The 60,948-nt window shown below is 42.3% G+C and overlaps 1 protein-coding gene and 1 long non-coding RNA gene across 2 annotated transcripts; both read left to right on the forward strand.

Moving 5' to 3' along the window:
- The first annotated feature begins 24,567 nt into the window (after positions 1-24,567).
- On the forward strand, positions 24,568-26,049 carry LOC133462333 (uncharacterized). The gene is made up of 3 exons (XR_009784248.1): positions 24,568-24,608; positions 24,687-24,749; positions 25,989-26,049. It is a non-coding gene; the product is annotated as an uncharacterized LOC133462333 (long non-coding RNA).
- A 1,665-nt stretch (positions 26,050-27,714) lies between these two features.
- LOC133462136 (nuclear mitotic apparatus protein 1-like) lies at positions 27,715-60,139 on the forward strand. Its single transcript, XM_061743280.1, has 28 exons — positions 27,715-27,793; positions 44,131-44,193; positions 44,395-44,448; positions 44,562-44,627; positions 45,172-45,234; positions 45,993-46,046; positions 46,166-46,228; positions 46,773-46,835; positions 47,580-47,633; positions 47,754-47,816; positions 48,361-48,423; positions 49,182-49,235; positions 49,356-49,418; positions 49,958-50,020; positions 50,769-50,822; positions 50,943-51,005; positions 51,541-51,603; positions 52,359-52,412; positions 52,532-52,594; positions 54,882-54,944; positions 55,521-55,574; positions 57,997-58,059; positions 58,147-58,209; positions 58,845-58,928; positions 59,003-59,065; positions 59,134-59,196; positions 59,268-59,396; positions 59,719-60,139. Exons 1-28 carry the CDS (start codon positions 27,715-27,717, stop codon positions 59,997-59,999), a joined length of 2,025 nt encoding a protein of 674 aa, XP_061599264.1. The 3' UTR covers positions 60,000-60,139.
- The last annotated feature ends 809 nt before the right edge of the window (positions 60,140-60,948 follow it).

The following is a 60,948-nucleotide window of genomic DNA, read 5'->3' on the forward strand; positions in this document are numbered from 1 at the left end:
GTGTTGAATAGTTAATGACATCAAGAATTCAATTCTGCACTAAATGATAAAGTAACATTTTACAAATTTTAATATTTAAAAATGTTAAATTCTAAAATGTCACAACAAATGTGGTAAAGAAATACATTTTAAAAAGTTGCTAATGAAGTTAATAAATAAAGAATATACAGCTGAAGCTTTGAACATCACAACCTACTTTTCTTATATTAAAATACCAGTTTCAGTTTCATCTGAAAGAGTCTTTGATTATTTTTAGGAAGTGTCATCTTCTTATCGTTTCATCCACTCCCAACCAACAAAAACTAGTCGAGGTAACTTTGGACTCTCATAGTAGTTGTTTTTTGCAACAACCACGTATTGATTTACTACACTTTGCAATATGAGGAAACTAGCTCACAGAGACGGAGAGACTCAGGAAAGCAGTGATGGAAGTGAAAATGTGAGACAGACTGAAGAAGAGGGCAAATGAGTAATCCTTGAACAGCACCTGCTCTCCCAAGTTTCTTTGTGCAGCTTAAAGTGGAGAAAATCATTTGTAATTTAATTGTTTGTCTTAGCAGATCAGGTCTCTGAGATGAGAAACAAGCTGAACTCCAATCAGCTTCACCTGGACGAGTTGAGGAAGAACGCTGCAGGTAAATCCATTTATTCCAGCATAAATTGATTTATTTACTGCTTGTGTGTTTCTGTCAGAGTGGTGATGTGTTTTCTTTGCCATTTATAGCTCGAAATGATTCCCTTAATCAGCTACAGGTTCAGTTGAACTTTGCTATTCATCAGCTGGATGAAGCAAAAGCTGAAACGACGGGTAAGTAAATCAGCAACAGGTAATAATGCAATCAATAACACAACTTAACAGTTCCTGTGTGTTTTCAGTTAAAGTTTCTTCAATGGAATCCAGACTGACTGACAAAGTCAACAACACCACAGGTAGCCTTTATTAGGGCCCGAGCACCTTCAGTGCGAAGGCCCTATTGTATTTGCAGGAATTTTTATTATTAGGGCCCGAGCACTTGCAGTGCGAAGGCCCTATTGTATTTGCAGGAATTTTTATTATTATTATTATTATTTTTTTTTTTTTTCTTCTGACAAAGTGATGGCCTTTTTGCCCCCCTTAACGTGCCCAAAAAGTCACCAAATTTTGCACCCAAGTCAGGCCTGGCGAAAAATTTGATATTTAATGGTTTGCATTAATGGGCGTGGCAAAATGGCTCAACAGCGCCCCCTTGAAAACTTTGTGCCTCAAGCCCCACGATACGGTTTGACGTACATGCACGAAAATCGGTACACACCTGTATCATGGGACAACTTAAAGAAAAGTCTCTTGGCGTCATGCCCGAAACCGAACAGGAAGTCGGCCATTTTGAATGAATCTTGTCACTTTGGCGCAATTTATGCCATTCCTTCGGCAGTTAATTCAGCCCGAACCGTAACGTGCACCCAGGTGTGTTATACATCAAAATGTGCGTCTCCCTCCTGCGACCACACGCATTACTTTTCTCTTTCGAAAGCGTTACCGTGGCGACGCTAGACGCCAACAAGCGCACCCCCCCTTCATCTGATTGGTCCATATTTGATAGTTCTCCAAAAGTCACCAAATTTTGCATGCAAGCCAGACTTGGCGATAAATTTGATATTTTATGGTTTGCATTAATGGGCGTGGCCTAACGGCTCAACAGCGCCCCCCGGAAAACTTTTATCTGCCATAACTTTTGAATGGTTTGACATAGGAAGTTGTGGGTGGTGTCATGGGACTCTGTAATGAGTTCTTAAGCTTCGTTGGCCTTAATTAGCCCCGCCCCTTCTTCTGATTGGTTGTCCCTTTTTTCTGATATAACTTTTGAATGGTTTGACATAGAGAGTCGTGGGTGGTGTCATTTCTGATATGCTTATGGGGGCGGTGGACGTGAGTGCGAGGGCCCGTTCATCGCTGCTTGCAGCTTTAATTATTATTATTATTTTTCTTCTGACAAAGTGATGGCCTTTTTGCCCCCCTTAACATGCCCAAAAAGTCACCAAATTTTGCACCCAAGTCAGGCCTGGCGAAAAATTTGATATTTAATGGTTTGTATTAATGGGCGTGGCAAAATGGCTCAACAGCGCCCCCTTGAAAACTTTGTGCCTCAAGCCCCACGATACGGTTTGACGTACATGCACGAAAATCGGTACACACCTGTATCATGGGACAACTTAAAGAAAAGTCTCTTGGCGTCATGCCCGAAACCGAACAGGAAGTCGGCCATTTTGAATTAATCGTGTCACTTTGGCGTAATTTATGCCATTCCTTCGAAAGTTAATTCAGCCCGAACCGTAACGTGCACCCAGGTGTATTATACATCAAAATGTGCGTCTCCCTCCTGCGACCACACGCATTACTTTTCTCTTTCAAAAGCGTTACCGTGGCGACGCTAGACGCCAAAAAGCGCGCCCACCCTTCATCTGGTTGGTTCAGACAGAAAAAACTTTGCGCCTCAAGCCCCATAATACGGTTTGACGTACATGAACGAAAATTGGTACACTCCTGTATCATGTCGCAACTAAAAGAAAAGTCTCTTGGCGCCATGGCCGAAACCGAACAGGAAGTCGGCCATTTTGAACATTCTGAATTAATTGCGTAATTTTGGAGCAATATATGCCATTCTTCGAGAGTTAATTCAGCCCGAACCGTATCGTGAACCCAGATGTGTTATACATCAAAATGTGCGTCTCCATCCTGCGACTACACGCATTACTTTTCTCTTTCGAAAGTGTTACCGTGGCGACGCTAGACGCCAACAAGCGCACCCCCCCTTCATCTGATTGGTCCATATTTGATAGTTCCCCAAAAGGCACCAAATTTGGCATGCAAGCCAGGCCTGGTGATAAATTTGATATTTCATGGTTTGCATTAATGGGCGTGGCAAAATGGCTCAACAGCGCCCCCCGGAAAACTTTGTGCCTCAAGCCCCACAATACGGTTTGACGTACATGCACGAAAATCGCTACACACCTGTATCATGGCACAACTTAAAGAAAAGTCTCTTGGAGCCATGGCCAAAACCGAACAGGATGTCGGCCATTTTGAATAAATTGTGTCATTTTGGCGAAATTTATGCCATTCCTTCGAGAGTTAATTCAGCCCGAACCGTATCGTGCACCCAGGTGTGTTATACATCAAAATGTGCGTCTACATCCTGCGACACCACGCATTACTTTTCTCTTTCAAAAGTGTTACCGTGGCGACGCTAGACGCCAAAAGGCGCGCCCCCCCTTCATGTGATTGGTCCATATTTGATAGTTCTCCAAAAGTCACCAAATTTTGCATGCAAGCCAGGCCTGGCGATAAATTTGATATTTAATGGTTTGCATTAATGGGCGTGGCCTAACGGCTCAACAGCGCCACCTTGAATACTTTTCTCTGCCATAACTTTTGAATGGTTTGACATAGAGAGTCGTGGGTGGTGTCATCAGATTCTGTATGGAGTCCTTGACCTTCATTGGCCTGAATTAGCCCCGCCCCTTCTTCTGATTGGTTGTCCCTTTTTTCTGCTATAAACTTTGAATGGTTTGACATAGGAAGTCGTAGGTGGTGTCAAGGGACTCTGCAATGAGTCCTTGAGCTTCTTTGGCCTGAATTAGCCCCGCCCCTTCTTCTGATTGGTTGTCCCTTTTTTATAATAAAATCGCCACGAGCCGCCAGTCGCTCTCGCGCTGACTCCCGCTTCCTGATTCAAACGTCTGCCGGCCCCGCCCCCCGACCAATCGGTGGCGAGTAGGGTGATGACGGCCCCGCCTCCCGACCAATCAGTGGCGCGGAGGGTGATGACGGCCCCGCCCCCCGACCAATCAGTGGCGAGTAGGGTGATGACGGCCCCGCCCCCCGACCAATCAGCTCCCTGTAATGTGGTGACGTCAGAAATATTCCCAGCTCAGCCCGGTTACAACCTTGGCAGAATGGTTACAGAAAAAGTAATAATTAAAATAGTAGGGTTTTACTAATATTTATAACTTACAAATATTTAAAAAAATTAGAAAAAACTGCTCCAGACTTACATTACTATATATCGATATGTTGGTCTCTGCTAAGTCAGTAGGTCAAATAGAATTGAGAAGCTGAGTCTTAGCTCAGCCAGAGCGTTCCCGTCTTTGGAGTCAGAGATCAGAGTTCGATTCCCGCAGTATCCAGACTTTTTTGTCAGCAATTTTTTTTTTTCTACATCAATATGTGCGTCCCTGTCCTGCAACGACGCACATTACTTTTTTCATTTAAAAGCGTTACCGCGGCAACGCTAGACACCAAAAAGTGCGCCCACCCTTCATCTGATTGGTTCAGAGGGAAAAAACTTTGAGCCTCAAGCCCCATAATACGGTTTGACGTACATGAACGAAAATCGGTACACACCTGTATCATGTCGCAACTTAAAGAAAAGTCTCTTGGCGCCACGGCCGAAATTGAACAGGAAGTCGGCCATTTTGAATTAATTGTGTAATTTTGGCGCAATTAATGCCATTCCTTCGGCAATTAATACGGCCCGAACCGTAACGTGCATCCAGGTGACTTATACCTCAAAATGTGCGTCTCCATCTTGCGACTACGCGCATTACTTTTCTCTTTCAAAAGTGTTACCGTGGCGATGCTAGACGCCAAAAAGCGTGCCCCCTTAATCTGATTGGTCCATATTTGATAGTTCTCCAAAAGTCACCAAATTTTGCATGCAAGCCAGGCCTGGTGATAAATTTGATATTTCATGGTTTGCATTAATGGGCGTGGCAAAATGGCTCAACAGCACCCCCCGGAAAACTTTTCTCTGCCATAACTTTTGAATGGTTTGACATAAAGAGTCATGGGTGGTGTCATGGGACTCGGTATTGAGTCCTTGACCATAATTGGTGAAAATTAGCCCCGCCCCTTCTTTTGATTGGTTGTCCCTATTTCCTGCTATAACTTTTGAATGGTTTGACATGGAGAGTCGTGGGTGGTGTCATCAGACTCTGTATGGAGTCCTTGACCTTCATTGGCCTGAATTAGCCCCGCCCCTTCTTGTGATTGGTTGTCCCTTTTTTCTGCTATAACTTTTGAATGGTTTGACATAGGAAGTCGTGGGTGGTGTCATTTCTGATATGCTTATGGGGGGCGGCGGCCGTGAGTGCGAGGGCCCGTTCATCGCTGCTTGCAGCTTTAACCCTCCGGGACACCTAGGCGCATTTTACGCGCTTTTCACTTTTCATTTTTGGATAATTTTGGCTGAGTTCATCCATATGGCATGAATTTTGGTGAGATTGTGTATTTTTACATGATCTTTATATTTCCAGCTCAGCTCCTACATTAAGTCTAAAATACACTCTGTAAAATACAATTGTTACACTCTGACCCCTTAGCGCAAAAAACGCGCCATTGAAACCCATTCAAACTTCAATTTTTGATCTCGCTTCCATTAAAGCATAATAAATGCATTTTATTATATCTAGGTGTCAATCTGGTCTTTTGCCTTGGAATTGATCATATTTACTACTCTGAACCAGATTACCTCATTTTTACCATATTTGGCATATGTTGAAAAAACATGCTATTTCCACTGGATGGCACCGTCACAATTCACCCCTCCCCCTCCCTTAATGTGTGTGTGTGTGTGTGTATGTGTGCATGTACAGTTAGTATATGGGTGTGTGTGTGTGTGTGTGTGTTTGTGTGTGTGTGTGTGTTTGTGTGTGTGTGGTGTGTGTGTGTGTGTGTGTGACCTTATGACATTATGAGCAAAGGCTTTCTAGTGCCACTGTTTTCATTCATTCACATCGTTTTTGTGCAGAAGTTTAAAGCCCCTCTAAGATTATTTTGTATAAATGCACACCACACACACCTACACAAGAGGTCCATAAACACAAATAAATCCAAACATGGGGCATTTTGAATCACATGAAAGGTGCAGCCATAGAGAGAATCATGCTTTTTGTTGAGTCGTTTACACAGCTGCGACTGCAGCCAAAGTTTATAAAAATGCAACCTGTGGAACTAGTCATTTCTTATTTGGCAAGATGGAGAGAGCCTATTGAGTGCACAACGCTTTGGACATAGCGATGGAGTCTGATTCTGATCGCGGGCAAGAGGAATCTGACACAGAGAACACAGATACTACAGACGAGGAACCGGTGTCTGAATCGTCTTCTGAGAGCTTGGATGTGTCCTCTGACAGTGAGGAAGAAGAGACTTCCAGAAGTGGGGAAATTCAGTGGCAGTGAAATTTGCTTTCATCCTTTGGACCACTGTGGATCCCTCATGGCAACGGGGAAAAAGTTCGCGGAGGAGGCTGTTCATTGAGGAGCTGGGGAAGACTCTTGTGACTCCACAAATGGCAAGGAGACGCCACCTCCCCGCACACCAGCTGCTGCGGCCTTGGTGTTGGTGCTGAACTCAAAGGAGACCCAGGTCTAAGCTCAAGTGCAAGCCCATCCCCACACACCACCCAGAGGAGGAGGCAGTGTGTTTTGAGCACCAGCAACAAACTCCTACGTGTACTCCACCTGCAGAAAGTGCGACAGTCCCATCTGCAAGGAGCACTACCAAATTGTTTGCAGCTCCTGCCTCACCTGAACTGACTCACACACACTCACACACACACACACACACACACACACACACAGACGCACACACACACACACACACACGCGCACACACGCACACGCGCACACACGCACGCACACACACACACACACACACACACACACACACACACACGCACACACACACACACACAGTCTCTTTCTCTCTGTCACAATTTTGTTGCTGTTATTGAATGTTATTGAATGTTATTCAGTCAGTTTTGATGTTCCTGGCTCACTGTTCCCGGTTCATTGTTCATTGTTTCACTTCTGGGTAAAAAAGTATGTGTTATAGCTACCTTTTGAAATGCATAAAAAATAATAATGCATGAAGATCAATGTTGCTGCTCTGTGTTCCCTGTGTTGTTCATCTAAAAACATGGCATCATGACAAAAACCTGGCATTTAAAGGGTTAAATCTTTAAAAAATCATGAATATTTGATATCAATACTTAGGTCAGATATTGGTGAAAGAAATTAGCTCAATTAAAGTAGAACATAATATTAATGTATAATATGTTTTATAGCTACCTTATGAAAAGCGCGTTTTCTGCGCGAAGGGGTCAAAGTGTAACTATTTGACACTGCACAAAAAATAATAATGCATGAAAATCAATGTTGCTACTCATCATTGACATATCCCAGGCTGTAATAACCCAAAACAAAATAATCTACTTTGCATGTAGTATATTGAAAATAATTCAATTTTTCTGTTTTTTTCATCTAAAAACATGGTGGCATCGTGACAAAAACCTGGCATTTAAAGGGTTAAATCTTTAAAAAATCATGAATATTTGATATCAATACTTAGGTCAGATATTGGTGAAAGAAATTAGCTCAATTAAAGTAGAATATAATATTAATGTATAATATGTTTTATAGCTACCTTGTGAAAAGCGCGTTTTCTGCGCAAAGGGGTCAAAGTGTAACTATTTGACACTGCACAAAAAATAATAATGCATGAAAATCAATGTTGCTACTCATCATTGACATATCCCAGGCTGTAATAACCCAAAACAAAAAAATCTACTTTGCATGTAGTATATTGAAAATAATTCAATTTTTCTGTTTTTTTCATCTAAAAACATGGTGGCATCGTGACAAAAACCTGGCATTTAAAGGGTTAAATCTTTAAAAAATCATGAATATTTGATATCAATACTTAGGTCAGATATTGGTGAAAGAAATTAGCTCAATTAAAGTAGAATATAATATTAATGTATAATATGTTTTATAGCTACCTTATGAAAAGCGCGTTTTCTGCGCAAGGGGGTCAAAGTGTAACTATTTGACACTGCACAAAAAATAATAATGCATGAAAATCAATGTTGCTACTCATCATTGACATATCCCAGGCTGTAATAACCCAAAACAAAAAAATCTACTTTGCATGTAGTATATTGAAAATAATTCAATTTTTCTGTTTTTTTCATCTAAAAACATGGTGGCATCGTGACAAAAACCTGGCATTTAAAGGGTTAAATCTTTAAAAAATCATGAATATTTGATATCAATACTTAGGTCAGATATTGGTGAAAGAAATTAGCTCAATTAAAGTAGAATATAATATTAATGTATAATATGTTTTATAGCTACCTTATGAAAAGCGCGTTTTCTGCGCGAAGGGGTCAGAGTGTAACTATTTGACACTGCACAAAAAATAATAATGCATGAAAATCAATGTTGCTACTCATCATTGACATATCCCAGGCTGTAATAACCCAAAACAAAAAAATCTACTTTGCATGTAGTATATTGAAAATAATTCAATTTTTCTGTTTTTTTCATCTAAAAACATGGTGGCATCGTGACAAAAACCTGGCATTTAAAGGGTTAAATCTTTAAAAAATCATGAATATTTGATATCAATACTTAGGTCAGATATTGGTGAAAGAAATTAGCTCAATTAAAGTAGAATATAATATTAATGTATAATATGTTTTATAGCTACCTTATGAAAAGCGCGTTTTCTGCGCGAAGGGGTCAAAGTGTAACTATTTGACACTGCACAAAAAATAATAATGCATGAAAATCAATGTTGCTACTCATCATTGACATATCCCAGGCTGTAATAACCCAAAACAAAAAAATCTACTTTGCATGTAGTATATTGAAAATAATTCAATTTTTCTGTTTTTTTCATCTAAAAACATGGTGGCATCGTGACAAAAACCTGGCATTTAAAGGGTTAAATCTTTAAAAAATCATGAATATTTGATATCAATACTTAGGTCAGATATTGGTGAAAGAAATTAGCTCAATTAAAGTAGAATATAATATTAATGTATAATATGTTTTATAGCTACCTTATGAAAAGCGCGTTTTCTGCGCGAAGGGGTCAGAGTGTAACAATTATTAAAGGTGTCCCGGAGGGTTAATTCACTTTATAACTTTAATTTAAAGAAGTAAACCTTACTGAGTGGGGTAAATGATGTTTCCTCTCTACCTCTACAGAGTTGGGGAGCAGGCTGAGGGTGGGGGGGGCGTGTCAATAGACAAATCCCTCAGAATAATAGTTCAGAAAACATGATGAATTCCAATGTGATAGAAATGAAAGTTTAAAAAAAAATTCAACCAGACTTTAGCAGAGGTGTTTTAGTTGTGACTGAAGAGCTTTGTCAATATTAAAAGGTCTTATATTTTACTTTCTCTTACTTTAAATGGTTCAAAATTGTCTTAAGCTGTCACATTTCCAGTTTTCAGGCCATCGAGCTGTCATTCTAAGAGGTGCTTGATTGATCACGCATTAATACGTTTTGAAAGAGGTGTCATCCAGGAGCTTCAAGAGATTTTTATTTTCTTAAAACGATTTTCTGCTTCCAGAATCATTAATTCCATCTGCAGGTTGGTCCACTAATATCCAATCACAGATCAGTCTATCCCATGTGAGGTCAGCCCCAACACCATAAACCAGATTCAATTCAAAAAGGAACATCCTATGTACCAATCTTCTAATCCGGTTAAGAGTTACTGTTAAACTGAAGCAGAAACCCAGCACCAATAAACATGAGATTAAAACATAGATGCACTCAGTGAGTCTGTTTTATCTAACAGATGTTTCATTATGGTTTTGTTTCAGGTCAAACTTCTGAACTGATGAATCTATGGAGAAAACTGAACCTGACTGAGAGTCTCCAGGGCCAGCTGAACACGGGTATACCAGTCAGTCTATCATTAAAGCATGTAATTACTGAGTTAAACATCAATGTTTTTTTGATTATGTGAGGGCTTTGAATGATTTAAGACACCGAGTGTAACACCATTAAACTAAAACAAATCAGATCTGATAATAAAAATACTTCTCAAATATCTGTTTCATGTTGGGTACAACATCTAGAACGATAATGAGACCTCCTGAATCAAAGTTTCAACGTATGTAGAACAGCATCAGGGTCTGGTGATGGAAACCAATTAGCAAAATGCTAAACTAGACTAAACCTTTATGTGGATTGAAAATAGTTCAGAAAAGAGGTGTTGAAGGAGGAGAATGTGGTCCTGGTCCAGAATGTGGTTCTGGTCCAGGCTATAGTTCTGATCTATGTGAGGGAGAAGACACAAGTCACGTTAATCTATATATTATTTCATGTTCCATTGTACAACTGCATCCATCCATCCACTTCCGCTTATCCAAGGTTGGGTCGTGGGGGCCGCAGTATAAGCAGAGAGGCCCAGGCCTTCCTCTCCCCGGCCACTTCCTCCTATCTCCAAGGGTGAGTCCGGCCACCCCGCAGTGAAAACTATTTTCAGCTGGTTGTTTTTGCAATCTTATTCTTTCGAACACTAGCCACACCTGGTGACCATACGTGAGGGCAGAAACATAGATCGGCTGTTAAATAGAAAGCCACACCTTTTGGCTCAACTCTCTTTGCTTTCATACAGAGTGCACATTCCTGCAGATGCTGCCCCATTCCACCTGTCAATGTCCTGCAACATTCTTCCCTCATTCGTGAACAAAACCCCAAGATACTTAAATTCCTCCACTTCAGGCAGCATATCATTCTGTAACTGTCACCCTTTTCTGACTGAAAACCACGGTGTCAGATTAGGAGGTTCTGATTCTCAGCCCTGCAATTTCATAATTGGCTGGGGACTGCTCCAAGGAAAGCTGGAGATCATGGTTTTGATGAAGCCAAATGTATGTAAATGAAACAGAAAGCAATGATTTTCAAATCTCAGAAAGCCACATAATTGCTCGGAGGTCATGTTCTGGGTCTCTGGAAAGCACCTAGTGAAAACTTGTATTGTAATGAATAGAATTGAATTGAAATTAATTGAATTGTATTCTCAATATAAACATAATATAATACAATATCAGATAATGAAACAGCCATTTTATATTTTTATGAAAATATTGGCTCACTTTGAATTTGATGGGTCCAACAAATCTGTAAAAAGTTGGAAAAGGAGCAACAAAAGGCTGGAAGAGTAATGGACACAAATCAAAACCAACCAAAACCCTAATCAATTTCAAGAAATGCCTTAGGCTACATATTTCAATAAAAAATGTTAAACCATATATATTGGCTTCTATTCAATTTTATTTATATAGCGTCTATAACAACAGAAGTTGTCTCTAAGATCTTTCCAGAGACCCAGAACATGACCCTCGAGCAATTATTACATAAACATAACATAAACAACGGCAGGTAAAAACTCCCTTGAGCAGGACCAGGCTCATAAGGGGGGTCCTTCCTGCCAGAGGTTAGCTGGGCAGAGCAGGAAAAGAGAAAACAGATCCGGTTGGGATTCCTTTTGGACAACTTCTTCAGAAGGTATTTCAGACACGTCAGACGGAGGAGGCCCGAGGCAAACCCAAGACATGTAGGAGAGTTTATATCTTGCTTGGTCCAAGAATCCTTTGGTATGCCCTGGAAGTGCCGTAGGAGGTGGTTGGGGATAAGGAGGCCTGGGATTAGGCTGCTGCCCCCACAACTGGACCTGGGATTAGTGGAAGTTAATGGATGGAGGGACGGATTTCTCATTAGATAATATCTACATTTATTTTATCAACTTCATGTCAGATCAATTTTCCTTCCATGTAATGCAACATGCTTAGTATAATAATAATAATAATAATACATTTTATTTATAAGGCGCCTTTCTTGGCACTCAAGGTCGCCAAATATGTATATATATGTGTGTGTGTGTGTGTGTGTGTGTGTGTGTGTGTGTGTGTGTGTGTGTGTGTGTGTGTGTGTGTGTGTGTGTGTATATATATATATACATACATATACACACACACACACGTTTACTACATATACAGTATGCACACACAAGTTAAATATCTATATGTATACACACACACACACACGTTCAATTAATTTTCAATTAAAAAACATTTAGTCATCCCCAGGTGGTAATTAAAGGAGGCATGTAGAGCAAATCATCTTTAGGCGGTTTCTGTTCTGGAGGCTGGTAGAGTGGAACTAGCAGGTTATGGAGAAGATAGATGATCTCCTCCATGCTGTCAAAAATGGTACCCAGGTATTTGTACTCCTCCACAAGCTCAACAGGCTGGAGCTGATTGGACCATGGTGGTGACTGTTGTAGCCAGCCTGTCCTCTGCTGATTGGAAAAGGTCACCATCATGTCCTTGTTCTTGTTGGTGTTCAGCTCCAGATAAGAGCTGTCACACAAATCTACAAACTGCTGGAGAGCTCATCCATGTTGCTGTGAAAGGCCTGACAGCAGGGACAGGAGGACTCTCTCATGAGCGTATTACACCAAGTAAGAGCTGGGTTGTGAAGAGCTGCAGTCATTGGTGTAGAGGATGAAGAGCAGTGGGGATAGGACACTGCCCTGAGGAGAGCCAGTGGAGGCGTAGTGTGGGTAAGAGAGTGGGTTAGAAAGTCCTGTACCCAAAAGAGGTGGTCCAGGTGAAGGCAGGAGGAGCCATGCTTTTAAGGCTTGAGCGGAGGTTCCCCTGTGTGAAGTGTTTTCTCCACATTGTTTTTGTATTTCAGATTGGCCGTTTTAATGGCGCACTTAACATCCTTGTTGACTTCTCTCTTCTCAGATTCTGAGCCAGTAAAAAAGACCCTTTTCTTTTTAAAGACCCTCTTCTCTTATATTATCTTCTTTTATATATATATATATATATATACAGGACTGTCTCAAAAAAATTTTATATTGTGATTGTCGTGTTGGGTTCCTTAGATAAGATCAATGGAGGACCAGACAGGTTTTCTATGGCTTCCCTTTATTCCAGCACACCAAACATTTACATGACCCAGAATGCATTGCAACATATAGTGTAGGAAGTCCCCGCCTAGACAGCCCCCTACTGTCCTGGCATATCATTGCACATAACTTACACCACATCTCCCCTTCTGAGAACTGTTTTACCATAACATTAAACTTAGTTATTCTAACAGTTATACTTGAGTTTGCTGCTACCAAAATTCACCAAACAAGAATATTTCACCATATTAGTCACACATAAATTTGGTCCTGCTTAACCCATAAAATGAAAATCTGAAAAATCTGAAAATCAACATAACAACAACATACAGCATTTCCCTTTTTTTCACATAACTTTGTTTCTTCAACATAACATAGTACATCTCTTTTTTTTTTGTTTTTTTTTGTTTTTTTTTTCACATGTTTCACAAGTTCAGTCTCTCTGGCTTAATGACAGGTCTTGCTGACCTGGTTCGAATAATTGGAGGGGAGCCTTGTGACCCCTCTGTGGACACAGCAACAGTGTCATGGGCAGTGTCCTGCAGGTCTTCCTCAGCTGCTTGCCCCTGTGTCGTGCTGCTGTTGTCTTTGGCCATAGGCACAAGGTGGCGACGATTCCTCCTGATACTGCCCTGAGGCCCGCTGACCAGGTAGGATCTGGGTGTCTCGTGCGTGGATGTTACAGTACCTGGTGTTTTGGTGTCAGTGACCCACACGCGATCTCCCGGGGACAGTTGAGGGAGATTTCTCACCCTGTGTCTGTGATTGTAGTTGTTTGCGTCCATCCGCCTCCTCTCCTCCTCCCTGCTCTGTACTGCTCGAAGATCTGGGATGGCTGGCTCGAGCACTGCAGGAAACGAAGGTACTGTGGTGCGCAGCCTCCGGCCCATAAGCAGCTGGGCTGGACTGAAGCCGTTACTCAGGGGAGTGCTCCTGTAGGCCAACAGTGCACGGTATGGATCGGACGCCTTCTTCAGCAGGTTTTTGATGGTTTGGACGGCGCGCTCGGCCTCGCCGTTGCTTTGAGGATATCTCGGGCTGCTCGTCACATGCTCGAACTCGTACTCCGCTGCAAATGCTGACATCTGGGCACCTGAAAACTGTGGTCCATTGTCTGTGATGAAAGTCTCTGGTATGCCATGCCTGGCAAACATGGACTTGAGGTGCACGATGACATCAGCACACCTAGTCGGGCTCAGCTGTGCAATCTCAATGTACCTGGAGAAATCATCCACAACCATTAAATACTTAGTGTTCTTTAATGTAAACAGGTCGGCCCCTACCTTCTGCCATGGTCTGTCCGGCAGCCTGGTAGGCATGAGAGGCTCGGCTGCGTTGTTCCGTTCCTTGACACACGCAACACATTTCAGCACCAGCTCTCCGATCTGGCTACTGAGGCCTGGCCACCACACTGATTGTTTGGCCCGCTCACGACACTTGACTATTCCCTGGTGCCCGTCGTGTAACTTCTCTAGCACACTGTTCCTCATCACTGAGGGGATTACTAGTCTAGTCCCCCGCAATAACAGTCCATTGTGTGTGCTGAGTACGGCTCTTTCAGCCCAGTAGGGCCTCACCAGAGTGTCCAGCCTGCTGCGAACTGGCCAGCCCTCTGCGCAGTGTCTCATCACCTCCGAACAGATGCTGTCTGCGCTCAGCTGTTTGCGCAGCTCTGACAGGTAGGCCTTGCTCCCTGGCACGTTTGACAGCACGTAGTCCACATAAATGTTTGTCTCTTCCATCAGGCCATCACCGTCTGTGACTACACCTGATTTCAGCGGAGCACGGGAGAGTGTGTCTGCAGCCGTGAGGCTCTTCCCTGGAACGTGTGTGATGGTGTACCTGTATCGCATGAGTCTCATCCTGAATCTCTGTATTCTTTTTTTTTTTTTGATCAAATTTTTATTTTATTTTCACTCAAACAGAATGTTACATCAATCCCCCCACCCCCACCCTACCCACCCGGACACACATAAAATGAAATAAACTATTACAGACCAGGAAATCACCTATGAAATCAAAATAAAATCGAGACAGGGCGGCTAAAGCAAGCAACAACAAAAAAAAAAAAAAAAAAAAAAAAAGAGAGAGTCGCGGATTTGTGAAACAGTGAATATAGAACCTCACGGTGCTAAGCAAGTTAAGTCAAATACACAAAAAAAAAAAAAAAAGACATGAGGATCAAAGCAAGCGCTTCAGTGCTTCAGCTGTGGTGAGCCACATATTCACATTCGCCTCTTTGGCCCCATTTATACGGGCTGTCGATAACTCCATGTAAGTAACATCAAGAAAAGTCAAGATCCATTGTTTGATGGACAAAGTATGAGGGGGCTTCCAACGTACTGCTATCATTTTCTTAGCAGCTGTTAGACCTGCTAATATGACCCGTTTCTGACGTTCAGGGACTGGAAGTGCGTAAAGATCATTCAGTAATAACACTGGTATGGTCACAGGTAATGTCTCTGATATGAGTGTCGTCAGCTCAGCGGCCACGCCCTGCCAAAAACGAGCGACGGGGGGGCACTCCCACACCATGTGGAGAAAAGTGCCAGGAGTTTTTAATGTACACAGGGTGCATGAGGGATCACTGATAACTTTCATAAAATGTAGCCTACGAGGGGTCAGGTAGGTCCTATGCACAAAATTATGATGGATCTGTTGATGGTCAGGATTTCGAGAGGCAAGTTTGATATTGGCCCACACCTCGTCCCAGTCAAAATCCTGAACCAGTCCGGGGACATCACCCCTCCACAACCTGTCTACTGGAAGCGTTTTGTAGGAGGCCTCAAGCATGTACAAATACAAAGTGGATACCATTCCCCTCGAGGGTCTATTAGTAATGATCAACTCGTGAAGTGGATGTGTAGGTAGCGGGTGCTGCCAAGGTACACCGTGTGCTTTAAGAGAAGCTCTCAGCTGCAAATAAAAAAAAAAAGGAAGTGCCTGGTAAATTGAAGTTATTCTTAATGTCCTGAAAAGAGCGTAAACCATCTAAGCTGAATATATCACCCAAAAACTGTACACCTCCCCTTTCCCACTGAGAATAGGTGATAGGTCTCCCCCCGATCAGCAAGTCCTTATTATTGAAAATTGGTGATTGTAGGTGCCATCTACAAGATATATTACAAATCCTTTCTACAGAGCGCCAAACCCGAATCAGATGGGACACAATGGGGCCGCAGCGCAGCTGACACTGCCTCACAGAGATATTCGCAAATAAAACATCTGCCAAAGACCAAGGGTGCACCATTCTTTCTTCCATCGTGCGCCAGGAAACCGACGTCTGAGAGTCAAACCATGTGACCAGGGGTCTGAGAGAGAAAGACCAATGATAAAATTTGAAGTTGGGAACTGCTAAACCTCCATCTAATCTCTTGCGCTGGACAGTGGCAGATCTGAGGCGGGGTCTCTTGCCATTCCAGATAAATCTTGAAACAGCCGCCTGCAGTTTACCCCAGTATCCAGTAGGGGGAGGGAGGGGGACCATAGAGCTAACAAAGTTTATTCTGGGCAATACATTCATTTTGACAATAGAAATGCGAGCCTGAAGTGAGTTGGGCAGGCTGGACCATCTCTCCAAATCACTCAAGACCTTATTCAGTACCTCAGTATAATTGTGCTTCACAATAAGGTGTAAAGAGGGAAATATCTCAATGCCCAAATATTTGAAATGTGGAACCGAGGGAATATTAGGAGGTAAAACAGAGTCCCTAGTCACTTTGTTCAATGGCAGCAGAGCCGACTTCGACCAATTAATTTTGAACCCTGATAACGAGCCAAATTCATCCAACATTGATAAGAGGTTGGGGGCAGACTGTAACGGGTCGCCAAGAAAGATTAAAATATCGTCAGCGTAAAGCGCCAGGTGGTGGAGTGTGTTATGAACAGTTATGGGCTTAATAACCGGTGATAATCGGATCATCTGCGCTAGGGGTTCAAGAGACAGAGCAAACAGCGTCGGGCTCAAAGGACAGCCCTGACGAGATGATCTAGTTACTGGGAACAGAGTGGAGCAAATGTTACCTGTAAGAACCATTGCAGAGGGGTTTGAGTATAATAGCTGTACCATTTTCACAAAATCGTCTCCAAAACCCATCGCCCCCAACACCGACCACAAAAAGGACCACTCAAGGCGATCGAACGCCTTCATCGCGTCAAGGGATAAAACAGCTGCCGGATGTTTGATGTCTGTTGCGGCGTCGATTACGTGCAACAGTCGGCGGACATTGTCAGAGGCTAGACGCGATTTCATAAAGCCTGTCTGGTCACAGTGAACCAGTGACGAGATATGCGGTTGCAGACGTCGAGAGAGAGCCTTGGCATAAATTTTTACGTCGGCGTTCAACAGACTAAGGGGCCTGTAATTACCACATTCCGTCGGGTTTTTATCCTTTTTCAGTAGTAAGGTGATTACAGCTGTATTCACATCCCTAGAAAAAGAGCCCTTCTCCATCGAAAAATGGATCATACTGAGAAGCAGCGGGCCAAGAAGGTCCCAGAAGGCCGCGTAAAATTCTGGCGGAATGCCATCGAGACCCGGTGATTTGCCCCTTTGCATACTGAGCACAGCCCTCTTAAGTTCTTCAAGAGAAAATGGTTTTGCCAACTCATTTGCCGCCTCCACCGCAAGACGAGGTAACTTTAATTGGGCCAAATAATCGTCACATTTATCTTTGTCGAAAAGTATGTCTGATTCATACAGGTCAGAGTAAAAACTGCGAAAAGAGTCATTAATCTGCATTGGGTCAGTGGTAATAGCTCCTGACTGTAATTTGATAGAGGAGATATCTGAAAACTGCTCATTTGACCTAATCTTCATCGCCAAAAGGTGGCTGGGCCTTGACCCATGAAAATAATAACGCTGCCTAGTCCTGTGGATTAAGAATTCTGATCGGCGTCTGAGGATGGCATTGATTTCTTTTTTGATCACCTCACGCTGCAAGACTATCTGTTCTGAGTAATTAGCAGACAACGCGGATTCTAGTTTTGCAAGTTTGTTTTCCAATTCATGTAATTTAGAAATTTGCATCTTGCGCTGGTTGGAGGAAAACCATGTGGCATTACCCCTGATAAAACCTTTAATTGAGTCCCAAAGTATTCTAGGATCGTCGACTGAACCAACATTGAACTCCAAGAATTCCTTAAGTTTTTCTGTAAATTGTGCCCCAAACTCTTCTTGTCTTAACAGGGTCGTGTTAAGGCGCCATTTTGGTGCACGAGGGGAAGCGTTAATGAGCACCGATGAACAAAGCACACCTTTATGATCGGAGAGGGCCATGGGAAGCAGAGAAACACTGTGAATATTAGAGAAGAGTTTAGGGGACGCAAATATGTAGTCAATTCTTGAGCAAGATTTGTGTCGAGCAGAGAAAAAGGAGTAGTCTTTGATTGATGGATTAGTCGAACGCCACAGATCTGTGAGCCCCAAGCTGCTAGCCCACGTCTGTAAAGCTGTGGACGCTAGTTTCTGATCCCTTGTCTCGGATTTACTTGACCTGTCATTGGCTGCACTCCAAACAGCGTTAAAGTCTCCCCCCACCACTAACGAATAATCATTCAGTTCCAGCATACTATTTGTCAAGTTTTCGTAAAAGACCCTATCAAAACAGTTTGGTGCATACACCGATATGAAGGCAACTTTCCTGCTGCTAATTTCTGTCTTCACAATTGCCAGCCTGCCCTCCTTGTCAGAGCATGTGTCATGGATTTTAACTTTAAAGTTACGTCTGGCAACAACCGCCACACCCTTGGTCTTCGTACCAGACGAGGAGGAAGCTATCACATGATAATGTTTATCTGCCAGGCGTCTGACATCAGCAGCCAAGAGATGCGTCTCCTGTACCAATGCAACATCTATTCTCCTTCTGCGAAATAAACTCAAGGTGCTAATCCTCTTGTGAGGGCTATTCAGGCCGCCCGCGTTCCAGCTCAAAATATTAAGTTCAGGCATAATTTAGAATGAAGCCTCTATAGCGGATGCGGACAGAGACATGAAAACAGCCCCTGCGACCCTCTGAAATGATGAACCCAAGCAGATGTGAGTATAACTTAAAACAGTCAAGCCTCTCTCCCACCACACAAACAGAATGTGAACACAAAATCCACGATGTGAGCCGCTCCACATCAAAACAAAAAGTGAAAAAATAAAATAAACGTTTAAACCCACCCCCCACCCAACCCACCCCCCGAAAGGGCCAGAAATATGCCCTAACTAACAAACCTTCCCTAATACTTGATTCTGTGACCATAGTCGGAAATAGGGCAGCAGTAGGGCAGCAGCAGCCAGCCCCTCCCCTCCCAGACTGTATCAATAACGAAAAACATGTCAAAGAAGTCATCCCTTCAAAACTTAGAACTACATGCATGAACCGTGCACAAGGAGCTGCGTGTAAAAATGTACCGACATATTTATGATGCATGAGATACAACACAATAGCCATAATTAAAACTATAAGACTGAGGTAGCTGCCTTACCATTAAAGTGTTGGCTACACCAAGGGCAAAACTGAGATCTACCCCCTGATGTGAGAAAATCTCTTGAGCGTGTAAAAACAGAAATGCCCCTCTGCTAAGGCTGCAATATACCATAAAACTAAAGATAAATCAAATCCAGCAGGAATTCTGTGGTGACAACGGTAACTTATAACACTCATGAAGATCAAAGTTGTTGACATTGCACATAACCATGACAGCAGTGACTGATATTATTAGAAGAGAGAGAAAGAGAAAAAAAACAGTCACTTTAAGAAGTTCAAAATGTTGAGCATATACGTCGCCAACTTATAACTATGACAGCAGTGAGTGACATTTTAGAAAGAAAAAATTAATAAATCAATTAAAAAAAAAAAATAAATAAATAAATCAATAAAAAAAAAAAAAATAATAAAAAAAAAAATAAAAAAAAATAAATAAAAAATGTCCAGCCTTGAAGCTAAACAGTCCCTTCAAGAAAGTTCAAAATGCTGAGCATATACGACGCCAACTTATAACTATGACAGCAGTGACTGACACTTTAGAAAGAAAAAATAAATAAATAAATCAATTAAAAATAAATAAATAAATAAATAAAATAAATTAAAATATTAGAACAACTCAGACTGTTAATAAGAGCAGTAGAAATAAAAAAAGGGGGATTTTCGCCTTATAAAAGGGATTAAACCCGCATCTGGAGAAATCCAATCTTTAAACTAAACAGTCACTTTAAGAATGTTCAAAATGTTGAGCATATACGTCGCCAACTTATAACTATGACAGCAGTGACTGACATTTTAGAAAGAAAAAATAAATAAATCAATTAAAAAAATAAATAAATAAATAAATAAATAAATCAATTTAAAAAAAATAAAAATAAATAAAATAAAAATAAATAAAAAATGTCCAGCCTTGAAGCTAAACAGTCCCTTCAAGAAAGTTCAAAATGCTGAGCATATACGTCGCCAACTTATAACTATGACAGCAGTGACTGACACTTTAGAAAGAAAAAATAAATAAATCAATCAATTAAAAATAAATAAATAAATAAAATAAATTAAAATATTAGAGCAACTCAGACTGTCAATAAGAGCAGTAGAAAAAAAAAATATATAAGAGGGATTAAACCCGCATCTGGAGAAATCCAGTCTTTAAACTAAACAGTCACTTTAAGAATGTTCAAAATGCAGAAATAAAGTCTTATATGCGAATTACCTTGTTCCACCACTAGAGCCAGCGCATAAAGTTAAATGGAATATGAAGCGTGAAAGAAAAAGAGATGTCCATTCACCGTGATCCGTTGCGGCATACATCGTTCAGGAATATTATCAGCTGATGAGTCCCACATCCATCCAGGCGATGTGACGGGGACGCTATGGATCCTCCGCCGCCGCCGCCTGCGCGGCGCCGGCCCGCGTGTGTCGGCTCACAGCCCCGCCAGCCAGAGCCCGAGGGGACCTCTCCTGCGTCGTTCTCGGCTGAGAGTTGAGGAAATCCTCAGCTTCTCTGGGGTTGTTGAAGACACGATAATCCGAACCATCCTTGACTTTGAGGGTCGCTGGATAGAGGAGGAAAAATTCAACCCCTCTCTCGCGCGCGGTGTCCATCGCCTGGGTGAAAGCCTGACGCCGCTTGACTGTGTGATTACTATAATCGGCGGCAAATCTCACTCTCCTGCCGTCAATGGTGACCGGGTCTTTCCTCGCCGCCCGGAGAATATCCTGCCGTGTCGTGTAGCGGAGTACGTTGAAGATGAGAGTGCGGGGCCGGTCTCCTGCAGGACGTCCATTGTATATGCGGTGGGCCCGCATGATCTCCGGTTGCCCAGGCTGAAGAGACGGGAACCACTTCGGGAGTGTGCGGTTCAGGTATTGCACGCCGTTCGATCCCTCGACACCCTCTTTCAAGCCGATGATGCGTATGTTGCAGCGTCTATTCCTGTCCTCCATGTCCGCCATCTTGAGTTCCAGTGCGCCCAGCGCCGCCTCGTGGTTTGCAACCGTCCTCGAGTTATCATTGACGGTACTTTTCAGAGTCAAAATATCCGCTTTCACCACACCAATACTGGCCGATAGTGAGGTCAGCTCAGATTGAATCGTGTCCAGCTTGTCCTCTGTGGATTTAGCCGTCTCGTTGAGTTGTACGAACCGCGGCTCTAGATATTCACGTTGTCTCTCCATTAGCATGTCTGCCATAGCTTCCTGTTCGGAAACACGAGCTCCTTTGTTCGACTTCGTAGAGCCTCCACCTGTACTGTTCTTCTTCCCAGCCTCCGTCATTTTGTCACAAGCAATTAAAAACGTCACAAATATCCGGGTAAAAATAGACTTAAAGGGATAAACTAGGTAAACACTCCGTGCTCGTGAGTGCTCTGGATGCGTATGCCACCGGCGCCCAGGTGCCCTGATACTCCTGAAGAAGAACCCCACCTAGACCGTATGATGAGGCGTCGGCAGAGATTTTCAGGTTCTTGTTCGGGTCGTACAGCTGCAGCACCGGGGTGGACGACAGCTCTTTTTTGAGACCGTTGAATGCTTGGCTTTGCTCTGAGCCCCAGTACCACTGGTTCTTTTTTGATAGCAAGTCCCTTAGCGCTTTGTCTTTTTCAGCTAGGTTTGGCAAGAATTTACCTAGCTGATTTACCATGCCCAGGAAGCTCCTGAGCTCGCTGATGTTCTGTGGCGGATCCATCTCTTGCATGGCGCATGTCTTATCTGGGTCCGGCCGGACTCCCTCTGGCGATATGATGTAGCCGAGGAACTTCACCGTTGTCTGGTTGAATACACACTTGGCTGTGTTCAGAGTGATGCCTGCCTCTTGTGCCTTTTCCAGAACTGCATGCACGCGAGCGTCATGCTCAGCCTGCGTGGACCCCCATATGAGCACATCATCCATGTGGCAGACGACTCCTTCCAGCCCCTCTGTCACCTTCACCATCCGGTTCTGGAAGTGTTCTGGCGCTGACGAGATGCCAAATGGAAGGCGGTTGTAGAAGAAGCGTCCGAATGGGGTGATAAATGTTGTGTAGTGGGCACAGTCTTTAGTCAGTGGGATTTGCCAGAACCCCATGTTGGCATCTATCTTTGAGAAGAACTTTGCCCCTGAGAGCATGCCTAGAGTCTGGTCCACTGACGGGAGGATGAACTTTTCCCGCCGTACAGCTTCATTCAGTGGAGAGAGGTCGACGCAGGTCCTGACCTCGTCTTTAGCCTTCTTTGGTGCCACCACCATGCCGGAGCACCACTCGGTTGGTTCCTCAATCCGGCTGATGACTCCGAGCTGCTCCATGCGCTGGAGCTCCTGCTTTACTTTTCCCATCAGAGGTAGTGGGACACATCGTGGCACTTTCAGAGACACAGGCTTGGCGTCAGGTTTGAGCTTAATGGTGTATGGCTGTTGTACTAGTCCCAGCCCATCACACAGCTTCGGGTAAGTCTGCTTTACTGAGTCCATGTCAATACTGTCTATCCTTGCTACCAGCCTGAGGTTGACTGATGCAAGACGGCTCAACAGAGCTGTGGTCAGGTTTTTAATCACGTACATGTCCTCTGTGGTGTGCTTGTCACCGCAGTGCAGCACTTCTCTGGCCACCCCAAGTACAGACAATGGCTTATGCCCGGGCCCAAACAGTGCTTTTTTGCCCGGTGCTAGGCTGCTGGATGCCCCTCCACATATCTGTTTGTACACCCGCTCGGGTATGACGGTGACATCAGCCCCAGTGTCTATTTTAAAATGCACTTGAGTGTCTCTGATCTTCACGTCTGCTGTCCATGCCTGTTTGCCTGCGTCTACTATGCCAAGGAAAATGTCCTCCTCTGTGTCCTCAGCCACTGCACTCACACACTTGTTAGACCTACAAACTTTACTGTAATGTCCACGTTTCCCGCATTTATGACACTCTGCATTCTGTGCGGGGCAGTTGAAACTGGCATGAGCTGGTGTCTTACCACATCTCTGGCATGACTGCCCTGCTGCCGGTGTGTAGCGCCTGTCCTTGGCCTGCTTAGCTGGGTGTTTGCTTTTCCAAGCTGGCATTTTTTTTTCTTTGTCTTTGTTGCTGCGAACTGCGTCCACTGTCGCTCTGTCCCCTCGAATATCCGTCTGTTGCCTTTTAATGTCCTCTGCTTGCCTGACCATGTTGATGGCTTTTGCCAAGTCCAGTCTACTCTCCATCTGCATTCTCTGCGAGAGTGCGCTGTCTCTGATGCCCACCACGATTCGGTCCCGCAGCAGTTCCTCGCGAAGTGCACCATATCCGCAGTCTTCAGCGAGTGCATACAGAGCGGTGATGAATGAGTCTGCAGATTCTGTCGGCCCTTGTGCTCGCATGTTGAATTTGGCTCGCTGATATATTACATTCTTTTTAGGCACAAAAAAGTTTGTAAAACCTTCCTTCACGGAGTGATATTCCAGTACTTGTTCCTCCGTTAAGCGTAGCCCTCTCAACACGTCGTCTGCTTCGTCTCCCATGCAATAAATCAGCGTGTTCACCTGATTTGCTTGCGAAGACTTGTGCAAGTCGCTGGCCACTCGGAAGCGTTCAAAGCGCCTAAACCACTTTTCCCAGTCCTGTGGCTTCGAAAAGTCGAAGGATTCGGGAGGGTTTATCGAGAACATAGCTGAAGCCGTAGCACGTGCTTGAGCCTGTGGAACGGCTTGCTGCACATGCGCTGCCGCTGGTTCCTGCTCCTCTTCCAACATGCTTTCTGGCTGAGTAAACTTTCTTTTTTTTCTCGTATAACACACTCCTTTCCTACCCTTCACTGATGAACCACTTCTGACACCATGTCGTGTTGGGTTCCTTAGATCAGATCAATGGAGGACCAGACAGGTTTTCTATGGCTTCCCTTTATTCCAGCACACCAAACATTTACATGACCCAGAATGCATTGCAACATATAGTGTAGGAAGTCCCCGCCTAGACAGCCCCCTACTGTCCTGGCATATCATTGCACATAACTTACACCACAGTGATAAAGTTCTTTATTTTCTGTAATGCAAATAATGTTAAAAAAAACAAAAATGTCATACATTCTGGATTCATTACAAATCAACTGAAATATTGCAAGCCTTTTATTATTTTAATATTGCTGATTATGGCTTACATTTTAAGATTCCCAGAATATTCAAATTTTTTGAGATGGGATATTTGAGTTTTCTTAAGCTGTAAACCATATATATATATATATATATATATATATGAGAGTAAGAGATTGAAACATAACTTTATAAAAAGTTAAGAACCACTTAGTAGCACTTGGTAAGTCAAAGTGAACAGTGTAAATGTCAATCTAAGTAAAAGCAGGTTTTTTCGGCAGATGTGGAGGTCAGACTGAGATCCACTGAGACACATCTGGAGCAGTTGGAGACTCTCACTGCAGGTACCCTCATAAACTCCAGTTTGGGTTCATTCATCATTGGTAAAAGCTTCAATTAAAAGTGAATGATTTCCTGTTCAGCTCTGGAAGTCAAACTGGGAGTCAAAGAAGAACAGTTTGAAGATCTGAGGATACAAAACTCAGGTAACACATGAACATTTAAGGTTTTTATTCTTGTTTGATACTAACCTAGTGACAGTGTGAAGTAAACAGACTTCCTTGAGTCTGCACGAGCCAGGCCTGACACTCTCAAAACACATCCCCCAGGATACCACGGGGGACATGATCACAAGCCTTCTCCATGTTCACAAAATACCGGTACATGAAGTGTGATTGGGCAAATTCCCACACACCTTTCAGCATACTTGTAAGTGTTAACAAGTGGTCCTGTGTTCAACTACAAGGATTAAAACCATGTTGTTCCTTGTGGGGCTCAACTATCATCCTGACTCTTCTCTCCTGCACCCTGGTAACTTTCCCATGAATGCTGAGGAGTGTGATCCTCTACAGTTAGGAAAGACCACCTGGTCCCATTTTTTAAAAAGGGGGAACATCAGTCCAGTCTGCTAATTCAAAGGCACCATCCTTGGTCTCCACACAATGTTGTACAGGCATGTCAACCAGAGAGCCCATTAAAATCTACTGCTTTTAGACACTGTGGGTGAATATCATTCAGCCTCAGGGCCTTTCTATTACAGAAACGGTTCAGATGTTTCAGTAACTTCAGCCCCAGCAATGAGCCCCCCAAACTCCCCAACATCTGCATTACTGAAGGCATGTCAGTCTGGTTGAGAATATCTTCAGTATTCTTTCCACTACTGGACTATATGTCCGATTCATATTAGCAGCATTACTTCCTCATTGTAAAAAGTGTTGGTGAAACTGATTTTGTCTCAAAACGCATTTGACAGTTTGCCAGAATATCTTAGAAGCTGACCAGAAGTTCTGTTCCATAGCCTCACCAAACTCCATTTCCCAAATGTGTAGCCAGCAATGCCTGGACAACATTAAAAACACAAACATAAGAACACAAACCTGATTAATATGCTGTTTAAATGACAAATCTTGTTCGAAAATAACTCCAAGGTTTTGCACAGTAGTACTCAAGGCCTTCGCAACACCATCTAATCCCTTCCTAATAACCTTTGTTTTATCAGAATTTATGAGCAAAAAAATTAGTGGACATCCAGTCCTTGATGTCCCTAAGACATGCCTGAAGTTTAGCTAACTTTAGCTTAATAGACAAATAGAGCTGCATATCATCAGATAGCAATGAAAACTTATGCCGTGATTCTGGATTATATTTCCCATATACTTGTAAAATGAGTTTCTTCATCACCGCGAAAATACCAGTTAAAGGATTCTCCCATGTTTGTATTGCAGATCTAACCTCCAAACTGATGAACCTGTGGGGAAAACTGAACCGAACTGAGAGTCTCCAGGACAAACTAAACACAGGTACACCACTCAGTCTCCTCATGCATACTGTAAATCTGAATTTTAGAAAGCATTTACTCAATCTAGTGATGGTTTCTTGTGTATAAGTTGACTCTTAGTCAACCTGCACACTTCATTCTGAGTACAAGTTACTTCGCTGATATATGGATTTTTTACAACGGTGGGTGGACTTGGTGGTGAGTTGGATGCGCTGGCGGAGGAGGAGGTTGGACAGACCGCGCAGACCCAAACGGATTGTGAGGGTCTGTTGGGAACGTCTGGCTGAGCCCTCTGTCAGGGACATCTTCAACTCCCACCTCCGAGAGAACTTCTCTCAGATCCCGGGGGAGGCGGGGGACATTGAGTCCGAGTGGACCATGTTCTCTGCCTCAATTCTCGGCGCGGCGGCTCGAAGTTGTGGACGCAAGGTCGCGGGTGCCTGTCGTGGCGGCAATCCTAGAACTCGGTGGTGGACACCGGAAGTAAAAGATGCCGTCAAACTGAAGAAGGAGTCCTACCGGGCTATGTTAGCCTGTGGGACTCCTGATGCAGTAGATGGGTACCGGCTCGGGCGGTCCTGGAGGCAAAAACTCTGGAGGACCGTTCGGCGCCTCAGAAGGTGGAAGCAGTACTCTGCCGGCACCGGTGGTGCGGGTGGGGAGCTGTTGACCTTGACTGGGGATATCGGCGGACGGTGGAAGGAATACTTCAAGGATCTCCTCAACCCGACTGACATGCCTTCCACTGAGGAAGCAGAGAGTGTGGACTCAGGGACGTGCTCATCCATCACCCAAGCTGAGGTCACTGAGGTGGTTCATAAGCTCCTCTGTGGCACTGGGGGTGGATGAGATTCGCCCTGAGTACCTCAAGTCTCTGGATGTCGTAGGGCTGTCTTGGTTGACACGCCTCTGCAACATCGCATGGAGGAAGGGGACAGTACCGCTGAAGTGGCAAACCGGGGTGGTGGTCCCTCTGTTTAAAAAGGAGGACCGGAGAGTGTGCTCCAACTATAGGGCAATCACATACAGAAGTATGAAGGACAGTGATGGAAACAACCTATGGAATGGTTGAATGTACAAACATACGAAAGTGGAGCATTAATGGACCTTAAATCCTCAATTTCCTGTGTGCTCCGGTGAGCAGCCTGTTAGTCCTCTCACTGCTCCCCACTCACTGTTAATGGTCACCTTCCTAAATCAATCAACATGTTACCGCCAGTCATGGTGCCATGATTACAGAAACAACTAGATGATAGTGTAGTTGGGGGATGGATTCATGGGAAGAGGCTGATCTGGTATTTGTGTTTAGAGGACCAATAGCAGATGGAACTAATGATTAATGAAAACACAGAAAACTGCTCTTTCAAAACTTGTACTGACTGCTTCATCAGTCATGCACTTCTTAAGAAGACAATGAGACAGCCTGAAACTGGGCAAATGACAGTAAAAATGATTTTAACATTTTGAAAGTTTGGAAAAGCAGAATATGCATTGATATAGACTGAAAAAAACTTTGGTCAGCCGAGTACACATATGTTTGTTCAGCAGACGTGGACGTCAGGCTGAGATCCACTGAGAAACATCTGGAACAACTGGAGGGTTTCACTGCAGGTACTGCCATAAACTCCAGTTTAGTTTCATTTATCATTGACAAAAACTTCAATTAAATGTGAATGATTTCCTGTTCAGCTCTGGAAGTCAAATTTGGAGTCAATGAGGAACAGCTGGAAGACCTGAAGATACAAAACTCAGGTAACACCCAACACTTCTGTTCATGAGTTTTTATACAACATATTAAACTCATGCAAAGTCAAAATACATTTTTAACTCAGAGAAGAAACCCGCTGTAATGCTGCCTTCATGGTCTCACATGAAGGAATGGATTGGGGCTCTGGGTTTGGTTCTGTTTTTTTCTGGGTCAATTGCTCTGAAACTTCCCATTTCCCATTTTCTTTATAGCCTACTGTAAGTTCTGGGTCTCTGCTTTTTGAGGCTTCAGATGAAAAGTTTTGTTGAGATATTGGATTTTTTACATTAGTTACATGTTATGCCACAATGTTGAACAATTTCCATTTTTGTCTTTTTGTCTTAGGACAACTTTGAGTAAATGTTTTGATCCTCTTTAAATGTTGACTACTGTATTTTAGTTTTTAATGGTTCTAACTTTCTGCTTAGTTGTAATTGTTATATATCATCTGTTTTACTTCAGAAGTATTGTCCATTTGTGTGTCCTTTCCTCTTTAGAATCTTAATCATTCTCACCTGGTTCTCCTTGGCCGTCATGGTTGTATCTATACATTGCTCTGTCTTTTTTATGTTTCTCTGCCCATCCTTCTGCCTGTGCTTGAGTCTGGTGTTTCTTCTCGTGGGGCCTCTTGGTTTTAGTTTCTGGTTTTTGGTCAACCTACATTGCTCAGCATTTATAGTTAATAAATGAAGGACTTAATTGTTGTTTCCTGCTGCTTCTGCTGCACTTCGGTCCAATCCCCTGAACCTTGACAAGTTTACAAGATTTTAGGCTGCAGAAAAACACAATTTGTCACACCATGCATCAGGTGATCAGGAAAACATAAATTTCCTCTGAGAATGCATACCTCTCCCTAATGTAAATCCAAAAATATTCACATCTAAAGTCAAACTGGGTCACTTCTCAAATAAAATCTTCCATAACCTTTTCAGCAACACTGTGAATAAGATACATTGCAAACATAGGAGCTCATTGATGGAGGCACTTGCATTTTTTACCTGAAACAGTGGAGGATTCCATGATGTTCCCTCAGGAACTCATTTAGAAACAAAGAAGCTGATGGTTCTTGATGGTCACTCTCGGTAGATATTTTCAAAAGACAACTTAAAACCTATCTCTTTACTCAAGCATTTAAACATAAGATAACCGCGCCTTAGCTGCCACTTTCCTTTTATCTACCATATATATCATTGATTTTTACTGTCTGCATTACTTTTACACTTTTAAATGTTTTTATATGATCATTTTTATCTTGTACTCTTATTTGTTGATATTTTTATCTTTTTATTTTTCATATGCCTACGACTCGTGCAGCATTTTTACCTTTTTATATTCATATATTCAATTTTTATATTCCTTTTTATATTATCCTATCTTAGTAGTTGTTCTGTGGAGGAATTTGGAACTTAATTTTGTGAGGGTTATGTTTTATATTGCTGCACTTAAATATTTGTGTTTTTTGTTTTATTTGCTGTTTCTTATTTGTACTGTTACTGTAAAGCACCTTGAGCTGCGACTTTCGTCTGAAAGGTGCTATATAAATAAAGTTTATTAGGGCCCGAGCACCTTCAGTGCGAAGGCCCTATTGTATCTGTAGGAATTATTTGTATTTTTTTTATTATTAGGGCCCGAGCACTTGCAGTGCGAAGGCCCTATTGTATTTGCAGGAATTTTTATTAGGGCCCGAGCACTTGCAGTGCGAAGGCCCTATTGTATTTGCAGGAATTTTTATTATTATTATTATTATTATTATTATTTTCCTGACAAAGTGAAGGCCTTTTTGCCCCCCTTAACATGCCCAAAAAGTCACCAAATTTTGCACCCAAGTCAGGCCTGGCGAAAAATTTGATATTTAATGGTTTGCATTAATGGGCGTGGCAAAATGGCTCAACAGCGCCCCCTTGAAAACTTTGTGCCTCAAGCCCCACGATACGGTTTGACGTACATGCACGAAAATCGGTACACACCTGTATCATGGGACAACTTAAAGAAAAGTCTCTTGCCGTCATGCCCGAAACCGAACAGGAAGTCGGCCATTTTGAATTAATCGTGTCACTTTGGCGCAATTTATGCCATTCCTTCGGCAGTTAATTCAGCCCGAACCGTAACGTGCACCCAGGTGTATTATACATCAAAATGTGCGTCTCCCTCCTGCGACCACACGCATTACTTTTCTCTTTCAAAAGCGTTACCGTGGCGACGCTAGACGCCAAAAAGCGCGCCCACCCTTCATCTGGTTGGTTCAGACAGAAAAAACTTTGCGCCTCAAGCCCCATAATACGGTTTGACGTACATGAACGAAAATTGGTACACTCCTGTATCATGTCGCAACTAAAAGAAAAGTCTCTTGGCGCCATGGCCGAAACCGAACAGGAAGTCGGCCATTTTGAACATTCTGAATTAATTGCGTAATTTTGGAGCAATATATGCCATTCTTCGAGAGTTAATTCAGCCCGAACCGTATCGTGAACCCAGATGTGTTATACATCAAAATGTGCGTCTCCATCCTGCGACTACACGCATTACTTTTCTCTTTCGAAAGTGTTACCGTGGCGACGCTAGACGCCAACAAGCGCACCCCCCCTTCATCTGATTGGTCCATATTTGATAGTTCCCCAAAAGGCACCAAATTTGGCATGCAAGCCAGGCCTGGTGATAAATTTGATATTTCATGGTTTGCATTAATGGGCGTGGCAAAATGGCTCAACAGCGCCCCCCGGAAAACTTTGTGCCTCAAGCCCCACAATACGGTTTGACGTACATGCACGAAAATCGCTACACACCTGTATCATGGCACAACTTAAAGAAAAGTCTCTTGGAGCCATGGCCAAAACCGAACAGGATGTCGGCCATTTTGAATAAATTGTGTCATTTTGGCGAAATTTATGCCATTCCTTCGAGAGTTAATTCAGCCCGAACCGTATCGTGCACCCAGGTGTGTTATACATCAAAATGTGCGTCTACATCCTGCGACACCACGCATTACTTTTCTCTTTCAAAAGTGTTACCGTGGCGACGCTAGACGCCAAAAGGCGCGCCCCCCCCTTCATGTGATTGGTCCATATTTGATAGTTCTCCAAAAGTCACCAAATTTTGCATGCAAGCCAGGCCTGGTGATAAATTTTATATTTCATGGTTTGCATTAATGGGCGTGGCCTAACGGCTCAACAGCGCCACCTTGAATACTTTTCTCTGCCATAACTTTTGAATGGTTTGACATAGAGAGTCGTGGGTGGTGTCATCAGATTCTGTATGGAGTCCTTGACCTTCATTGGCCTGAATTAGCCCCGCCCCTTCTTCTGATTGGTTGTCTCTTTTTTCTGCTATAAACTTTGAATGGTTTGACATAGGAAGTCGTAGGTGGTGTCAAGGGACTCTGCAATGAGTCCTTGAGCTTCTTTGGCCTGAATTAGCCCCGCCCCTTCTTCTGATTGGTTGTCCCTTTTTTATAATAAAATCGCCACGAGCCGCCAGTCGCTCTCGCGCTGACTCCCGCTTCCTGATTCAAACGTCTGCCGGCCCCGCCCCCCGACCAATCGGTGGCGAGTAGGGTGATGACGGCCCCGCCTCCCGACCAATCAGTGGCGCGGAGGGTGATGACGGCCCCGCCCCCCGACCAATCGGTGGCGAGTAGGGTGATGACGGCCCCGCCCCCCGACCAATCAGTGGCGAGTAGGGTGATGACGGCCCCGCCCCCCGACCAATCAGCTCCCTGTAATGTGGTGACGTCAGAAATATTCCCAGCTCAGCCCGGTTACAACCTTGGCAGAATGGTTACAGAAAAAGTAATAATTAAAATAGTAGGGTTTTACTAATATTTATAACTTACAAATATTTAAAAAAATTAGAAAAAACAGCCCCAGACTTACATACTAAATATCGATATGTTGGTCTCTCCTAAGTCAGTAGGTCAATTAGAAATGAGAAGCTGAGTCTTAGCTCAGCCAGAGCGTTCCCGTCTTTGGATTCAGAGATCAGAGTTCCATTCCCGCAGTATCCAGACTTTTTTGTCAGCAATTTTTTTTTTCTACATCAATATGTGCGTCCCTGTCCTGCAACGACGCCAGTGGCGTCCCTAGGCTAAAACATTCGGGGCTAAAGCCCCGGATGTTTTTTAATTAGCCCCGAATATGAATTAAAAAAAAAAAAAAAAAAAAAAAAAAAAAAATTTTTTTTTTTTTTTTTTTTGTGTTTAGGTTAATCTACGGTCCTCTTATGTTGATGCTTAGATAAAACAATGGACAGATTTGAGTAACAATTCAATTACAATTCAATTACAATTAACAATTATTATTATTTATTTATTTATTTTTCAAGCCACTTCTTTGGCTTTGGCGCACAAGTGGTTAACACCTCCAGGTCCCACGACGCATGTCGTGAGTCAAAACAGCAGGCAGCAGGCAGAAAGCTGTTCAGATGACTTGTATTTGGTAAAAAAAAAATAAAAAATGGCAAAATAAATGAAAAACTGTGAACAACCGCATTCCGTAGGCTATTCGGTACTCAGTATTCAGCCAAGTCTTTAAATTTTATTCGGCTTCAGGTTCGGCCTCCAATTTTCATTTCGGTGCATCCCTAGTTTTTTCGGTGGGAAAGGGGGATTCTGGCCATTGTAGAAGTTTAAGATATAATTATCTTCATTTCAAGATTTATTCATGCATGAAGAATTACCCATGATGATGAATGCGTGTTATTATGTTATCAAAATGCATCATTCTTTGCAAAAATTCAGATTTTTTGTGTGTATTCTTGCATTGATAAAAGATGTGATTATGGAGCTTTGAGACCACCAGAATGCACCATTTTGAGTCTATTTTTCAAAATTTTTCCGGGGGGGCATGCCCCCGGACCCCCCTAGAGGGTTCGGGCGCGTTGCACCCTCTCTCGTCCACGTCGAGAATTTTCCTATGTTTTTTAAGACAAGCCATTCTGATGCCTGATACTGTCAGTCTTATTTAATTTATCATGTGTTTGTGGGGAACTGTGTTAATACACATCTTAACGAGCACCCCTGTATCTGTTCTATTTATAGACGCACAACACAGAGCAGAGCAGTGAGATTTGAGATCGGTATAGTTTGTATGTATAGTATGAAAAGAAAAAAGATATAGCACTAACACTTTTCCTGAAAAAGCTGCACACATTTTGATATATATAAGTAAATGAGAAAGGCAAGTGTGGAGTGAAGGTAAAAAGTTACAAACAAGAAATGAACAAAGACAGTAGGTGTAGAGTCAGAATTAATGCAGAGACCTAATTGTACGTGATAAATCAATGTCTCTATGTCCAAAATTTTCGGGCGCGCGCTCTAAGCGCGCACATCATAAAACTTTTCAGGGCTAAGCCCCAGATGTGTCACAATCCTAGAGACGCCCCTGAACGACGCACATTACTTTTCTCATTTAAAAGCGTTACCGCGGCAACGCTAGACACCAAAAAGTGCGCCCACCCTTCATCTGATTGGTTCAGAGGGAAAAAACTTTGAGCCTCAAGCCCCAGAATACGGTTTGACGTACATGAACGAAAATCGGTACACACCTGTATCATGTCGCAACTTAAAGAAAAGTCTCTTGGCGCCATGGCCGAAATTGAACAGGAAGTCGGCCATTTTGAATTAATTGTGTAATTTTGGCGCAATTAATGCCATTCCTTCGGCAATTAATACGGCCCGAACCGTAACGTGCATCCAGGTGACTTATACCTCAAAATGTGCGTCTCCATCTTGCGACTACGCGCATTACTTTTCTCTTTCAAAAGTGTTACCGTGGCGATGCTAGACGCCAAAAAGCGTGCCCCCTTAATCTGATTGGTCCATATTTGATAGTTCTCCAAAAGTCACCAAATTTTGCATGCAAGCCAGGCCTGGTGATAAATTTGATATTTCATGGTTTGCATTAATGGGCGTGGCAAAATGGCTCAACAGCGCCCCCCGGAAAACTTTTCTCTGCCATAACTTTTGAATGGTTTGACATAAAGAGTCATGGGTGGTGTCATGGGACTCGGTATTGAGTCCTTGACCATAATTGGTGAAAATTAGCCCCGCCCCTTCTTTTGATTGGTTGTCCCTATTTCCTGCTATAACTTTTGAATGGTTTGACTTGGAGAGTCGTGGGTGGTGTCATCAGACTCTGTATGGAGTCCTTGACCTTCATTGGCCTGTATTAGCCCCGCCCCTTCTTGTGATTGGTTGTCCCTTTTTTCTGCTATAACTTTTGAATGGTTTGACATAGGAAGTCGTGGGTGGTGTCATTTCTGATATACTTATGGGGGGCGGCGGCCGTGAGTGCGAGGGCCCGTTCATCGCTGCTTGCAGCTTTAATTATTATTATTAGGGCCCGAGCACTTGCAGTGCGAAGGCCCTATTGTATTTGCAGGAATTTTTATTATTATTATTATTATTATTATTATTTTCCTGACAAAGTGAAGGCCTTTTTGCCCCCCTTAACATGCCCAAAAAGTCACCAAATTTTGCACCCAAGTCAGGCCTGGCGAAAAATTTGATATTTAATGGTTTGCATTAATGGGCGTGGCAAAATGGCTCAACAGCGCCCCCTTGAAAACTTTGTGCCTCAAGCCCCACGATACGGTTTGACGTACATGCACGAAAATCGGTACACACCTGTATCATGGGACAACTTAAAGAAAAGTCTCTTGCCGTCATGCCCGAAACCGAACAGGAAGTCGGCCATTTTGAATTAATCGTGTCACTTTGGCGCAATTTATGCCATTCCTTCGGCAGTTAATTCAGCCCGAACCGTAACGTGCACCCAGGTGTATTATACATCAAAATGTGCGTCTCCCTCCTGCGACCACACGCATTACTTTTCTCTTTCAAAAGCGTTACCGTGGCGACGCTAGACGCCAAAAAGCGCGCCCACCCTTCATCTGGTTGGTTCAGACAGAAAAAACTTTGCGCCTCAAGCCCCATAATACGGTTTGACGTACATGAACGAAAATTGGTACACTCCTGTATCATGTCGCAACTAAAAGAAAAGTCTCTTGGCGCCATGGCCGAAACCGAACAGGAAGTCGGCCATTTTGAACATTCTGAATTAATTGCGTAATTTTGGAGCAATATATGCCATTCTTCGAGAGTTAATTCAGCCCGAACCGTATCGTGAACCCAGATGTGTTATACATCAAAATGTGCGTCTCCATCCTGCGACTACACGCATTACTTTTCTCTTTCGAAAGTGTTACCGTGGCGACGCTAGACGCCAACAAGCGCACCCCCCCTTCATCTGATTGGTCCATATTTGATAGTTCCCCAAAAGGCACCAAATTTGGCATGCAAGCCAGGCCTGGTGATAAATTTGATATTTCATGGTTTGCATTAATGGGCGTGGCAAAATGGCTCAACAGCGCCCCCCGGAAAACTTTGTGCCTCAAGCCCCACAATACGGTTTGACGTACATGCACGAAAATCGCTACACACCTGTATCATGGCACAACTTAAAGAAAAGTCTCTTGGAGCCATGGCCAAAACCGAACAGGATGTCGGCCATTTTGAATAAATTGTGTCATTTTGGCGAAATTTATGCCATTCCTTCGAGAGTTAATTCAGCCCGAACCGTATCGTGCACCCAGGTGTGTTATACATCAAAATGTGCGTCTACATCCTGCGACACCACGCATTACTTTTCTCTTTCAAAAGTGTTACCGTGGCGACGCTAGACGCCAAAAGGCGCGCCCCCCCCTTCATGTGATTGGTCCATATTTGATAGTTCTCCAAAAGTCACCAAATTTTGCATGCAAGCCAGGCCTGGTGATAAATTTTATATTTCATGGTTTGCATTAATGGGCGTGGCCTAACGGCTCAACAGCGCCACCTTGAATACTTTTCTCTGCCATAACTTTTGAATGGTTTGACATAGAGAGTCGTGGGTGGTGTCATCAGATTCTGTATGGAGTCCTTGACCTTCATTGGCCTGAATTAGCCCCGCCCCTTCTTCTGATTGGTTGTCTCTTTTTTCTGCTATAAACTTTGAATGGTTTGACATAGGAAGTCGTAGGTGGTGTCAAGGGACTCTGCATTGAGTCCTTGAGCTTCTTTGGCCTGAATTAGCCCCGCCCCTTCTTCTGATTGGTTGTCCCTTTTTTATAATAAAATCGCCACGAGCCGCCAGTCGCTCTCGCGCTGACTCCCGCTTCCTGATTCAAACGTCTGCCGGCCCCGCCCCCCGACCAATCGGTGGCGAGTAGGGTGATGACGGCCCCGCCTCCCGACCAATCAGTGGCGCGGAGGGTGATGACGGCCCCGCCCCCCGACCAATCGGTGGCGAGTAGGGTGATGACGGCCCCGCCCCCCGACCAATCAGTGGCGAGTAGGGTGATGACGGCCCCGCCCCCCGACCAATCAGCTCCCTGTAATGTGGTGACGTCAGAAATATTCCCAGCTCAGCCCGGTTACAACCTTGGCAGAATGGTTACAGAAAAAGTAATAATTAAAATAGTAGGGTTTTACTAATATTTATAACTTACAAATATTTAAAAAAATTAGAAAAAACAGCCCCAGACTTACATACTAAATATCGATATGTTGGTCTCTCCTAAGTCAGTAGGTCAATTAGAAATGAGAAGCTGAGTCTTAGCTCAGCCAGAGCGTTCCCGTCTTTGGATTCAGAGATCAGAGTTCCATTCCCGCAGTATCCAGACTTTTTTGTCAGCAATTTTTTTTTTCTACATCAATATGTGCGTCCCTGTCCTGCAACGACGCCAGTGGCGTCCCTAGGCTAAAACATTCGGGGCTAAAGCCCCGGATGTTTTTTAATTAGCCCCGAATATGAATTAAAAAAAAAAAAAAAAAAAAAAAAAAAAAAATTTTTTTTTTTTTTTTTTTTGTGTTTAGGTTAATCTACGGTCCTCTTATGTTGATGCTTAGATAAAACAATGGACAGATTTGAGTAACAATTCAATTACAATTCAATTACAATTAACAATTATTATTATTTATTTATTTATTTTTCAAGCCACTTCTTTGGCTTTGGCGCACAAGTGGTTAACACCTCCAGGTCCCACGACGCATGTCGTGAGTCAAAACAGCAGGCAGCAGGCAGAAAGCTGTTCAGATGACTTGTATTTGGTAAAAAAAAAATAAAAAATGGCAAAATAAATGAAAAACTGTGAACAACCGCATTCCGTAGGCTATTCGGTACTCAGTATTCAGCCAAGTCTTTAAATTTTATTCGGCTTCAGGTTCGGCCTCCAATTTTCATTTCGGTGCATCCCTAGTTTTTTCGGTGGGAAAGGGGGATTCTGGCCATTGTAGAAGTTTAAGATATAATTATCTTCATTTCAAGATTTATTCATGCATGAAGAATTACCCATGATGATGAATGCGTGTTATTATGTTATCAAAATGCATCATTCTTTGCAAAAATTCAGATTTTTTGTGTGTATTCTTGCATTGATAAAAGATGTGATTATGGAGCTTTGAGACCACCAGAATGCACCATTTTGAGTCTATTTTTCAAAATTTTTCCGGGGGGGCATGCCCCCGGACCCCCCTAGAGGGTTCGGGCGCGTTGCACCCTCTCTCGTCCACGTCGAGAATTTTCCTATGTTTTTTAAGACAAGCCATTCTGATGCCTGATACTGTCAGTCTTATTTAATTTATCATGTGTTTGTGGGGAACTGTGTTAATACACATCTTAACGAGCACCCCTGTATCTGTTCTATTTATAGACGCACAACACAGAGCAGAGCAGTGAGATTTGAGATCGGTATAGTTTGTATGTATAGTATGAAAAGAAAAAAGATATAGCACTAACACTTTTCCTGAAAAAGCTGCACACATTTTGATATATATAAGTAAATGAGAAAGGCAAGTGTGGAGTGAAGGTAAAAAGTTACAAACAAGAAATGAACAAAGACAGTAGGTGTAGAGTCAGAATTAATGCAGAGACCTAATTGTACGTGATAAATCAATGTCTCTATGTCCAAAATTTTCGGGCGCGCGCTCTAAGCGCGCACATCATAAAACTTTTCAGGGCTAAGCCCCAGATGTGTCACAATCCTAGAGACGCCCCTGAACGACGCACATTACTTTTCTCATTTAAAAGCGTTACCGCGGCAACGCTAGACACCAAAAAGTGCGCCCACCCTTCATCTGATTGGTTCAGAGGGAAAAAACTTTGAGCCTCAAGCCCCAGAATACGGTTTGACGTACATGAACGAAAATCGGTACACACCTGTATCATGTCGCAACTTAAAGAAAAGTCTCTTGGCGCCATGGCCGAAATTGAACAGGAAGTCGGCCATTTTGAATTAATTGTGTAATTTTGGCGCAATTAATGCCATTCCTTCGGCAATTAATACGGCCCGAACCGTAACGTGCATCCAGGTGACTTATACCTCAAAATGTGCGTCTCCATCTTGCGACTACGCGCATTACTTTTCTCTTTCAAAAGTGTTACCGTGGCGATGCTAGACGCCAAAAAGCGTGCCCCCTTAATCTGATTGGTCCATATTTGATAGTTCTCCAAAAGTCACCAAATTTTGCATGCAAGCCAGGCCTGGTGATAAATTTGATATTTCATGGTTTGCATTAATGGGCGTGGCAAAATGGCTCAACAGCGCCCCCCGGAAAACTTTTCTCTGCCATAACTTTTGAATGGTTTGACATAAAGAGTCATGGGTGGTGTCATGGGACTCGGTATTGAGTCCTTGACCATAATTGGTGAAAATTAGCCCCGCCCCTTCTTTTGATTGGTTGTCCCTATTTCCTGCTATAACTTTTGAATGGTTTGACTTGGAGAGTCGTGGGTGGTGTCATCAGACTCTGTATGGAGTCCTTGACCTTCATTGGCCTGTATTAGCCCCGCCCCTTCTTGTGATTGGTTGTCCCTTTTTTCTGCTATAACTTTTGAATGGTTTGACATAGGAAGTCGTGGGTGGTGTCATTTCTGATATACTTATGGGGGGCGGCGGCCGTGAGTGCGAGGGCCCGTTCATCGCTGCTTGCAGCTTTAATTATTATTATTTTTTTTCTTCTGACAAAGTGATGGCCTTTTTGCCCCCCTTAACATGCCCAAAAAGTCACCAAATTTTGCACCCAAGTCAGGCCTGGCGAAAAATTTGATATTTAATGGTTTGCATTAATGGGCGTGGTAAAATGGCTCAACAGCGCCCCCTTGAAAACTTTGTGCCTCAAGCCCCACGATACGGTTTGACGTACATGCACAAAAATTGGTACACACCTGTATCATGGGACAACTTAAAGAAAAGTCTCTTGGTGTCATGCCCGAAACTGAACAGGAAGTCGGCCATTTTGAATTAGTCGTGTCATTTTGGCGAAATTTATGCCACTCCTTCGAAAGTTAATTCAGCCCGAACCGTAACGTGCCCCCAAGTGTGTTATACATCAAAATGTGCGTCTCCATCCTGCGACAACACGCATTACTTTTCTCTTTCAAAAGCGTTACCGTGGCGGCGCTAGACGCCAAAAAGCGCGCCCACCCTTCATCTGATTGGTTCGACAGAAAAAACTTTGTGCCTCAAGCCCCATAATACGGTTTGACGTACATGAACGAAAATCGGTACACACCTGTATCATGTAGCAACTTAAAGAAAAGTCTCTTGGAGCCATGGCCGAAACCTAACAGGAAGTCGGCCATTTTGAACATTCTGAATTAATCGCGTAATTTTGGAACAATATATGCCATTCCTTCGAGAATCAATTCAGCCCGACCCGTATCGTGAACCCAGATGTGTTATACATCAAAATGTGCGTCTCCATCCTGCGACTACACGCATTACTTTTCTCTTTCAAGAGTGTTACCGTGGCGACGCTAGACACCAACAAGCGCACCCCCCCTTCATCTGATTGGTCCATATTTGATAGTTCCCCAAAAGGCACCAAATTTGGCATGCAAGCCAGGCCTGGCGATAAATTTGATATTTCATGGTTTGTATTAATGGGCGTGGCAAAATGGCTCAACAGCGCCCCCCGGAAAACTTTGTGCCTCAAGCCCCACAATACGGTTTGACGTACATGCACGAAAATCGCTACACACCTGTATCATGGCACAACTTAAAGAAAAGTCTCTTGGAGCCATGGCCCAAACTTAACAGGATGTCGGCCATTTTGAATAAATTGTGTCATTTTGGCGAAATTTATGCCCTTCCTTCGGCAGTTAATTCAGCCCAAACCGTAACGTGCACCCAAGTATGTTATACATCAAAATGTGCGGCTACATCCTGCGACAACACGCATTACTTTTCTCTTTCAAAAGTGTTACCGTGGCGACGCTAGACGCCAAAAGGCGCGCCCCCCCTTCATGTGATTGGTCCATATTTGATAGTTCTCCAAAAGTCACCAAATTTTGCATGCAAGACAGACTTGGTGATAAATGTGATATTTCATGGTTTGCATTAATGGGCGTGGCCTAACGGCTCAACAGTGCCCCCTAGAATACTCTTATCTGCCATAACTTTTGAATGGTTTGACATAGAGAGTTGTGGGTGGTGTCATGGGATTCTGTAAAGAGTCCTTAAGCTTCGTTGGCCTTAATTAGCCCCGCCCCTTCTTCTGATTGGTTGTCCCGATTTTCTGCTATAACTTTGGAATGGTTTGACATAGGGAGTCGTGGGTGGTGTCATCAGATTCTTTATGGAGTCCTTGGCCTTCATTGGCCTGAATTAGCCCCGCCCCTTCTTCTGATTGGTTGTCCCGATTTTCTGCTATAACTTTGGAATGGTTTGACATAGAGAGTCCCGCTTCCTGATTCAAACGTCTGCTGGCCCTGCCCCCCGACCAATCAGTGGCGAGTAGGGTGATGACGGCCCCGCCCCCTAACCAATCAGTGGCGAGTAGGGTGATGACGGCCCCGCCCCCCGACCAATCAGTGGCGAGTAGGGTGATGACGGCCCCGCCCCCCGACCAATCAGTGGCGAGTAGGGTGATGACGGCCCCGCCCCCCGACCAATCAGTGGCGAGTAGGGTGATGACGGCCCCGCCCCCCCGACCAATCAGTGGCGAGTAGGGTGATGACGGTCCCTCTCCCCGACCGATCAGCTGCCTGTAATATGGTGACGTCAGAAATAGACCCGTGCTCAGCCCGGTTAGAACCTTGTAGAATGGTTACAGAAAAAGTAATAAAAATAGTAGTGTTTTACTAATCTTTATACCTTACAAATATTTAAAAAATTAGGAAAAAAAAGTTCCAGACATTTTATCGCCATGTTGGTCTCTCCTAAGCCAGTAAGTCAAAGCTAAAGGTATAACTGAAACATAGCTCAGCCTCATTATTGCGGTCTTTGGTGCCAGAGTTCGAGAGTTCGAGCCTGCAGGCTGCATGACGAAATTTTTTGTCAGCAATTTTTGTGTTTTTTTTACATCAAAATGTCCTCTGTCCTGCGATGACGCACATTACTTTTCTCTTTCAAAAGTGTTACCGTGGCGACGCTAGATGCGAAAAAGCGCGTGTCCCCTTCATCTGATTGGTCCATATTTGATAGTTCTCCAAAAGTCACCAAATTTTGCATGCAAGCCAGGCCTGGTGATAAATGTGATATTTCATGGTTTGCATTAATGGGCGTGGCCTAACGGCTCAACAGCGCCCCCTAGAAAACTTTTATCTGCCATAACTTTTGAATGGTTTGATATAAAGAGTCGTGGGTGGTGTCATGGGACTCGGTATTGAGTCCTTGACCATAATTGGCCTGAATTAGCCCCGCCCCTTCTTCTGATTGGTTGTCCCGATTTTCTGCCATAACTTTTGAATGGTTTGACATAGAGAGTCGTGGGTGGTATCATCCGATTCTGTATGGAGTCCTTGACCTTCATTGGCCTGAATTAGCCCCGCCCCTTCTTCTGATTGGTTGTCCCGATTTTCTGCTATAACTTTTGAATGGTTTGACATAGAGAGTCGTGGGTGGTGTCATCAGACTCTGTATGGAGTCCTTGACCTTCATTGGCCTGAATTAGCCCCGCCCCTTCTTCTGATTGGTTGTTCCTTTTTTCTGCTATAACTTTTGAATGGTTTGACATAGAGAGTCGTGGGTGGTGTCATTTCTGAAATGCTTATGGGGGGCGGTGAACGTGAGTGCGAGGGCCCGTTCATCGCTGCTTGCAGCTTTAATTATTCTTATTATTTTTCTGACGAAAGGAGGGCCTTTTTGCCCCCCTAAACGTGCCCAAAAAGTCACCAAATTTTGCACCCAAGCCAGGCCAGGCGAAAAATTTGATATTTAATGGTTTGCATTAATGGGCGTGGCAAAATGGCTCAACAGCGCCCCCTTGAAAACTTTGTGCCTCAAGCCCCACGATACGGTTTGACGTACATGCACGAAAATCGGTACACGCCTGTATCATGACGTAACTTAAAGAAAAGTCTCTTGGCGTCATGCCCGAAACCGAACAGGATGTCGGCCATTTTGAATTAGTCGTGTCATTTTGGCGAAATTTATGCCATTCCTTCGGCAGTTAATACGGCCCGAACCGTAACGAGCACCGAGGTGTGTTATACATCAAAATGTGCGTCTCCATCCTCCGACACCACGCATTACTTTTCTCTCTCAAACGCGTTACCGTGGCGACGCTAGACGCCAAAAAGCGCGCCCACCCTTCATCTGATTGGTTCAGACAGAAAAAACTTTGCGCCTCAAGCCCCATAATACGGTTTGACGTACATGAACGAAAGTCGGTACACACCTGTATCATGTTGCAACTTACAGAAAAGTCTCTTGGCTCCATGGTCGAAACCGAACAGGAAGTCGGCCATTTTGAACATTCTGAATGAATCACGTAATTTTGGAGCAATATATGCCATTCCTTCGAGAATTAATACGGCCCGAACCGTATCATGAACCCAGATGTGTTATACATCAAAATGTGCGTCTCTATCCTGCGACTACGCGCATTACTTTTCTCTTTCAAAAGTGTTACCGTGGCGACGCTAGACGCCAACAAGCGTGCCCCCCCTTCATCTGATTGGTCCATATTTGATAGTTCCCCAAAAGGCACCAAATTTGGCATGCAAGCAGGGCCTGGCGATAAATTTGATATTTCATGGTTTGCATTAATGGGCGTGGCAAAATGGCTGAACAGCGCCCCCCGGAAAACTTTGTGCCTCAAGCCCCACGATACGGTTTGACGTACATGCACGACAATCGCTACACACGTGTAGCATGGCACAACTTAAAGAAAAGTCTCTTGGAGCCATGGCCGAAACCGAACAGGAAGTCGGCCATTTTGAATTAATTGTGTAATTTTGGCGAAATTTATGCCATTCCTTCGGCAATTAATACGGCCCGAACCGTAACGTTCACCCAGGAGTGTTATACATCAAAATGTGCGTCTCCATCCTGCGACACCACGCATTACTTTTCTCTTTCAAAAGTGTTACCATGGCGACGCTAGACGCCAAAAGGCACGCCCCCCCTTCATCTGATTGGTCCATATTTGATAGTCACCAAATTTTGCATGCAAGCCAGGCCTGGCGATACATTTGATATTTCATGGTTTGCATTAATGGGCGTGGCCTAACGGCTCAACAGCGCCCCCTAGAATACTTTTCTCTGCCATAACTTTTGAATGGTTTGACATAGAGAGTCGTGGGTGGGGACTCTGTAATGAGTCCTTAAGCTTCGTTAGCCTTAATTAGCCCCGCCCCTTCTTCTGATTGGTTGTCCCGATTTTCTGCCATAACTTTTGAATGGTTTCACATAGGGAGTCCTGGGTGGTGTCATCACATTATTTATGGAGTCCTTGACCTTCATTGGCATGAATTAGCCCCGCCCCTTCTTCTGATTGGTTGTCCCTTTTTTCTGCTATAACTTTTTAATGGTTTGACATAGGAGGTCGTGGGTGGTGTCATGGGACTCTGTAATGAGTTCTTAAGCTTCGTTGGCCTTAATTAGCCCCGCCCCTTCTTCTGATTGGTTGTCCCGATTTTCTGCTATAACTTTGGAATGGTTTGACATAGAGAGTCGTGGGTGGTGTCATTAGATTCTGTATGGAGTCCTTGACCTTCATTGGCCTGAATTAGCCCCGCCCCTTCTTCTGATTGGTTGTCCCTTTTTTCTGCTATAACTTTTGAATGGTTTGACATAGGAAGTCGTGGGTGGTGTCGTTTCTGATATGCTTATGGGGGGCGGTGGCCGTGAGTGCGAGGGCCCGTTCATCGCTGCTTGCAGCTTTAATTATTATTATTACTCTAACATCAACATATAAAAAATGTAATTATAAGTACCCCCCTCTGATAATGGAAATCTGTCTTATGTTGGAATACTCACATTGGTCATTGGGAACTACACAAATATACATTCTTGAGACCAAAAATTGAGGATCCAATGATGTTCCTGGAGAAACTCCTTTATAACTTGTGCTTTTCTTGTTCAGAGTTGATGAGCAGACTGAGAGCTGGTGAGAAAGAGCTGGAAGACCTGAAGACAGAAAACTCAGGTAGCACATACGACTTCCAGAATAACCCATTATAAACACAAATTAATCTGATGGTTCCAGTTGAGCCTTCTAACATCAAAATCCTACCAATGAAAATGTAAATTACTGTCACTTAATTGATAACTAGTGACTACATTGACAAAGTGATAACAGTGATGGCTTTTTAATTGATTATTGATTGTGTTGGTGTTGTATTTCCAGTTCAGCTCTCTGTGATGGACTCTAGACTGAGAGATGGACTCAACAAAACTGCAGGTGAACTTCTAAGCAGAGCCACATTTTCAGGAATCATTTGGGCTCATTATTCATTTAATTCAGAGGTTCCTAATAGGAGGCTGCAAACCACAAAGGTTCTACTTTTTTTTCAGTAGACGTGGAGTTCAGACTGGGATTTACTGAGACACAGCTGACACAGCTGGAGACCCTCGCTGCAGGTACCATCATCATTAAAGTGGACATTACATGCTTTTCCTGGTTTTGGTTTTTGCCTAAAGTGTTCCAATTATGAAGATTTACCTTAGACTTGATTAAAAACTCAAAGATAGAGTTTGCATATGGGATGTTGTATTTTTATCCAAATTAAAGACCATGTATCCAAGTCTCAACAAATCTTCAGTGCAAGACTTTATTTCAGGACTTCATCTAACTTGACTGCTGTGATTCTCCCTTAGTCTAAAGGGCCTGTGTATGTTTATGAGAAAGACATCTTTTGGCTATGAGTCATGATGTTATCGCACCAGCCAATGAGAAAGAGTAGTGTAATGTTATATATATATATATATATATATATATATATATGGACACTATGTTGACCCTGAAAAGGGTGGAATGTCTTCTGCAGTTCTGGAGTGAGGTCCTGTTCCAAGTGGAGAAGTTCTCAGGGTCTTGTTCACAAATATACATTCTTGAGACCAAAAATGGAGGATCCAATGAGGTTCCCGGAGGAACTCCTTTATAACTTGTGCGTTTCTTGTTCAGAGTTGATGAGCAGACTGAGAGCCGGTGAGAAAGAGCTGGAAGACCTGAAGACAGAAAACTCAGGTAGCACATAAGACTTCCAGAATAACTGCATATTATATCCTTTTAAAAACAATGAAGTCTGTTTGAAACAGAGAGAATCATGTAGAAACTCTTCACACAGAAACTGGGGTGACTTTATCACAGTTTCATAAGACGTCCTTTACACACCTTCTTGTTAGACTATTTTTTAAGGAACAGGGAAACCTGTTTGTAAAAAAGTTTAGAAAGTTGAGTGTAATGAGTGATCTGTGTAGGCTCAGTGGTAAACAACTAATCCATATGGGAGACAAGTGACCTGCGTAGTTTAACTGGTACGAAGGTTAATTTGTGTAGATTTACTAGGACACCGAGGTTCAGGGACACAACACCTCCTCTTTGAAGGTTTGCTAGTAAAACATCTAATCTGTATTGGTTTGTTGGTCTGACAACTGATCTGTTTAGATTTGCTAGAAGGACAACTGGTCTGTAAAGGAAGACTGTGTACAAAGACAACCAGTTTACTATGAAAGAAATGAACCATTCCAACATCAAGAACCCATTGATGAAGATGATTATTCAGGCTTTTTAAAAATGTTTGTGTTTTTAATTGAAAGAGTGGCGGAGCTCATTATAAACACAAATTAATCTGATGGTTCCAGTTGAGCCTTCAAACATCAAAATCCTACCAATGAAAATGTAAATTACTGTCACTTAATTGATAACTAGTAACTACATTGACAAAGTGATAACAGTGGTGGCTTTTTAATTGATTATTGATTGCGTTGGTGTTGTATTTCCAGTTCAGCTCTCTGTGATGGACTCTAGACTGAGAGATGGACTCAACAAAACTGCAGGTGAACTTCTAAGCAGAGCCACATTTTCAGGAATTATTTGGGCTCCTTATTATTCATTTAATTCAGAGGTTCCTAATAGGAGGCCTGCAAACCACAAACTACTACTTTTTTTTCAGTAGATGTGGAGTTCAGACTGGGATTTACTGAGACACAGCTGACACAGCTGGAGACCCTCGCTGCAGGTACCATCATCATTAAAGTGGACATTACATGCTTTTCCTGCTTTTGGTATTTGCCTAAAGTGTTCCAATTATGAAAATGTATCTTAGACTTGATTAAAAACTAAAAAATAGAGTTTGCATATGGGATGTTGTATTTTTATCCAAATTAAAGACCATGTATCCAAGTCTCAACAAATCTTCAGTGCAAGACTTTATTTCAGGACTTCATCTAACTTGACTGGTGTGATTCTCCCTTAGTCTAAAGGCCCTGTGTATGTTTATGAGAAAGACATCTTTTAGCTATGAGTCATGATGTTATCGGACCAGCCAATGAGAAAGAGTAGTGTAATGTTATATATATATATATATATATATATATATATATGGACACTATGTTGACCCTGAAAAGAGTGGAATGTCTTCTGGAGTTCTGGAGTGAGGTCCTGTCTCAAGTGGAGAAGTTCTCAGGGTCTTGTTCACAAATATACATTCTTGAGACCAAAAATGGAGGATCCAATGATGTTCCCGGAGGAACTCCTTTATAACTTGTGCTTTTCTTGTTCAGAGTTGATGAGCAGACTGAGAGCCGGTGAGAAAGAGCTGGAAGACCTGAAGACAGAAAACTCAGGTAGCACATAAGACTTCCAGGATCACTGTGTATTATATCCGTTTAAAAATAATGAAGTCTGTTTGAATCATGTAGAAACTCTTCACACAGAAACTGGGGTGACTTTATCACAGTTTCATTAGACATTACACACCTTCATGTTAGACTAATTTTTAAGGAACAGGGAAACCTCTTTGTAAAAAAGTTTAGAAAGTTGAGTGTAATGACTGATCTGTGTAGGCTCAGTGGTACACAACTAATCCATATGGGAGACAAGTGACCTGCGTAGTTTAACTGGTACGAAGGTTCATTTGTGTAGATTTACTAGGACACCGAGGTTCAGGGACACAACACCTCCTCTTTGAAGGTTTGCTAGTAAAACATCTAATCTGTATTGGTTTGTTGGTCTGACAACTGATCTGTTTAGATTTGCTAGAAGGACAACTGGTCTGTAAAGGAAGACTGTGTACAAAGACAACCAGTTTACTATCAAAGAAATGAACCATTACAACATCACGAGCCCATTGATGAAGATGATTATTCAGGCTTTTTAAAAATGTTTGTGTTTTTAATTGAAATAGTGGTGGAGCTCATTATAAACACAAATGAATCTGATGGTTCCAGTTGAGCCTTCTAACATCAAAATCCTACCAATGAAAATGTAAATTACTGTCACTTATTTGATAACTAGTAACTACATTGTCAAAGTGATAACAGTGGTGGCTTTTTAATTGATTATTGATTGTGTTGGTGTTGTATTTCCAGTTCAGCTCTCTGTGATGGACTCTAGACTGAGAGATGGACTCAACAAAACTGCAGGTGAACTTCTAAGCAGAGCCACATTTTCAGGAATCATTTGGGCTCCTTATTATTCATTTAATTCAGAGGTTCCTAATAGGAGGCCTGCAAACCACAAATGTTCTACTTTTTTTCCAGTAGATGTGGAGTTCAGACTGGGATTTACTGAGACACAGCTGACACAGCTGGAGACCCTCGCTGCAGGTACCATCATCATTAAAGTGGACATTACATGCTTTTCCTGGTTTTGGTTTTTGCCTAAAGTGTTCCAATTATGAAAACTGATCTTAGACTTGATTAAAAACTCAAAGATAGAGTTTGCAAATGGGATGTTGTATTTTTATCCAAATTAAACACCATGTATCCAAGTCTCAACAAATCTTCAGTGCAAGACTTTATTTCAGGACTTCATCTAACTTGACTGGTGTGATTCTCCCTTAGTCTAAAGGGCCTGTGTATGTTTATGAGAAAGACGTCTTTTGGCTATGAGTCATGATGTTATCGGACCAGCCAATGAGAAACAGTAGTGTAATGATATATATATATATATATATATATATATATATATATATATATGGACACTATGTTGACCCTGAAAAGGGTGGAATGTCTTCTGGAGTGACGTCCTGTCTCAAGTGGAGAAGTAATCAGGGTCTTGTTCACAAATATACATTCTTGAGACCAAAAATGGAGGATCCAATGAGGTTCCCGGAGGAACTCCTTTATAACTTGTGCTTTTCTTGTTCAGAGTTGATGAGCAGACTGAGAGCCGGTGAGAAAGAGCTGGAAGACCTGAAGACAGAAAACTCAGGTAGCACATAAGACTTCCAGAATAACTGCATATTATATCCTTTTAAAAACAATGAAGTCTGTTCGAAACAGAGAGAATCATGTAGAAACTCTTCACACAGAAACTGGGGTGACTTTATCACAGTTTCATAAGACGTCCTTTACACACCTTCATGTTAGACTAATTTTTAAGGAACAGGGAAACCTCTTTGTTAAAAAGTTTAGAAAGTTGAGTGTAATGAGTGATCTGTGTAGACTCAGTGGTAAACAACTAATCCATATGTGGGACAAGTGACCTGCGTAGTTTAACTGGTACGAAGGTTCATTTGTGTAGATTTACTAGGACACCGAGGTTCAGGGACACAACACCTCCTCTTTGAAGGTTTGCTAGTAAAACATCTAATCTGTATTGGTTTGTTGGTCTGACAACTGATCTGTTTAGATTTACTAGAAGGACAATTGGTCTGTAAAGGAAGACTGTGTACAAAGACAACCAGTTTACTATGAAAGAAATGAATCATTCCAACATCACGAACCCATTGATGAATATGATTATTCAGGCTTTTTAAAAATGTTTGTGTTTTTAATTGAAATAGTGGCGGAGCTCATTATAAACACAAATTAATCTGATGGTTCCAGTTGAACCTTCTAACATCAAAATCCTACCAATGAAATTGTAAATTACTGTCCCTTATTTGATAACTAGTGACTACATTGACAAAGTGATAACAGTGATGGCTTTTTAATTGATTATTGATTGTGTTGGTGTTGTATTTCCAGTTCAGCTCTCTGTGATGGACTCTAGACTGAGAGATGGACTCAACAAAACTGCAGGTGAACTTCTAAGCAGAGCCACATTTTCAGGAATCATTTGGGCTCCTTATTATTCATTTAATTCAGAGGTTCCTAATAGGAGGCTGCAAACCACAAAGGTTCTACTTTTTTTTCCAGTAGATGTGGAGTTCAGACTGGGATTTACTGAGACACAGCTGACACAGCTGGAGACCCTCGCTGCAGGTACCATCATCATTAAAGTGGACATTACATGCTTTTCCTGGTTTTGGCTTTTGCCTAAAGTGTTCCAATTATGAAAATGTATCTTAGACTTGATTAAAAACTCAAAAATAGAGTTTGCATATGGGATGTTGTATTTTTATCCAAATTAAAGACCATATATCCAAGTCTCAACAAATCTTCAGTGCAAGACTTTATTTCAGGACTTCATCTAACTTGACTGGTGTGATTCTCCCTTAGTCTAAAGGGCCTGCGTATGTTTATGAGAAAGACATCTTTTGGCTATGAGTCATGATGTTATCGGACCAGCCAATGAGAGAGTAGTGTAATGTTATATATATATATATATATATATATATATATATATGGACACTATGTTGACCCTGAAAAGGGTGGGATGTCTTCTGAATTTCTGGAGTGAGGTCTCAAGTGGAGAAGTACTCAGGGTCTTGTTCACAAATATACATTCTTGAGACCAAAAATGGAGGATCCAATGAGGTTCCCGGAGGAACTCCTTTATAATTTGTGTTTTTCTTGTTCAGAGTTGATGAGCAGACTGAGAGCCGGTGAGAAAGAGCTGGAAGACCTGAAGACAGAAAACTCAGGTAGCACATAAGACTTCCAGAATAACTGTGTATTATATCCTTTTAAAAACAATGAAGTCTGTTTGAACCAGAGAGAATAATGTAGAAACTCTTCACACAGAAACTGGGTTGACTTTATCACAGTTTCATAAGACGTCCTTTACACACCTTCATGTTAGACTAATTTTTAAGGAACAGGGAAACCTCTTTGTAAAAAGGTTTAGAAAGTTGAGTGTAATGACTGATCTGTGTAGGCTCAGTGGTACACAACTAATCCATATGGGAGACAAGTGACCTGCGTAGTTTAACTGGTACGAAGGTTAATTTGTGTAGATTTACTAGGACACCGAGGTTCAGGGACACAACACCTCCTCTTTGAATGTTTGCTAGTAAAACATCTAATCTGTATTGGTTTGTTGGTCTGACGACTGATCTGTTTAGATTTGCTAGAAGGACAACTGGTCTGTAAAGGAAGACTGTGTACAAAGACAACCAGTTTACTATCAAAGAAATGAACCATTCCAACATCAAGAGACCATTGATGAAAATGATTATTCAGGCTTTTTAAAAATGTTTGTTTTTAATTGAAATAGTGGCGGAGCTCATTATAAACACAAATTAATCTGATGGTTCCAGTTGAGCCTTCTAACATCAAAATCCTACCAATGAAAATGTAATTACTGTAAAAAAACTAGTAACTAAATTGTCAATGTGATAACACTGATGGCTTTTTAATTGATTATTGATTGTGTTGGTGTTGTATTTCCAGTTCAGCTCTCTGTGATGGACTCTAGACTGAGAGATGGACTCAACAAAACTGCAGGTGAACTTCTAAGCAGAGCCACATTTTCAGGAATCATTTGGGCTCCTTATTATTCATTTAATTCAGAGGTTCCTAATAGGAGGCTGCAAACCACAAAGGTTCTACTTTTTTTTTCAGTAGATGTGGAGTTCAGACTGGGATTTACTGAGACACAGCTGACACAGCTGGAGACCCTCGCTGCAGGTACCATCATCATTAAAGTGGACATTACATGCTTTTCCTGGTTTTGGTTTTAGCCTAAAGTGTTCCAATTATGAAAATTTACCTTAGACTTGATTAAAAACTCAAAGATAGAGTTTGCATATGGGATGTTGTATTTTTATCCAAATTAAAGACCATGTATCCAAGTCTCAACAAATCTTCAGTGCAAGACTTTATTTCAGGACTTCATCTAACTTGACTGGTGTGATTCTCCCTTAGTCTAAAGGGCCTGTGTATGTTTATGAGAAAGACATCTTTTGGCTATGAGTCATGATGTTATCGGACCAGTCAATGAGAAACAGTAGTGTAATGTTATATATATATATATATATATATATGGACACTATGTTGACCCTGAAAAGGTGGAATGTCTTCTGCAGTTCTGGAGTGAGGTCCTGTCTCAAGTGGAGAAGTACTCAGGGTCGTGTTCACAAATATTCATTCTTGAGACCAAAAATGGAGGATCCAATGAGGTTCCCGGAGGAACTCCTTTATAACTTGTGCTTTTCTTGTTCAGAGTTGATGAGCAGACTGAGAGCCGGTGAGAAAGAGCTGGAAGACCTGAAGACAGAAAACTCAGGTAGCACATAAGACTTCCAGAATAACTGCATATTATATCCTTTTAAAAACAATGAAGTCTGTTTGAACCATAGATAATTATGTAGAAACTTTTTACACAGAAACTGGGGTGACTTTATCACCGTTTCATAAGACGTCCTTTACACACCTTTGTTAGACTAATTTTTAAGGAACAGGGAAACCTCTTTGTAAAAAAGTTTAGAAAGTTGAGTGTAATGACTGATCTGTGTAGGCTCAGTGGTAAACAACTAATCCATATGGGAGACAAGTGACCTGCGTAGTTTAACTGGTACGAAGTTAATTTATGTAGATTTACTAGGACACCGAGGTTCAGGGACACAACACCTCCTCTTTGAAGGTTTGCTAGTAAAACATCTAATCTGTATTGGTTTGTTGGTCTGACGACTGATCTGTTTAGATTTGCTAGAAGGACAACTGGTCTGTAAAGGAAGACTGTGTACAAAGACAACCAGTTTTCTATCAAAGAAATGAACCATTCCAACATCACGAACCCATTGATGAAGATGATGATTCAGGCTTTTTAAAAATGTTGGTGTTTTTAATTGAAATAGTGGCGGAGCTCATTATAAACACAAATTAATCTGATGGTTCCAGTTGAGCCTTCTAACATCAAAATCCTACCAAGGAAATTGTAAATTACTGTCACCTATTTGATAACTAGTAACTAAATTGTCAAAGTGATAACAGTGATGGCTTTTTAATTGATCATTGATTGTGTTGGTGTTGTATTTCCAGTTCAGCTCTCTGTGATGGACTCTAGACTGAGAGATGGACTCAACAAAACTGCAGGTGAACTTCTAAGCAGAGCCACATTTTCAGGAATCATTTGGGCACCTTATTATTCATTTAATTCAGAGGTTCCTAATAGGAGGCTGCAAACCACAAAGGTTCTACTTTTTTTTCAGTAGATGTGGAGTTCAGACTGGGATTTACTGAGACACAGCTGACACAGCTGGAGACCCTCGCTGCAGGTACCATCATCATTAAAGTGGACATTACATGCTTTTCCTGGTTTTGGTTTTTGCCTAAAGTGTTCCAATTATGAAAATGTATCTTAGACTTGATTAAAAACTCAAAGATAGAGTTTGCATATGGGATGTTGTATTTTTATCCAAATTAAAGACCATGTATCCAAGTCTCAACAAATCTTCAGTGCAAGACTTTATTTCAGGACTTCATCTAACTTGACTGGTGTGATTCTCCCTTAGTCTAAAGGGCCTGTGTATGTTTATGAGAGACATCTTTTGGCTTTGAGTCATGATGTTATCGGACCAGCCAATGAGAAAGAGTAGTCTAATGTTATATATATATATATATATATATATATATATACACAGGACTGTCTCAGAAAATTTGAATATTGTGATTTTCTGTAATGCAATTACAAAAACAAAAATGTCATACATTCTGGATTCATTACAAATCAACTGAAATATTGCAAGCCTTTTATTATTTTAATATTGCTGATCATGGCTTACAGTTTAAGAAAACTCAAATATCCTATCTCAAAAAATTTGAATATTCTGGGAATCTTAATCGTAAACTGTAAGCCATAATTTAAATGATTTTCTTATTCTTTTATTCCAGATCAACTCTCCAAATTGATGAATCTGTGGAGTAAACTGAACCAGACTGAAATTCTCCAGGACCAGCTAAACACGGGTACACTTTTGAGTACACACACACACACACACACACACACACACACACATATATATACATATATATATATATATATATATATATATATATATATATATATATATATATATATATATATATATATATATATATATATATATATATATAGAATTTTTCATGCATTATTTATTCCACTTGTTTAACTGCTTGGAAGGCATACTGTACATTTTCTCTGCAACAGTTTGGCGATGAGAATGGAGTGGTGTGAAGCTGGAAAGTTAGTTATTTGAATGTCGGCCACAAAAAAAACACCCTGTCATGTCCAAGAAATCTGCTACTATGGTGGCCTCAAAGCATTACTGGGCTAAAACCAAAAAACAGTTACATCAGGCTGGAGGGGCTGGGGTTACCTTTCATAAATAGAAATTGTTGGTGTTTCAGTATCACCTGCTTCTGTTTCTGGATCCACTCAAACATCTGAGATGTATCCTGTTTGTAAGCCCTGTTGGTGGCCCCCTGAACTGTCTGGCTGGTCTGCCCGGCCCAGGCCCCCTGAACTCTGACTGTGTGTTGGCCTGGGGAAATTGGAATGGTTGGCAAGTATGCTTTAACTCTCTCAGGTCCTCCTCCTCCCTCCACCTCTCTGTGGCCTCCACCCGTGTCAGTACCATGGGGAGCAGATCTTTCAGTCGCTCTGCTCCCCAAGTCTGGAGCTCACTCCCACCTGACATCCATGATAGTTACTCTTTACTCTGGTTCAAATCCAGACTAAAAACACATCTGTTTCAAATTGCATACAATTTATAATCTCTCCTTTACTTTATTTGATATTGTTCTTTGTTTTTTTGTTTTTTAAATTTTATTATGTTCTCATTAACTGTAAAATGTCCTTGAGTACCTTGAAAGGCGATGTTAAACAGTTCACATTTGTTTTGTGGACATGGATAAGTGATTCGACCATTTCCCTTGGGGTACTTCATGGCGTGTTCTGAGAGTATGGGGTACTGGGTCCAAAGGATTAAATCTCGATGGATGGTCCTCATTTCAGCTCTGGAAGCATTCATAAGTGACACCAGTAGTAATGACAACAGAAATGAAGATAGATGGACAAATCTGATCAGAATGTATGTACGCTTGCTTTAGCACCATTGGTTATCATGAGGTAAAAACCAAGCTAAAACATCTAACTTCTAACAGAGCTAAGGCAGAGGTCTCCAGCTGGTCTACAGCCCTGCTCCTTCCACCCCTTGCCTATTTTTGGACTAGCTGCATCCTGGCAAGATGTCATCCTGTACAAAAGAGAATTTCAGGTTTCAAACATTGTCTTCAGAAGACCTGTAGTGGCATCAAAAGAAGGCTGTTCAGTTCTTCTTCTACACTCCGTTTTCAACTGTGTACTCTGTAATGGAAAAGTGAACAAAGTAAATGTATACGAGTAAAAGCAAGTTTGTTTAGCAGATGTGGAGTTGAGACTGAGATCAACTGAGACACATCTGGATCAGCTGAAGAACCTCACTACAGGTACCTTCATAAACTCCAGTTTGATTTAGTTCATCATTGATGAAAGCTTCAACTAAACTGATTTCTCTAATTAAACTAAAATGATTTCCGGTTCAGCTTTGAAGGTCAAACTGAGAGTCAACGAGGAACAGCTGGAAGACCTGAAGATACAAAACTCAGGTAACACATGAATGTTTAACACTCACCACTTCTGTTTGTGTGTAAAGAAATGGTCTTCCACTCAACATATGCCATGGAGTCACACAGTGATGGAAATCCATTACAATGTAGTGATTCAGTGTTTTGGACAAGAACATTTAATACTTGGTACAGTGGGGGATCGAACCACCAATCTCCTGATTGGATGTTGTTGAGAGGGCGGTTCACTCCGTCAAATGAACTACAGTCAGACTGAAGTTCATGTAAAATGCAAATGTAAACTAATTGCAGATAGAAGTACATAAGTCTGGGTAAGCTTTCATGAGCAAAATTCTGGTACATGAGCTGCATCCCAGAACAGGTGATGTTGATGCAAATGCATCCATAATGTTTCAAGTAATCCTGCTTCCAGACAAACAAACCAACCTAATTATATATAATCTTTGGAGGCTTTTTTGGTGCTGGAACTGTTAAGGATCCCATGATGTTCTAAACTTGTTTAGAAACGCCAGTAATCGCATTGATCAACTCATAATCATTTTGATTTTATCAGCTTTATTTTAACTCCAAAGTTAATATTTGTGTTAATGTTTTCAGTTCAGCTCTCTTCAATGGGTTACAGACTGAAAGATGGACTCAACAGAACCACAGGTGAGCTCCTAAGAAGAGTCATATTTTCAGGTATCATTTCATTTCAGGTATCACCATTCTACGAAAGTAGAAAAAGCAGAACAAACTCTGTGATGTTGATGTCAATAGTGCAGCTCTTACAATCACACTTCCATACACTCTAAAAGAAAAAAAGTGAAACAAAAAGTACAGATTAAATGAAAAAGTTTCAAATGTGACCGGGAACTGCTGCAACAAGCTGCCACTAATGTGGCGCCAAGAATAAATCCAAATAAAGTTAAGGCGAATAACCACTTAGGTGTTCAGTCACTGTCACTGATTTGATAACTCATAACTACATTGTTTAAGTGATCATCATGTTGTTATCTTCATTGATTATTGATTATGTTGATGTTGTTTCCAGTTCAGCTCTCTTCGATGGACTCCAGACTGAGAGATGGACTCAACAGAACTACAGGTGAACTTCTGAGAAAACTTGGTCTATGCACTGCAAAGATTATGAACTTGTTGATGTGTCTTAGTGACCATTTTAATACTGTCAATTCAATTTTCAATTCAGGTTTTCAATTTCCATTTAATCCATTTTTCAAGGTTTCTAGACAACAGGTTCTCAGGCAAAATAACCTTGTTGATACAAATCAGTCTGGGTTCAAAAAGGGCCATTCCACTGAAATGGCTCTGTTGTCAATGACGGAAGCCCTAAAAATAGCAAGAGCAACAGGTCAATCCTCTTTGTTTATCCCTCTTGACTTATACAGTTAACCAGAAAATAATGTATTGCTATCTTTACTCTCAAACACGGGCATCTCAGGATCAGTGCATTATTGGTTCTGTTCCAACCTTACAGGGCATTCCTTTAAAGCAGGACTGTCCAAAGTCGGTCCTAGGAGGCAGCTGTCCTGCATGTTTTAGATGTTTTCTGATTCTAATTAATGGTCGTCACCAGCTTGTCATCAAGGTCTGTAACGCTCTGTTGTTGACACAGCTCCTTGTATCATGGTGTGCCGTGGCTGTTCCAATAAAACACAAGTCTCTGTCACTTGCCTACAAGGTGTTCTCTGAATCCACACCTGCCTCTATGAAATCAATTGTCAAGGTTTACACCCTTTCTCGAGCACTGAACTTATCATGAAAATGCAGACTGTCCTCTCTTCACATAAGTATCAGTGTATTTTGCGTGATCTACTCTGAGCAGTGCTGGTTGTAAAGTCTAACAGCAGCAGCAGGAAGGAAGGACCTGCAGCAGCATTCCTTCACACATTACCCTACACTCCACCAACTCTTTGGTCTTGCCCACGTTGATATGGAGGTGGCTCCGCTGCCACCAGTCCACAAAGTCCCTTCTTTGAACCTCGGTCGTCCCCATCAGTGATGAAACCAATAATTGAAGAGTCACCAGAGAACTTCTGTAGGTGGCAGTCTGAATTGTACATGAAGTCTGCAGTGTAAGTGAAGAGGAACGGCGCCAAGACCGTTGGCTGTGGGGCCCTCGTACTGCAGACCACTGTAGAATTAAAAAATAATTAGAAAATCCAAATAGGCCTACGTCCAATTTTTCTAAGTGTTTTAAATCGTTGGTCCAAGGTTCAAGGAAAAAAAACACAAGGCAAGGTGTTTGAGCTGGTATCCTTCCACAAAGAAAATGCTGTGGAGGTCCTTTTATTGAAAACAGGGTACAGTCCACAGGAGAGTTTGTCGATCCCGCGGTTCACAAGAAACTCTGAAACTCTCTCTTTTTTCCATGGCTTTTATAGTTAGATAAGAACAAAATTATGTTAGATGCATTATTCTCCCATCAATGATTCTACACATCTGTTCATGGTTCTTTGAAGTATTGTTTTTTTGCCCCTTATCATCGCTAGAGAACTGCCCCCTAGGAAACTGAGGCTCCTTTGCCCATTTACAATAATCTTCATTATTTTGCTTCTACCTGGTTTGCCACAGTTGCTCAAGGTCACACCCCTCCCTTTCTATTCTGAGGCACAGAGCTCTTGTTTTCCCAGCACACTTTTTCTGGTCTGATTCTAGTCTAGATGATTATAACATATAAAAATGATTATATAAAGATGATTATATAAAAATAACCACAACACCACCATGTCAAACTCACAGTCCTGTGTCCTCATATGTTACTGAAACTCTATGGAACCCACACAGTTTACCCCTTTTCTTGCTGCATACCCACATAGTCCTGTTGTATCCCTCATGGGCCTGTACAGGCTTCCCATCTGGGCTCTATTACAACATCTCAAACCAAAGCCTACTCTGTACACAAGTTGCTGACTTTTAATCTACAAGGACCTGCTGGCTTGGCCGCTGTGGTTGGAAAGATCCTGCTGGCTAGTAAGCTTAACGGGAATTTTTTTAGGAGAGCTAAAGGAAATGCTTCATGTTTATTAATTTAAGAAATTTATCCTGACGTTTTTTCCCTCTCTCTTAGCAGATGTGGAGTTTAGACTGAGATCCACCGAGACACATCTGGAACAGTTGGAGATTTCCACTGCAGGTACCTTCATAAACTCATACTTCATAAACTTTGTTTCCTTCGTCAAGGATGAAAGCTTCAAATAAACATGAACAATTTACTGTTCAGCTCTGGGGGTCAAACTGGAAATCAACAAGGAACAACTACAAGATCTGAAGACACAAAACTCAGGTAACACATGAACATTTCACACTCAACGTTGGTTTGTTTAGTCGAGGAAGGTACCTCATGACTTTGGCGGGACAGAGGGATGAAGAGGAGGTGTGGACATTGAGTGGTTGGCTCAGATCCCCAACAGTTTAGTATTGGAGGCGTTCCACTCCTTCATCCATCCAGATATATTCCAGAGACGAGCTGAGATTCCTGCAGAAACTGTGGAGTCATAAGGTGGAAATCACAGAAACAGCTGGGTATCAGCTGCGTAGCACTGATAAAAACCATATGAGCTGATAACTGGGTCCAAGAATGAGGTTCTTATAGCAAAGAGAAAGAACCCCAGCACCAAACCTAGGGGAATTCCTATGCAGAGCAGATGAGGTATAGATGTTTGTCCTCAACATGACTTGCTCAAGGAGCACCTTTTACAATAACATTCAAGCCACCAGTAAACTTTACCAGAGATGCTGATTTTGGAGAGGACAGAAGGAAGTATGTTTTGGTTCAACCGTGTCAAAGACAGCTGCAAGGGCCAGCATGAGCAGAACCAAGAGGAACCTTTTACTGAGACGTTTTCAGATGGATAGGAACATTCAGTTTCCTACTGGTGATCAGCAATGTTGGGTTGTTTAAAATAATTGTGTTTTCAGGGCGTGAAGTCATGCTGTCTGCCATGGCGGTCGGACTGAACCGGACGGAAGAGCAGCTAGTCGATCTGAGGACTCAAAGCTCAGGTTAGAAATGGTCCTGTAGTTCATCCAGAGTTTCATGGCTGGACTCTGTAACCTGATGTTCTGCTGGTTTTCAGGCTCAGCTGCTCTGCTGGTTACGCTGTCAGACAGACTGACAGCAGCTCAGACAGACACTGAAGGTAACTCACAAGAAACTTCCTGTGCTACCTTTTTCTGAAACAGTTAACATGAAAGTGTCTCTCATCAGAGCTGCAAGTCAGACTGAAAACCAGCGAAGCTGCAGTGAATCAGCTGAATTCGAAGAATGGAGGTAAATGCAACCACATCAGCTGTGAAGTCTCACCCAGCCATGAGCTTAGAAGGTGAATGTGCTTCTTCCAGATGAGCTGAAGGTTGGATTTTCCGCCGGTCTGACCGATTCAGGATCAATTGGACCATTTGATGAAGAAACAACTCTGATCTTCTCCAAAACCATTACCAACATCGGAGAGGGCTACAACCAGTCTGCAGGTACCATCTAATACTGCTTCAGTTTCTACGGCCTCATTAACATTTCAGATTTCACTGTTAGTAAACGTAAAAAAAAGAACACAAAAACAATTTCCACAATTTAAATGAACGTAAAAGAATTTCTGAACATTGATATGACTTAGAATCCAAACTAGTTTCATAGTTTGGTACCTGAAAAACTCAATGATACAAGTACATTTAGTACAACGAAGGTCTTTCTAAACAATCATCTCCAAAAACCTCTAAAATGTCTCTTCTCATTAGATTTGTTTCTGGTTTTAATGAACCCAGCTGATGAATGATCTCCGTGTCACCTCTTTAGGTGTTTTTACAGCTCCAGTCAGAGGAGTTTACTTCTTCAGCTTCACGGCTGCTGATTACCTGAAGGGTTACATGGGCTTGCACTTGTACAGGAACAGCCAGCCAATCATCTTCAGCCTGGACCTGAACGACCACGGCGGCTACGCCTCCACGGCCAGCATGGTGGCTCTGCAGCTGGAGCAGGGCGACCAAGTCCGCCTCAGTCTGCCAGCTAGCTACCGGCTCTACGACGACTCCCGAAACTTCAGCCTCTTCTCTGGTTTCCTGCTGTTCCAGCTCTGACTGCACCACCCTGCCAGAAACCTCCCCCCCGTCACAAATGAGCTCCATCAACCAAACCTGGATTTTAGGTTCAGGCGGATGAAAAACCTTCTGTGACATCACAAACGGACCCAAACGCAAAAGTGTTTAAATAAATTATGCAAATAACCATCATGTTTACATCTACATTTTGTTGCGGGTGGATCCTGTCCAAGGTGTCCATCAAAACCTGCAGACAGTTCAGAATAACCAGCCAAACGTGCATGTTATTACATTCTGTGAGAAAATTGAACCAGCTTAACTAAAGTTGCAACTAGAGAGCTTTTCATAGACTCCAGAATTTACATTGAGTTCAATCCAACAAAAAACTTTGGCTGCACAATAATGAATCATTTCATCCATTCCTCATTTAAATGGTGCAGATGGGCAGTTTTTCTAATCATATATCAATACGTTTGATCGGCAAAAAAACGAAACAAAACTGAAATGGATTTATTTCTTTACAGACAGCATGAACCCAAAGACATTTCATGTTTTTTTTCCTTTCAACTTCATTTCATTTATTAACACATCCAGTTTTTTTAATTTTTTAATTTTAGCCCCGATTTTTTTTCCCCCCCATTTTATCACCCAATGCTCCTACCTAAGTCAGTCCTGGGCATTGCTCCCTCTACCAACCCCGGGAGGCCCTGCACTGAGCTCAAGTCTCCTCCTTAACCTGAGGAGTGAGCAGGCCGCTTCTTTTCACCAGGCAGGGTGGGGTTTCTCTGGCCGGACGTAACGCGTAGAAGGATCACGTTATTCCTGCTATCCTCCCCACCCCATCTGGTGCCCCGGCTGGCCAGAGGGGGCATGTATAGCCCAGGACTGCTTCATGTTTTTGTGAGGGTAGCTCACATTAGCTACCCAAGGGAACACGGGGAGAACATGCAAACTCCACACAGAAAGGCACAACAAATCATGACATATT

The sequence above is a fragment of the Cololabis saira genome, chromosome 16 (genome assembly GCF_033807715.1).
Source record: "Cololabis saira isolate AMF1-May2022 chromosome 16, fColSai1.1, whole genome shotgun sequence".
Taxonomy (NCBI): Eukaryota; Metazoa; Chordata; class Actinopteri; order Beloniformes; family Belonidae; genus Cololabis; species Cololabis saira.

What these genes read in the sequence shown, in the direction of transcription:
- LOC133462136 (XM_061743280.1), top strand. Translation starts at nt 27,715, where the DNA reads ATGATTTCCTGTTCAGCTCTGGAAGTCAAATTTGGAGTCAATGAGGAA. An exon ending in CCTGAAGACAGAAAACTCAG is followed by an intron (nt 44,194 to 44,394) that starts GTAGCACATACG and finishes TTGTATTTCCAG; the next exon opens with TTCAGCTCTCTGTGATGGAC. An exon ending in GCTGGAGACCCTCGCTGCAG is followed by an intron (nt 44,628 to 45,171) that starts GTACCATCATCA and finishes TTTCTTGTTCAG; the next exon opens with AGTTGATGAGCAGACTGAGA.